Source organism: Hypomesus nipponensis, chromosome 15, assembly GCF_054491055.1.
Source record: "Hypomesus nipponensis isolate SF chromosome 15, ASM5449105v1, whole genome shotgun sequence".
In the NCBI taxonomy this organism is placed as follows: Eukaryota; Metazoa; Chordata; class Actinopteri; order Osmeriformes; family Osmeridae; genus Hypomesus; species Hypomesus nipponensis.
The window spans coordinates 1586603-1658691 of record NC_140375.1 but is presented as its reverse complement, the minus strand read 5'-3'; the positions used below and the strand labels follow the sequence as shown (position 1 = coordinate 1658691).

Genomic DNA, 72089 nt, shown 5'->3' with positions numbered 1-72089 from the left:
CACACACACAGTCATCAAATGCTTCTTGCTGTCTCTCTCTGTGCCTCATCTCATGTCTTCTAGATGTAAAAGCCAGCTTGCTTAACAACAGTTAAGTTACAGTAGTAGCAGTGTGGGTGTTTGTGTGTGTGTGTGTGTGTGTGTGTGTGTGAGTGTGTGCTGGAAGAATCAGCCATTTAGCAGGCACTGACCCGTGGAATGAGCAGCCTGTATGATAAAGTGTGTGAGCCACAGCCTATTCAATCACAGGTCAGAGGTCAAAACACTCATCAGTATGCTGGATTCATCACCACCCTGATAGATTACACTGTTGAGTTTGTGTGTGTACTGTATGTGTGTGTGTATGTTTGTGTGTGTGTGTGTGTGTGTGTGTGTCAGGACTGCTGTTAAGTACTTTTAACTAAATTTAAAGTTAAATTCAATCTGATTACAAAACGAGCCTGATGGATGTTGTACACAGTAAGGGAGCAGGCTAGGTAGTAAGGAAAATAGTCCAAACTGACAGACACTGCTGACCACATGACCTCTTACTGTTCCAGTGTCTGTCTCACAAGTTAGATTAAATGGCTTGTCAGTACTAATATGGATCTGTCCTTTGAGAAATTGTGTGTGCGTGTTTGTGTGTATTGAAATGTAGCAATGACTTTGACTTTGTGAGTGACATCAAGCAGTGCTCTCTCACTAACCTGAGAGAGCACCACAGACACACAACAAGGTGCTGAAACAGCAGAAGGGAGTTATGGGACCTCATTCTATCATCACACATGTACACAAAATCACGTGTATGTGCACACACACATACTGTACACATACACACACACTCTCTTCCTCCTGCATACTCTGGCTAGACGACAATTAGATTACAGTTGATTCCTGGAATACACACAGAAACCGCTGTTTTGAACCAAGCACACACACATACATGCTTTCTCTCTCACTAACACACACTCATAAATACACAGTCACACAAACACACGCACACATACACATTTGGCATGGGACACTGATACAGATGAATCAGACTAATGTTCAATTAGGCAGGGTTTACCGGTAATGGGCGGGCTGATGTAACTGTTGGGAAACGGCTCTCCAAGGAGCCAATGGGCAAGCAGGATCTGGCTCAAGACTAACAGCAGCATCATTACTGGGAAACACCAAGAGCTGACCGGACATACATTGAACACTGGAAATGGCTGGCTGGCTCTGTCCAGCATGAGCATGATGAAAAACAGACAAAAAGACAATGGAGGAAGATTTGAAGAGGGAACAGTGATGATGAGAAAAAGAGGCTGGAAGGAGATGGAAATAAAGGCAGAGAGGAGAGAGAAAAATACAATTAAAAGAGAGAGAGAGAGAGAGAGAGAGAGAGAGAGAGAGAGAAAGTACATATGGATTTTTCCACATGAGTCCTGGAGCTGTCAGCATTCCAAGTGTGCATTTTTTTTCAAGCGAGGAAGCTTCTCAATGGACCACTGCACCTCGAGCACAGAAGACTCCCAAACTCATCAGCCCCATCAATACACACACAAACACACTATTCCTGTTCACTTTAACGGTTCGATACATACGCCTCCCATAGCCTCAAACCTTTATTTCCAAAACAATGGCTGAGAAATGGCACATAAAAACAGATGTCTTCCAGGGAGAGAGGAAAGTCAATACAGTTCCTCTCTAATGAAAAAACAAGCAGCTCTAAACGAGAGATGGAGATAGAGAACGAGAGAGACAAAGAATGACTATGAAAAGAGAGAGAAAGAGAGAAGGCAGGTGATGTGTGTTAGGAGGAAAAAGTTGAAAAAAAAGTGAAAAGAGTAGAATAAGGAAATGGAAAAGAGAGGGATGGAAATGGAGGGAGATTAGTGGGGACAGAGAAAGAAAGGAGGAGGATGAGAGAGAGAAGAGACAGGAGAGGTGAGAGAAAGAGTGTTTGCTGTGGAGCCGAGTGGGGTCCTTCAGTAGCAGTACGCTAGTACATGTAGCCTGATCAATAGCACTTTACCATGGAGAGCAAATCAATGGAGCAAAGACAGTAATAGAATGCATGGTGCAGAGAATGAGAGTGGGAGGAGGGAGAAGGAGAAGACAATGAGCAAAAAAGCAAAAAAGGATAAAAAGGTGGGTATGTATCAGCATGTCAATAAATATAGAGAGCCGGTTTGTCATTATACTGTTTTTGTACATGTGGGCAAGTCGTTAGATTTTTTGGATAGATGGGCCTGTAACCAAATGGAATGTGCCTCTGTGTGTGTGTATCTGTGTGTGAGTTCTGTGCAGTTTACAAACAGGACACCACACTTTCTGATTACGTATCCACATTCAACTAAGCCCAAGACATACAGTATTACTGAATATTGACCATACACTGTGCCATATTCAGAGTACCAAACAGCTGAAAGTATTTAGGGTTCCTCCAGTAGGAAGAAACCCTATTGTATTCGTTAGTTTAATTATTATTATTAGGGTTCCTCCGGTAGGAGGAAACCCTATTGTATTTGTTAGTTTTATTATTATTATTATTCTCCTTGCGCCACAATAACTCAACATGCTATTGGTAACTCATTTTCTAATTTGGCACAGTGATACTACATCCAAGTGGGTACCCCCACACCAAATAAGGGACTCCTTCGACTTTAGGGGGCGCCACAGGCCACGCCCTAAAGTCCGATTTTCAAAGTGATGGTATTTCCACCCCATTACTCCAATTCTTCTGAAACTTGGTGTACATGCCTCATTTCTCATGGGGAACAAAAAAGACCCATAAGGTCCATCATGATGGATTTTCAAACTGTACCTTTGAAAACTTGGGAAATCTTCAAAATTCATCTACTCTTATAATAAAGGTGAAATTGACTTGAAATTTTAAAGAGGTGTAAAATTGATGTCTGTATATAGAGTGACATGGACTAAGAAATGCAATACAAAATGGCTGAAAGGGGTGTATTTATGTAAATGTCCACATTGCCTCTATATCCTTGTGTCAATGAATCAAATATAATTTTGACTGATGGTTTTTCAAACCTAATTGGGTTCAAGAAGACATCACTCTGACGTACCGTAAACTATTTCACCTTGGTATGTCAAAATATGATTGAATTAGAGCTGTTTCAACTTTGGCTGAATCTGACAACGCTTACCACAGGAGAAACTGCGTACTTTTTATACAGTAACTGAACATGACAATATTTAACACTGAGAATAGTTCACTGGGCTGGGACAGCGACCTGCAAAGTATAAGGTCGTTGGTTCGAATTCAGCCACAGTCATTTAACCCATCTAAAATTTGAATATCTGTTTAGTTAAACAGGATGACGTAGGACTAAGAAGAGGGGGGTTTGTTAGTTTTAATGAGATGCTGTGTGACAAAGACTATAGATGGAGACTTTAGGTCTGGTGACCATTTGTTGACACCTTTTGTGAAGGAGCTTTTACGACATCAGGAGATCCTGTTGTTGTTGTGTTTCAATCAGGGTTGATGTCGTAAACACGCACGCACTCTAACACGCACGCACACACACCTGCGCCAGGTCTATGCAAGGAGCCAATGAAGAAGAGCAATGGAACATTTGCATGCCTTTGTCTTAACCAATGACTGTAAAGAGCGGTTCTGCTTAAATAGCTAGCTAGCGCAACATGCTAGCAGACAAACTTTGTAGCACAATGGCGTGTGATGTTTTTGTCTCCTTGTGGGCCGGCCGCAAGCAATAAACTTTCTTAAACTCGTTCACCGACTGACTGTGCAATGCTTGATAGGTTAATATTTCTGACACAATTTCACCTTGATATGTCAAAAGATCATTGAATTACAGCTGTTTAAACTTTGGCCGTATCAAACAATCCGTGCTACAGGAGAAACGGCTTCCTTTTTTTGTACTGTAACTGACCACATATTCTCATCCTTGAGGGTAGCTCAATGGGTTGAAATGGTGTCCTACCAAGTGCAAGGTCACAAGTTCGAACCTAGGCACAGTTTTTTGGCCTGTCATAATTTTGATTACTAATTTTGATTACTAACTGTTTAACTACTAGTTAAACAGGCAGACATCCTGCTGAAATACCATGCACAATTTCATGCAATTTCACCTTGAAATGTCAACCGTTTCTTAACCTTTGTCCCAAAGCTGACCAAAAACTAATACTCATATCACGCAGTCGGAGCACAACTAGATAATCAGCGTCAGCACCCTTGGCTACCTAGCATGCAGTGCGACATGTCAAAAAACACAAAGACTTGTGGAAAATAGTTTGGTTACAACAGCCGTGCGAGGGATTTCAGTTGTTGTGTTCGTTCCGTTACATGTTTGTAATGTTATTTTTGGTTAGTTAATATAATCTTATTGGTCACCCCGATTGTGCATGTTGTGTAGTTTAATCTGACCAGAGAGTCGGCTGCTGGCCTGTCACAGGCTATTCTCACAAGTAGTTGAATATGAGCTCTGCCCTGGCCTAATTGCCCACATGACTATTGTTAGTTATGCATTGACTGAGAGTCTGGAAAAAGATCATCTCAAGAACAGTTTCAATTTCCTATGAAAAGTTAATAGTTGTCCCTTACTCATCATAAATTCTCAGTGGTTGGTGTGTAGCAGAGAGGCTAGAGAGACTAACTTGTAACCGTATGCTCACAAGTTCAAATCCCGTTCAGTCTATTGTTGTTGGCCAAACATTCAGTAGTTTTGCTCTCTTGTTGTCCAAGCCTCGATCTTCTACAGTGTACATGTTTATAATATTTTGCCATTTTGCGGAGGAACCCGCATCGCTGCTTGCAGCTATATTTTCCAAATAGTTTTGTATGCATTGTTCCACTATCAAGATGGCTAATGCTAAGAGACGCTTTCACAGATTGTCTGGGGAACAAATGAAAATGTCCAATCTTTGAACCACTTTAATATAATGCTATTGCGAGTGTGTGTGAGTGTGTTGGAATACGAGTGTGTCATATGCGTTGCAGATCTGGCAGTTTAAAGGAAGGATGATGACTATCATCCTATGAGTGGCTTTGAAGAGTGAAGAGATATGTGGGCATGTTCTTCTTCAGCATACATATTCATAAGAGGAGGAAACCTAAATGTGCTTTATTAGCATTCACAAGTGTGCACGCACACACACACACAAGCAAACACTCCTTCTCTTGGCCTGGTAAACTTGCTTATGACAGCTAATAACTCCCCTAATCCCTTTGGTCTTAATTAAGGCCAGTTATTGCATAACGTGTTTGATGCCCTCCTCTCTCTCCAACTCTTTCTCTCCATCCATCTCTCTTTCTCTCTCCCTCTCTCTCACACAGCTTGATTCCTGCGTTTTGTTGAGCGAGAATGGAGGAGCCAGGAAAACTTCACAAGCTCCTCACCACTCAGTCGGGGTTCTGTGGAACCACTCTGTCACACACACCCACGCTTATAAGCAGGTGATCCCTGCGTGTGTGTATGTGTGTGTGGGAGGGAGGGGGTTCAGTGTGGTCTGGTTCCCACAGTGTGTTTGCTGTGCTCTCCAGCAGACTACTAATGATATTCTATTTCACCCCTAATACACAGTTTCATCCCATGTCCCTTGTGTTGGCATACTACACTATTTTGGTGGGATCATCCATCTCTTTCTTTTCCTCCTTAAATCCTGCATGTCCTCTGGAAGGAACTTGTGCCTGTATTTGGCTCATATCAGTCCTTTCCACCATCTCTGACTTCTTATCCTTTACCTCCATATCTATATCCTACATGACCTTAATCTTCTAATCTATTTCTATCTCCTACTACTCTCCTGCTCCTCCTCAAACACGTAGTTATGAATCTCTCTGGCTAGGTCATCCCTCTACAACATTCTGAGTATTCAGAATGCTCTACTTCATTGTATACAAATATCAAAACACAAAAGAGAGCAAGTGAGAGAAACAGAAGGAAGGAGAGAAGATGGTAGGTTGGCCAAATAAAGTTAGATTTATGTGTGACCTATTCCATTATTCAATAGAAGCTGATCTCCCTGTTGATGTGATGATCTGAGAAAGACGGAGGAAGACAAAATAAAGAAAGACAGAAAGAGAGCTACACTCACATACAGAGGCACTCAGCATTCAACATTTATCACTGACACAGTTCATTAAAGACTAACTATCCCATATAGCCTTTGAAAGCGATACCTTTGACATTGCCAGACCTGGGTCTGCCAAGACTGCTGCAGTCTTCAGGGTCCAGTCCCTGCTACATCTGGCCATGGTGCAGACCCCCCCCCCCCCACCCTGCCTTACGGTGGGTTGGTAGCAGGGTGGAGCCTCTCTATGAAGGGATTTTGAGCAAAGACACAAGAGCATACATAAGCTGTTGTAATTTGTTGACAACCCTCCAAAACATAAACCTTGTTATTTAAGTGGAACTTGGTTGGATGGTAGGATATCATGCTGCTTATAGTGCCATTCAACATCATACCAGCAAACCAAGTGTCCACCGAGTGTGGTGTTCAGGGACATTGGCCCTGCTGGTCTATAGCTCACAGTGACAGGCGGGTTTGCTGCCTCATTGGGCTCTCATTAAAACAAAGAGGCATCATTATATAGCAAAGCTGGATTTCCATGGATCCTCGTACCCCTGTGTGTGTCTTTACATAAACCTGGTCTCCCCATCCACACACACACACCGGGCGTTTGGCGCGATCTGAGTGCAGCATTCTCCAGAACATTGCAGCAAGGCCAGCTACGTAAAATAAAAACAGATTGGTGGAGAATCGAGGGAAGGAATGAAAGAACGGAAGCATAACATTAAATAGCCTTCCAGAACAGAGAGTTAGATGCAGACAATGAGAATTGGCCCAGGAAAAGTGAGCCGAAAGAGGTTGAAGGAATTGCAGTGGGTGGGGGTAGGGGTATATCCAGGATCCACTTCAGTAGTTTAAAAGCAAAAAACAGGAACAATGAAGAGAATTATCCTACACCTTAGCCATGACGTGATGCCATTTATCTCAGCTACTGCTCTTTCTCAATCTTTGTTTTGCTCGCTCGCTCTCTCTCTCTCTCTCTCTCTCTCTCTCTCTCTCTCTCTCTCTCTCTCTCTCTCTCTCTCATCCTGTCAACCATTGCTTTTTCTAGGTTTCCCTCTCTCACTCCTTCTCTCTCCCTCTGTCTACAACCCATAGCGCCAAGCCAGCAGTTTTTCCTCAGTCCTGTATTAATCACTACCAGGGCCAGACCTTCCTATAGGCAACATAGGCAGCCGCCTAGGGCGGCATGAAGCGGGGGGCGGTATTTTCTAATGTGCATCCATTAATTAATCCTCCCGCACTACCAGCAAAGGGCGCCAACCGCACCACGTCATATGTCCGTGTTGTGTTTGGCGGGGGGAGGGGGGTGGCACCAAAATCTTGCCTAGGGCGCCAAATGTGCTAGGACCGGTACTGATCACTACCAATCTCTCCACCTCTCCCCACACTGTCACTGTCTTTTCTCTCTTTCTCTATCATTTCCCGTATTTGACAGAAAATACCCTTACAAAAAAGTATACTTCAAGTTTATTTTGTAAGTATACTTTGTATAAAAAGTATACTACCATCATGTTACTTAAAGTATACTAGCAGTGTACTTATTTATATACTATTTTTGTAATAAGTAAACTGAATTGGCCCACTGTTTAGGTCATTTAGTACACTTTAAAGTACATTTATAGTGTAGTTCAAGGTTTACTTTTGAATACTGTAAAGTAGCCTATGTAGTACACTTTCAGTTCATCAAGTATACTTCCTAAAGTACTTAAAAGTATACCTTGGAATACTCTAAAGTAACCTGTGTAGTGCACTTTCAGTTCATGAAGTATACTTCCTAAAGAGCCTCAAATTATACTTTGCAATACTTTCAAGTGCACTTTCAATTAATGTAAGTACCTCAAGAAGTAAACTTAATACATTTTATTTCACTATGCTTTGTAACTCATGGTTACAATGATAAACCAGCACAACAATGACAATTACCACGCAACAAAACACTACATTCTAAGCAGACACATTTAAAAAACAAAATTCATGAAGTTACATTTGTATTTCGAACAAACGGCAAACTTGTCAGCAATTTTTTACACTATTTACCGCCTTACATCATGGGAATTGACTAGCCAATGAGCCACACTATCTTCATTATTTCACATTGTTATTTCGTTCTTCAGTCAGTTGGACAGTATAACCTTCAAATTCTCAAGTAGCTTTTTCTTTTTTTTACATTAATACTCCAATTGATAATTATTAGTACAAGAGTATGGGTCTTCAGAATGTTTTGGCAGTAATTAAGTTTACAGCTTCAGTAACAAAAAAAGATTAAATGTGCAATGCATACTAGATTTTCATAGACATGAATAATTAAAATGAGATGGGTCTAAAAAATGTAACCTGTAATGTACTTTTAAATTATTTTGACTGCTTTTGCTGTATAATAATAGAAAACGTACATCTTACACCAGAAGAAATGTTTACCATTTTCTGTTTCTAAGTATACTCCGTAAAAGTATATCAAAAGTGAACTATTTTCAAAGCATACTTAAAAGTATATTAAAAGTGAACTATTTTCTGAGCATACTTCTTAAAAGTATATCAAAAGTGAACTAAAAGTGTACTATCCATATTTTAGTATACCTAAAGTATACTTTAATATACTTCTTTTTTGTAAGGGATAGCTAACTCTGATATTTCTAGTCCGCTCAGCTCATAGAACCAGCACTGGCTTTCCTTTGGCTGAGCATTTATCCCAAAAGCTAACGTTTTGCTAGCAAGATTCAGAGGCAATAACATTGTGTACGGTTGACAAACATTAAATAGAATTTTACAGTATGTTTGACAAGGAGCTTTGCTAGCTAACCAGCCATGTCACTGTCCGAAAATCAATATTAAGATTTTCACAAAAGTATCGGCCGTATACTGTATAGGCTGCAGTACAACTGCAGCCTGTGGAGCGAGTTCATAGCAAATGGATGTGACATGACCACATCAAAGTTGACATATTCTCCTAACAGTAATTATAATTTGACAGTATGTTTAACAACATGACTAGCCAGCTATCGAGCCATGTCATTGTCCCCAAATAAAATCTAGATCTTTTTAAAGAAAATAATCGGCCATGTGTATACCCTCACAAAAAAGAAGTATATATACTATATACTATACGTATATACTATAAGTATAATTAAATATGGATAGTACACTTTAAGTTCACTTTTGATTTACTTTTAAGAAGTATGCTCAGAAAATAGGTCACTTTTAATATACTTTTAAGAAGTATACTTAGAAAATAGTTCACTTTTAATATACTTTTAAGGATGCTTTGAAAATAGTTCACTTTTGATATACTTTTAAGAAGTATGCTTAGAAACAGAAAATGGTATACATTTCTTCTGGAGTTGATGTACGTTTTCTATGATTATACAGAAAAAGCAGTCAAAATAATTTTAAAGTCATGTCATTGTCCCCAAATAAAATCTAGATTTTTTTAAAGAAAATAATCGGCCATGTGTATACCCTTACAAAAAAGAAGTATATTAAAGTATACTTGAAGTAGATTTAAATATGGATAGTACACTTTTAGTTCACTTTTGATATACTTTTAAGAAGTATGCTCAGAAAATAGGTCACTTTTAATATACTTTTAAGAAGTATACTTAGAAAATAGTTCACTTTTAATATACTTTTAAGTATGCTTTGAAAATAGTTCACTTTTGATATACTTTTAAGTATGCTTTGAAAATAGTTCACTTTTGATATACTTTCAAGGAGTATACTTAGAAACAGAAAATGATATACATTTCTTCCGGAGTAAGATGTACGTTTTCTATTATTATACAGCAAAAGCAGTCAAAATAATTTTAAAGTACATTACAGGTTACATTTTTTAGATCCATCTCATTCTAATTATTCATGTCTATGAAAATCTATTATGCATTGCACATTGAATCTTTTTTTGTAACTGAAGCTGTAACTTAATTACTGCCAAAACATTCTGAAGCCCTATACTCTTATACTAATAATTATCAATTGGAGTATTAATGAAAAAAAAAGAAAAAGCTAATTGAGAATTTGAAGGTTATACTGTCAAACTGACTGAAGAACGAAATAACAATGTGAAATAATGAAGATAGTGTGGCTCATTGGCTAGTCAATTCCCATGATGTAAGGCGCTAAATAGTGTAAAAAATTGCTGACAAGTTTGCCGTTTGTTCGAAATACAAATGTAACTTCATGAATTTTGTTTTTTAAATGTGTCTGCTTAGAATGTAGTGTTTTGTTGCGTGGTAATTGTCATTGTTGTGCTAGTTTACCATTGTAACCATGAGTTAAATGACTGTTACGTTTCATGAGAAGAGCTGGATTCGTAAAACTTTGATACCTATGCAGTAAGTAGCTTCCTTCAGAATCTGCAGAGTGACTTTGTGAGGGCCCCCGTTCTCGCCATGTGACGCAAGGTCTGATCTGGGGCGTCTTAGGGCCCCCTAAACATTTTAATTTATTAGTAAGTCAAAGTGAAATTAAATGTATTAAGTTTACTTCTTGAGGTACTTACATTAATTGAAAGTGCACTTGAAAGTATTGCAAAGTATACTTTGAGGCTCTTTAGGAAGTATATTTCATGAACTGAAAGTGCACTACACAGGTTACTTTAGAGTATTCCAAGGTATACTTTTAATTACTTTAGGAAGTATACTTTATGAACTGAAAGTGCACTACACAGGTTACTTCAGAGTATTCCAAAGTGTACTTTGAAGTACTTTAGGAAGTATACTTGATGAACTGAAAGTGTACTAAACAGGCTACTTTACAGTATTCAAAAGTTGAAATACACAATAAGTGTACCTTAAAGTGTACTAAATGACCTAAAAAGTGGGCCAATTCAGTTTACTTATTACAAAAATAGTATATAAATAAGTACACTGCTAGTATACTTTAAGTAACATGATAATAGTATACTTTTTATACTAAGTATACTTACAAAATAAACTTGAAGTATACTTCTTTTTTGTAAGGGTAGAGTTGGCCGCAGCCTGTCTGAAGTAGATTGACTGGCGAGGTGAATATCGAATGGGATGTAAGATGAGCGGTTACATGACACTGACACAGTACATTCACAGTACATGCACATATAGCCTACTATTTTGCCAGCGGAATAATTTCGAACGGTGAAAAGACAGTTTTGCTGCAATGACGCAGTAGGTGTCTGTTATGACCCGATAATGGACACCCCTGCAGCCAATCAGAATCGAGTATCCACTCAGACTCTGGTATAAGTGAAGTTAGTGAGGGGCTTGAGGGCTGTTGGAATGAGAAGGGTGAACCTGCAGGGCTTGGAGAGCTGCAGGTTCAGGACCCATGGACCGGAGCAAGATAATCAATATTTACGGCTCGACATTAAATTATAACAAGAAGAAGAGGAAGTGATGTAGGTTAGCTTGTTTCATAACAAGATGGACGAGAATCAGAGTGTAAGTAGCTAATTTGAATCACGTGTGGTTATGTATAATAAAGCAAATCTGGTGTCTTGAATTGGACAATAATGTTAACGTTAGCTAGCTAACTTCAACTTTGCTGTCGAAATCATTTCACGGCACCGGAGTGGTTTTATATATAACCTTACGTGATTCACATTAGCTAGTTACTTTTATCTATGAGCTACACTGATTGCCAAACATAACAACAAAGTTGAAGACAGAAAGTATTGTTTGTGGGGAATACTGCTTTGGTCACACTCTTTTTGGTCTTTTGGTGGTTGTGAAAATCTAGAAATCCTTCAAAATGTTGCTCTTAAGAGTGGTTGATGGGGTGGAGGAAATGATGAAGAGTTGGATGGAGCGATGCAGGTGTATTTGGTGGAGGGGTGGGTGGATGTGATACTGCAATTGTTATTGTTTATTATTGTGTATATATTAAATATATCCATATCTGAATGATCAAATTCCCTAGTTTTCCTTGTTTCTTGCCTCTCCCAAACCATTGAAATAGTCTATCCAGCTGCGATCTAGTGACACACACTCCAGTGACACGTAATAACGAGGGTCCTAGAACTGCGGTCCTCAAACTGCGGTCCTGAAACTGCAGCTCTCCGGGTGTCCGGCTCTGTAGGTTCATACTATTGGTTGGAATGGCGATGTCAAGACCAGAAGTGGGAAAATACAAGTTAACATATAATATTAATCAAATTATATCTAAAACGAACCTACAAAGAACTCAGTTACACTACCGAAGTTGTATTAGGCCACGTTTACACATAACCGTGTAAACGGTATTTACAGAAACTAATATTTCTGCCCCTTTGTTTAAAAAAATAACGTTGTACACACAAGATTGTTTTCAAAAATGTTTCTGTTTACATGAACCCGCATAAATACGCCCCCAGCGCCATCATAACTATGCCAAACCTGTAGGCGGCAGTGTAATGTGAAGGATTAAGCCATGCAAACCAATCAGAATAGGCTATATCCCAACGGCTGTTGTGACGTACTTCCGCTGAAATCTCAGCCACCGCAAAAACTTCCGTTACTAGGCAAACACTTGTTATGGTAGGTAGCGTTAAAAGTTTAGATTTTCCTGTCGATGAGGAGCTGAGGCGTAAGTGGATCGTCGCTATCCGCAGCAGGGACGAATTCATGGTAACGCCTCATACCCGGGTGTGTAGCCGACACTTCAAAACAGAAGACATCCGTGGACCAGCATCAGAAACAGGTTGGTGGCCGTTAAAAAAAGGGTGCTGTTCCTAAAAATCTACAACAACTACGAATAACACGATTGACTTCCTTTACCTTTCAGGGGCAAGGTTTGTTTAAATGATTCACAACTAAATGTAACGCGATGCACAAATGTATTTTGTGATTCACAAATGTAACGCAATTCACAAATAAATGACCCCATTACAGTACAAGACTACAAACAGGACACTCACATGACGTGTTTTTAGAAATGATCGTTTTACGTGATAAAACCTCAGTTTTTGTGTGAATGAAAAACTGGGCTATAAGCCGCTTCGAATAAGCCATACAACCACAAGAAAACTAAAATCAGGGTAAAGGCCGCTTTATTTCCGAAAAATACGATACCTTCTGTTCTCTGTCTTTTACTCTCCCCCTTCTCTCTTTTCTTCTCTTTCCCTTTTCTCTCAATCTTCCTTGCCCTCTCTCACCCCAGTCCTGGACAGGTCTCTGTTCACGAACACAGTGATCTGCCTCATTACTATTTGGGTATAACTCCATTCTGTGTTCAAATGCTCTTAGAGAATGTATAACACTCATTACATTCATGTTAAACACTTTCTTGTTCTCTCTCTCACACACTCTCTCTCTCCTCATCCATGGTCTGTTACTTCTGTATAATGTCATGGCATGTCACAAAAAGCTCTGAAATGGGGGTTTAATTGCATTACATTGTGTTGAACATGTGTATGTGTGTGTGTGGCTCAGGATCACGACAGACGCGTACATTGAACAGCAGGTCTGGGTTTGATCTGGGTAATTGGAGCAGGGAAGTAGGGATGAAGGGATGAATAATTGAAAGAGTGCAGGTCAGGGAGATGTGACATTGTCCATCAATCGTGTGGTCTGACATGATCAATCCCAGAATCTCTCTCACCCACACACACACCATCACACACACGCCTCCCCACAGCTCAAATGAAAATCACATTATCTCCCTCAGTGATAACCCACATCGATTCCTCTCTTTGCCACGTTCCCTCTCTTTCTCTCCTCTTTTTCTTCTATCTGTCTATCTCCATCCAGACATCACTCCACTGGCACATTCTGTGGTTCTCTTTCATGGTCTCTCTGTCTTCATTTCTATCTCTCCTCCAGCTGTCCCTCTTTCAAATCCTATCCATCTCTCACCATATCTTTCCTGTCTGTTGTTACCAGCTGGGAGTTTATTAGACCCTGTGTCTTACATTGCGCAGTGATTGATCAGATGGATCCAATTGTATGTCTCTCTCTCAGGTTGTTGGGAATATGGTCACTGAATGCAAAGGTTGGGGCCCTTGTTGCTTGGGCTCATCAGAGCAAAATTGTGAATTGACTTTTTGTAGTGTATGCTGATTGGAAAAATTTAATTTAATTGTTGTGTGGGGGGAGAGGGATGCCATGTACACAGTTAATCATTTACAGTTAGTCATATAGCAGACGCTCTTATCCAGAGTGACTTACGGTAAGTACAGGGACATTCTCCCCGAGGCAAGTAGGGTGAAGTGCCTTGCCCAAGGACACAATGTCATTTGGCATGGCCGGGAATCCAACCAACAACCTTCTGATTAATAGCCCGACTCCTTAATCGCTCAGCCAACTGACCCCCTTAAAAGTTAATGTGGAGGGGGCTCTACGGCTTCACTTGTAACCAGTGGGGGTTAATAGATTTATTTCTGTTTATTTAGCATGAGACATAATTAATGTGATTAAGTAGCTTTTCTAATGTCCAGGGTGATGTAACTGATGGGTACCTGGCATTTTTGACTGTCCAATGAAGACTTTAACGTAAAACAATCTCTCCCTCTATCTATCGTTCTCTCTCTCTCTCTCCCCCCCCCTCCAACCCCCCCCCAACCATGTCTATCTCTCTTCTCACCCTTAGATTCTGTCTAGGGAGAGAGAAAAAAACAGTTTAGTGTGTTATAGTGCACTATTAATGAACTTTGTGTTTCCCTCCCCTTGCCTCCCCCACCCCCTCACCAAGCCACACAGCACACCAGCCCATCATAGGGGTGTGGAAATATTAAAAAAAGAACAAACAAAAAAAAGAGACAATTTCGTGCAGTAATTGTGGTGTTGGTGGAGGGGGGTGGTTATAGTTCTTCCCAGCATGACATCATATCCTACCCCATTGCCGTGGTTACAGAGTTGTCCCGTTTCCACGGCATCTCGGGGGGGTTGGGTTTCAAAAGCTGATTTGATTGGCCGCTGGGTCTGTTTCTCTGTGTGTCTAATTAGCAGTCTCATCTTCTCCCCTTAGGGCGGAGAGGGGTAGAGGGGGGCAGGACATGCTTTTATCACACAAGCTCAACTTAACAGTGAACTCAAAACACTGTCACATTAAGCAGCTTCCTTTATCTCCTTTATCTTCCTCCCCCGTCTCCCCCTCTCCGCCTCTAATCCTCTGCCCACCGTCCCATGTGCGAAACTGTGAACACACACACTTGGTCTGTTTTTCAAGAGCGCACAGAATGGCCATAACAAGTTATAGTCCCAATCTTAGCGTTCATTGAAGCTTGCCAGGGTTGGATTCATATGGAAAGTCTGTGTTGATTTGAGCGACTCTACACTAGTCAAGCTTTTTGATCTTGAGCAAGCAGCCAGATGGTAGGAAGTCAAGGCCCTAACATTGGATTTTAGAGGATGAGGAACGGAGGAGGTCTACATACCACAGAACTGTACAAGCTTTTCAGTCAAAGGCTAGCTATTGTTGTTTGTTGCTATTGCTGTTTACAAGTTACACATGGCAAAGATATAGATAGATGGATAGATAGATAGATAGATAGATAGATAGATATATAGATAGATAGATGGATAGATAGAGAGAAAGAGAGAGAGAGAGAGAGAGCTTTATTTTGCCCTAGGTCCTGATCAAGCCGTCTCTTTAAAGACGAGGGGACCACTGTAATTCCTCTCTTTCATCTAATTTAATTACATGCTGACAGCCTCCCTTTCTTCTTTACAGGGATAAAGGCAGCTTAGTCTCAGGCTTAATGACAGCACAGTAGAAAGTTTACTGGCTGATTGCTCAGCCTTAAGTGTGTTTAGCCCCAATGTTCTACAGGCATAGCACTGGTGTGCACACACTAAGAGGAGAGCACGTTCACACAACACACGCACACGCTCACACACCCTATGAAGAGAATACATGCACAAATGCATGCGTACACACGCCGAATAATGGTAGCGAATGTGCACCCGCCCAGACAAACCCACTCACACACATCCTCAAAACACACTAGCCCTTACAATGAAACATTTTGTGCAAACTATGTTAATAGAGGTTGGGTTTTGATTGTGTGGTCACTAATTATCATAGAGTACAGGGATTTTCCTAAAGCACTTACCTTGAACTCCACATCAAATCTAATTAAATTATTTGCAGAGCACTTTTTACAAACAGTCACACAGGGCTTTACCAATTCCCCTTTAGAACTGCACCTAAACCAAGAAAAACTCCCAGGAAAACTAATTGAGACCAAACGGAAGAAACCTTGGAGGAGTAGGTAAGAGAGAGGTCCCCTCCAGCAGGGATGGTCAGTGACAGTGACCCAATGTGCACATGAGTCATGACTCAATGTGTGTCTGTAGACAAAAGATGGTCTGTCCTCTCTTTCAATGTTTCTATTGTAAAATGACACACCGATTTGAATACAAACACACACAAAACTACTGGGTAGATATAATGTTTTCAGTATTTTTTCAAGGTTGGCAATACATTGAATAAATTACCCCTTCTGCCAGTGATCAACAAAAGCTCACACAGTGTGTGTGTGTGTGTGTGTGTGTGTGCACTTCGGTGTGTTTGCTTCATATATTTTTGTCTCCAGCTGGAACTACAGCACCCTGCCATGACTTGAAAATCTTGAAAATCCACATAATGGGTGGCCATGAGATAGAAAGACAATGTGCAACATTTGTCATTAGAACGACTAGTTTTAATGATACCCACACTGGGAGAAGAGAGCAACAATGTTGTGTGTGTAAGTACTTGATGAGAACAACAGCAACAGTTTGATTCCATGGTTGCCAGGTTGGAGGCTGATGTACTGAGGAAAAAGTAACCTAATCACTATCCATGTACGGGGATCAGACCCCTGCAAGACCATTATTGGAAAAAGGAGATTCTCTGTGAGACATGGATGAAAATATAAATGTGTGTTTTCTTTTCAAAGCTGCCCCCAGGCCATATCCCTCTGTCCCTCAAATAACTTACAATAACATGGAACCTTCCAGACCATCCAGGGTCTCTGACATACAAGCACACACACAAGCAGACACACACACGTATCTGTTCCCAAGCCTCACCATATCAAACTCAGGACAAATGTATGGTAATTGGAATCAGGGGGCTAGAAAAAATATAAAGCAAGGACAGGAGGAATGGATGGAAAACTTCCCGCAACCTTCCCCCACATACACCTCCCCTGACCACATTTGCCTCCCCTCACATACACCCCCCCACCACTATAACCCCCCCCCACACCACCCCACCATCACAACCCCTCCCAAACATCACCCCCACCAAAAACACCCCTCCAACCACCCCACCCCACCCCATCATCACATCCCCCCTCAAATACACCACTACACCATACCATCAGATTTGCCCCAGCATCCCCCCCTCCACCCCACCACCACATTCCCTTTACCCTCCCCACAGACACCCCCCACCATACACCCCCCACCTCCTCCGCTTACATACACCCCTAACCCCAGAGGTAATCCCAATCCCAGGAACGCTTTGACGGATCAATACTTCACAGTGATGGATTCAGTTGGGGCTCAAAGTGTTTAATGAGGATCCCCCACCTCCCCATTTCCTGTGGGCTTTGGCACAGTCCTTTTCAATGGTTAATGGAGCGGATGCATCCATGTGCAAAGTGAGAGGGGAAGAGAGGGTTAATAACCCGGTCCCTCGGTGACAGATAGGTCCAGCTGGCTAATTAGAACGGGTAGAGGCAGAATGTTAATGTCTGGCCTTGCGAGAGGAGGACCATCCCTCAAGGTGCCTAAGTGTGTGTGTCTGTGTGTCTGTTTGTGTGTGTGTGTGTGTAGGCGCGTGCACGCACTGGTACTGCACTTGCGTGTATGCGCTTCTTTGAATCTGTTGGTTAGAATTTGATCAATTACTGTTGGTGCTACTACAGGCCGACACCTGGAGTGGAGGATCAGACAGATACAAAGGAGAGGAAGAGTAATGAGAGAGGGAGAAAGAGAGAGGGATCGGGAGAGACGTAAGAACAGTGAGAGGAGAGGGGAGGATTGTGGGGGGAAAGGGGGGTTCTTGGATATCAGCAGCATAGCAGGCACTAATGAAGAACACGGGGATATCAGCACATCGTTTGCTCCTCTCCTCATCCTTGTTTTTCTTGTTTTTTTCCCCTCACTCACTCTCTTTTCTTTTCTTCTGCCCTTAATGAGAAGCACCTGTTAGTGTTTCTTCTTGTTAAGCATCCCTTGTTCAGGCCCCATTAGACTCATGTCAGTCTGCGTATGCTTGTGTGTGTTTGTGTGTGCGCTCTGGGGAGAATGAGAATATCTACACAGGTTCGGCATGCAATCATAAAGAGCTTAAAGTTTAAAAAACTTTATTTCTTCGTTTTTTTTTCTCTTCCAATCCTCCCCCTCTCCTCTCCTCTTTTGAACCATTTCTTATCCTCACCACTTCATTCTCTCAGTTTCTACTACAATTGCTTTTTTCCTGTTATCTGTCTGACACTCACACACACACCCTACAGGAACATATGCATGCAATCCCTCCATCCCTCCCTCCTCCTCCCTACTGCAGTCAGAGCGGTAGTATGGGGTGATTAATGGAGTGTGTGTTTGTTTGTGAGACTACAGCGTTGCTTCATGTTGTCCTAATTAAAGATACTGTCTTTGTGTGATGTGCGCGCCCCCCTGGTGGTCGCTGAAAATTCTGCAGTTTCAAGCCAGGCCATCATTGCTGCTTAGTCGTTGTGAAAGTTTGGCTGATGTTGTGGAATTGTTGTTCGCATTTTCTGGAGCCAAACTTTTTGATGATGTGGACAGCACACAATATCTCAGAACTATAAACGGCTGGTTCGATGTGTGTGCGTGTGTGCACGCCTGCAGGTGGATATGTGTGTGTCTTGGTTTTCCCCTCCCCTACAACACTCTCTCCCTCTACACCCCGCCCCTTTCTCTCCCTCTTTCTCTATCTTTTTACACTTTATTCCATGCTTTCAATCAGGCCGGTGGCAACTGCAGTAGGATTACAGGGCTTTCAAGCTCAGCTCACAGCCATTAACTTTCACACAAATAAAACACTCCTACATCCCACACTAAGTATGGCCTAATACCTGCTGTATAACTATACACAGGGGCACACACACAGACACCTCGTTTACCCGGCTTTTGAACAGTGGAATAGCCTGAAAAGCAATATGCAGGTATTGCACACACACACACACACACAGATCCAAACACCTGGGGAGTATTCCAGAAAGCGAGTTCAGCAAACTGTGAACCTAACCCTGAACTCTGAATTGATTTACCCTAAAATGGGGAACTCCGTCTTTTCGGTTCCAGAAAAGCTGATTTGAATTTGTTCAGTCAACTTGGAGTAGGTCCACCCTAAGTTAAGTGCGGGCATGAGAACTATTGAAAGCCAACATCAATGGAGCTCAGATACTAGGATTCACCATGGCACCTGGCGACAAAAAAACGTCTTACTTCACCACACTTCAGATAGAAGTGTTAATACGTGTTTATGGTGAATCTGAGCACATATTCCGGAAAAAGCAATACGGCTGGAGCAGCGTAGCCTGGCTCTACCCTCCTATGTACTTCTGCTCAATTTCCATTTTGCTTCTGTACTGCGTCTGGGCTTGAGGTATATTGGTCAGATGTCTCCGGCTTTTTACCGGTCCAATCAGTGAACAGAGGGAGTGGCTGAGAACGATGACGTTGATGTCATGAGCATGTTTGAGTTGGAGTTCCGTAATGGCAGTGGAGTAAGATGCGAGCGAAGCCATTTGGTCTGTTGTGGCAACACTGCCGAATATCAAGAAGTTAAAGCCGGAGCAAGAGCAATCTTTGATCCCCACGGGGTTCGTTTGATTTTCCAGCTAGCTCCGTTAGTGGTGAAGGAGTTGGCTAAGGCGAACGCTAGCGATTGGTTATGTCAGATCCAGAGTGGCTCTGGGTAGACCCAATAGTTTTATTCAACAGAGCACCCGCTTTCAAAGAAGTTAACGCTTATCAATGGAGCGAGCCCACACTCTCTGTACAAATGAAATGTACGAGAGTCCGGTTAGGAGCAGGCTAGTAGCAGCGTATAGCGTGGGAGACAATTGATGGCTGAGTCAATGTACACATTTGAATGCAGTAGCCAGTCCATACATTGAACATTTAACCACACTGTCCGTTAATATTACTGGTGAAAAAGTGATGGACTTAATAAAATAGCATGTTCAATGTTATATTAAATATAAAAACATATTATGAACAGGTAAGGCATATTTTGCTTTGGCCAATAAGTTTGTGATTGTAGCCTATACGTCATCTTGGTTTTAATCATATTCAACATTATACAAAGTAAATATCAATTGGTGCCTATTTCAACTTGCAGTCACAGTAACCCCCAACAGAATGCTTTTCATCACAGGATGATGATGATTAAGGTGATGAAGAAATGTTGACTGCTGCCGCAGTAATGGATGCAGAGAAGCCTATGTATGATAGCTACTGGTAGTTCTCTCCCCATGTACTTTTATTTACAGGCTTTTGTGGAATTGTCAGTTACACTGACATTGAGAATTAATGAATAGAAAAACAATTTGCACATTCTGATCCTGTTGGAACAGAGCATGGATGCTATACGCAGTGAGATGTTTATTTAATGGCAGGTGAATTCTGCATGAGGAACTGTGGAACTTAATGTCATCTCATGTATTCCCAGTTACCAGTAAATGAGTTGTACAAATGGCATCTTATGAAGACAGTGCCAAAAACTGACCAAGAGATTGTGTAGGCCTACTCTAGACAGAAGAATAAAGGCTAATCTTGACATAGACTTGCTGTAACACCAGTTACAGGAGGGTGCATGGTCACAGGTGAATAATGTTAATTGTAGGAACAAAAGCCTATATAAATACTCTTTGTTGATTTTCTATTTGTAGACAATGAAGACCAAATTACATTTCAATGATTTGTCATTATTTCAGTGCCATAAAGCATTTGGTGGGTGTACGTCCACTGTGTGTAAAGCGATGTAAGGGCTGAGAATGTTGCTAAAACAAATTAGGCCAATGGGAGTGTGATGGGAAACTGTAATGTTAACTTTGGTTTTCATCAGGGAATTAAAGCACATTGAATTGCGGTTTTTATAAGCCTCTCAGTCCCGACGTATAACTAAGCGAATTACATTTTGTTCGAGATCGGTCGGCTGAACCAGGAACGGACAACCCATCTGTCAACAGTAGGCCATCAGGCTCAGAAAGTGGGAGGGGATATGTATAAATGCAGTTTGTTTGTCTGCTAGCTAGCAGGTTAGGTTCACAGAGTAAGTTACCATGGACACTAACCAAAAGTTTTCGTTACCTCTCTTTCTGGAAAAACCCAGCGTTTGCCTCATTTTAGGCTAACCCAACTCAGGGTTTTCAGTAAACCCGCTTTCCGGAATACCCCCCTGGACCCTGGTGTGTATGTGTTTTGTTGGACTGTTGTGTCTGGGCTGTGTGGAATCAGCTGAGGATGGAGACAGCAGTGATAGATTGGCTCTGGCTGTGGAGAGTAATGCAAAACAGAGGAGCACAGAGGGAAGACACACACACACCGGGTGTTTATCATTCCCACCCCAACTGTGGCAGCAGAAGCAGTAACAACAGTGGCCATGGTGTACACAACACACACACATGCACACACATCAAACACACGCACAAACACACACACACACACACACACACACACACACACACACACACACAGATAGCAGCAGTGGCCATTGGAGCAGTCTCTCAGTCCCTCTCCCATAAACATAATTTATCACCAGCGGAAAACCTCCTTCCTCTCCAACATTTGTGTGTGTGTGTCTATGTGTTTGTGTGCCTGTCATGAGGCCCATGCCACCCAAATCTAATTAAGAAACAAATTGTGATGACAACAGAAAAATGTGTCCAGCATTCAACTCATGTAGGTTAGACTGGCACAGACCAGCCCCTCAATGTTCCATCTCTCTCCCTCACTCTCACAGACACACACAAATATACACAAACATACACAGGTTGGGGTAAGCATATAAATCCACAGGCCTCAAAACAGAATGCAGACAGTTTACTCTTTATCCTTTTCCAACACTCCCCTCATCCAACTCTTATACTCTCATCCCCTCCATCATTCATCATCATCATCATCTTTTTCTGCCATACACCATTTTAAGAGTTTATTCCCCTAACCCATACACGCACACACACACACACACATAAATAAGCAAAAGTACTGTACAACAACACAAACACAGGTGAATAAAAAACGTGAAAATTAACGTGGCCTTGTCAGAAGACCTCAAGACTTAAAGAAAAGAAACAGATACCAATACCCCCAGGTCATGTTTTTATTCACAGCACAACAGATTAGCACGGCCGGCGATGCATTTCAAAATAATGAATCACATTCATATTCACTCAGTGCACATTCATATTCACTTAGTGCAGTTGTATTGACATCAAATATGTGTTTTAGAGTATAAACAATTTATCGTCAGATACACACTGGACAAGCAGGAATGCTGCTGCGTTCTATAGTGTGTGTGTGTTAGGGTAATGACAGGACACTCTGCTGGTCTCTCAACTGCTCCATCTCTGCTTCTTCGTCTGATTGATATTCACTGACCACAGCCCTGGAACATCAAAACAACCAATCAAAACAGGCACAGTTTAAAAGAGCTCCAATCAATCGATTGCTGGCTGAACAGGGGGCGCAATATCGACATTAAAGTAACCAATCAGACAGCACAGATCCATGCTCAATCATGTCAAACTGTAAAAAGATCAGAATCAAAATTAACATTAGATCAAAGTAAACCAATGGGATGAGGGGATTTTTTCATTTAGTTCACATTATAATTGAAATACGATGGGGTCACAATATTCATAAATTCCCCACTGCATTTTTACACCGTAAAATATGTACATGCATCTCCTTGAGTGTGTGTTTGTGCATGTGTCAGTAAGCAAGACTGTGTTGAGGTGGGTGTATGAGCTGTATAATTGCAGTGCATGTATTTTTTATCCCCTCAAAGACTGGTATTTGTAGTGGGATAGCATGTGTGTGTGTGCGCACGTGTGTGTGTGTGTGCGTGTGAGGGATGTAAGGTGCTGTTTTAAGGGCACACAGTATAGAGTGTGGTAATCCTGTTATTACACGTCTCAATGCGATCCACAGCACTATGCTTAGCACAGGGCCTCCAGCAAAGCTTACACCCTCTATTGAAACACACACACACTCTCACACATCCCCTTTCCAACAAAGGCAAGTAGAACCGTGGAACATGTATAAAACACACACAGACACTCACACACATAAATACACACAAACACATACACACACATCCCAGCAGTTAGTGTGTTTGTGTTTGGGCCAGGGAGAGGCACACTGCAGCTGGTGTTGAACAAGGCAGCGATGCTAGGGCCTGATCTACATGCCGGTGCTTTATTACACAGAATACAGGGCCAGCAGCACGGGCACAGACAGAGGACAAGGAGACAGAGATTACACACTCTCCTGCAGTGGAAGGGGGGGTATAGGATTACATGCTGGTCACGGCTAAAAAAGAAGAGAGGGGGAGCAGAATCTGAGAGGGTGTGGGCGTGTGCCACCTGCAAGGTAGATGTTCCCACTGTGTGGCCAGTGAATGTCACATCTGAATGCGCATCCATGCGCACACACACACACACACACACATATATATCTGTGTGGTCTTAGTGATAACAAGCCTGCATACTGGTTCTTTGAAAGAACAGCTGTTGATGTAAGTCTGATATTGGCCATGAACATGCTCAGGGGTAAGGTGCAAAGCTGATTATTGTGTCTTTCTGTGTGTGTAAACATGTGTGTATGTGAGAGTGTGTTTGGGGACACTAACAAGCAGCTGCTCATGAGAAGTTAGTTTCCATGGGAACGTGACCGAACCATAATCAAACAAGGTGTGTGTCTGTGTGTGTATCTGTCATACATCTTAGCATAAGCTACACTCACCTGTCAGGACCCCCTTTCTTGTGCCGCCCCTCGAATGTAAATCCCCCCCCAGGAAGTGATGCGTCCTTGATCTCCTGGACCCATGTTGGCTGACCTGGTTCTGGAGAAGAGAGGAGATCAGACCTCCACTGACCTGACCAGCAGGACCAAGAAGTTCTCCTACTAGGAGACTACTGCTGGAGCTAGCAGTCTAAAATTGATAAGTCATACACACTCTGTTGACAGTATTTAGGTGCAAACCCCTGGTTGTGTGCGAGCAGAGCTCTGCCATTTCGCCAACTGTGTGCGTGCGTGCATGTGCATGCGCGCAAATTGCCAGTAGCACCTGGAGCCATGCATCTGAACTCGTCCTCCAGGCGGCTGAGAGCCAGTGAGTCAGCATCCTCATCCAGCAGCTTGGGGTCTCCCCAGTCCTCCTCATCCACACCACTGATCTCCTGGATCTCCCGTGCCGCCCGGGACAGGGGGCGAAGGGGGGGGCAGACCCCGAGCGAGAGAAGGAGTTGGCTCCACCAATCCCACCTGTGGGTAAACAGGAGATGGTAAGGGGGAATTAACTGTGGGCTTTTGGGATGACAGATGAGGTTGGTAGAGGTGGTGGGAGAATGGGGCGGGGGGTGGGGTGCATACAAATTATTAATGCGGGTTGGAGAGAGACTTAGTGAAGGAAAGAGAGAGCAGGAATAAGGCATAGGTGCGGAGGAAGGGATTGGAAGCCCGGAAATAGAGAAAGAGAGGAATGGTGGACAGCAAAAATGAAAAGGAGAGAAAGAAGTGAGGAAGGGGCATAGAAAGAGTGAGAGAGAAAGAAGTAGAGTGAGAGGGTGGTAAAAAATTAGGGAGGGATGAGAGGAGGGACGTGTTTTATCCCTCTTGAAAGTGAGCCACATCAAATTGAATCGGATTGAACATCCATCCCCACCTGCTCACTGTAAATTACATCGAGGCCCCCATTGAGAGAGTGTGATAGAAAGAGTGTGTGTGCAGTGTGTCACAGTGTGTCATACTGCTGCCCATTGCTATGTGCGCCCCCCCCCCCCACACACACACACACCGATCTTTCAGTCTGCTTTCGCTACGCTGCTACGCCCCTCCGCTTCCCCCCTCTTTTCTCTGGCACTGTGACCCTGCTTCAAAGCACAGACGTGTGGTTAGCAGATGGACACGCTGATAACAAAACACCCCAAAAGTGTACCAGTGAAAATAGAGAGGAAGAAAAGAGGAGGGGAGTGGGGGGCAAAGTGTCGGTGTGTGAGCAAGGAAAGATGAGAAGGAGGAGAACAATGGGAGTGTGGGTGGGGGGGGGGGGGGGGTAATTTATGATAAAAAGGGAGAGGACATAAGGGAGGTGAAGAAGGATGGAGAAAGAGAGAGGAAGAACGTTTGAGCTGACAGACTCCTTGATTTGATTAGCAGGGGGAGGTATTAGGACTGTCACAGCGTAAACAGATTAACTTACTGTCTTTCCAAGGGGTGTGTGTGTGTGTGTGTGTGTGTGTGTGTGTGTGTGAGAGAGAGAGGAAGAGAAGGGAAGGGAAGAGAGGAAGAGAAAGAGAGAATGAGAGAAAGAACAAGAGAAAGAGATAGAAATAGAGAGAGAGAGAGAGAGAGAGAGAGAGAGAGAGAGAGAGAGAGAGAGAGAGAGAGAGAGAGAGAGAGAGAGAGAGAGAGAGAGAGAGAGAGAGAGAGAGAGAGAGAGAGAGAGAGAGAGAGAGAGAGAGAGAGAGAGAGAGAGAGAGAAAGGGGATAGAGAAAGCATAAACAGATTAGCTCAGTGTTTCTGGACAGGCAGAGGTAGTGATGAGAAGAGGACAGGACGCACTCCTGGACCGACTCCCAAGCTTGTGTGTGTGTTTGTGTGTGTGTATGGAGCAAGTGTGTGTGACTGATACAGTATAATCTCTTTATGAAGCCTGATCCCAAGTGCCAGAAAAGTGTATCCGTATGCAGGATAGAGACGCATTAATTGCAGGTGAAATTGAGTTCTGTGTGTGTGTGTGTGTGCGCGCGCGCGTGTGAGTGCAAGTAAATAAAAGAAAGTGGAAAAGCAAGAACTCTGAGTGCGATGCATGTGTGTGTGTCTCTGAAAGTGTATTAAAGACACACACATACACACAAAAAGTGGATCTTACCACGGTGTCCACGTGCTGACACAGCTTGTCTCCTGGTGGGTGTGGCTACGCAATTTTGGATTGGCTGGCTGGGCCTGTCGGTCATGACCATGGCAAACAGGTGTTCCTCAGTGTAGCCTCTTAAGCTGCTACTGGGCCTCCAGCTATCTGACCCTGAAAGACAGATGGAGAGACTGTGGATTTCATGTGTGTCTGTGTGTGATCGTGAGTGTGTGTGTAACCAGCTCTGTGTTTCTACAAACACTGCTGTCTAACTCAGACTAACATGGCCACATTGATCAATAAAAAAAATACAGTGAGAGAGACAGAGAAAGAGAGGGCGAGGGAGAGAGGAAGATCTTACAAAAAAACATGTGCAGGTTTGGGGATGGATCTACAGTAGTAGCAAATTTCAAAATGGACCACTGTGTTGACTTATACATGTCTGCGTGTAAGTGTTTCATACTTTCGTTCATTCATTCAATCCTGTTTTTCTTTGTTGATTTATTTGTCTTTGTTTCGCTCCCTCTCCCACTGGGCCACAGCACTCTAACAACCTCATTTTCTGACTGACTGAGCACTTCACCACTGTGCAGCCACCAAAAGAAAAGAGTAAAAAGGAGGAGAGAAAGACAGGGAGAGAGTGAGAGACTCGCCAAACCAGGAGACACATAAAACCTGTTGGATCGTAGCTCCGGAAGACAGAAAAAAAGGAAAGAGGAGACAGATGGAGCAGTGGGGCTGTATTAAACAAGTGCTGCGCATTGCCACGGTGGTCTTCTCCCTCTAACCTTTCTCTCTCATTAACTGCAGAGCTTAACAATCATGGCAGACGCCATGGCGGGTCGGACGACTGCATGTCTGGAGCCGGCCTCCTGCGTCCTTCGAGACAAGCTGCTACCCGCTTCTACGTCCACGCTACGCAACCCTACACACACTCACACACCTCAAGCAAAGGGCGCGCTAAATGCCGGTACTGCAAAAAAGGGAGAAAAAACGCTACCGTAGACAAGGACTACACAGGTTATCATTAGGGCTGTCAAAGTTAACGCGTTAACGCAATCTCACTTTAACGCAACAAACAAAAAATTGTGCCGTTAACGCAGGTTTCTTTTTGACCCTGGGAATCACATGTCGTCACATGACTTAGACTGCCGATGGTAGCTGAATGATGGAGAGAGGGATTTTAGATGGGAAGTTCCATTTCAGTTGCGCGACGGCTCGGTTGACAAAACTAAAGCTGTGTGTTCTGATTGTCAGGCTGAGTTTAGTTATCACCGAAGTACTTCCAGCCCAAACTATCACATCATGCAAGCAAAGCACACAGCTAGCAGCAGCAGCGTTAGCAGCGTTAGCCTCAGCAGCAGCGTTCAATCCAGTAATATATGGCAGACAACACTCGCAAAAGAAGCGAGCAGCTGACTGGGTTCAACAAAATAGAAACTGTATTGTTCAATAAGGTCAATCAAGGTCAATCTGTGGTTGCTTAAGTATCTGAAGTATGTTTGAGTGACATTTGAATATTATGGCGCAGGATATCGTAGTAGACTATGAGACAATATGTCTTAAATGTATTTTATAGGCTATTCCAGGTGGATGTTTATTATACAGCAGTATAATCTGTGAGTGAATAAAACATCCTCACAATTTAAATAGTGTTCCAGCAGAACTTGTTATATGGACATTATCGTCCAGTTAGGCCTATTTGAAATTAACTACACCCTTTTAATGTTAATTTAATTTTTTATTGGGGTAAGATTTTAACAGATTAAATAGATTTAATAATTTTGCGATTAATTGCGATTAATCATATGAAATAATGCGATTAATCACAATTAAATATTTTAATCACTTGACAGCCCTAGTTATCATGTGTTCTCTTCGTACAGTGTAGGGCGTAAATAAGATCTGCATTTTGCCCGAGAAGGACAACAAAGAGCTAATGTGATGGCCAAGAACCCTGAACTGTGGAATCAACCCACTCATCATATTGAGGAGGTTATTGTCAAGTTTTCAACACCTTATTGAATTCCCTCAGGATTCTGTCTATTCACACAGGAAGGACAACCACAAAAGAGACGGGGCCCTCAACATTCCTGGCTCTCGTTTCCAGGCTTTTCTATGAAATTTGACAAGACAAAATGTGCAAAATTTCTCCAAACTATACATCTGCGAAAAATATCCTCGGGCTCGAGGACAAATCCAATGATGTCTGAAGAAAAGAGTCTGGGACAGGCGCATCTTGTTACAAAAGTTTTTCTGGTTCTCAGAAGAGAGGGTTGCCCCAGAATGGAGTTTTTGTTTTTTTCCTGCAGGAGCCTGCAGACCTTGACGTGGACGCTTTTCTTGTCTGATATTTGAATCACAGGTAAAAGACCACAGGGAAAACTGAAAGGATTGAGGCGACGCAGGGATTTTTGTTCCAACAACAGCATGGTATATATGTGACCTTGTTAATCTGGATTGTGAGAGTGTGTACTTTGAGTTCTTGAGGCAGCTTTCATAACACTCTTTTAGCTTTGGAGAAGGAATGAGAAGGTGAAACGGGTTGGTGACTAAGAAACATAGACAGCATTTTGTGTGTGTGTGTGGGCCTCCGATGTTTATCCTTCTTTAAGCACAAACTCACAAGCACACAGAGGTCATATTCAGCCCCTTTTGTTCAAAACAACACTTGCAGGTGACACACACACACACAAAAACACCCACACACTCAGGCTTGAATGCTCGCTATCAACGCAGCACCACACACAACATAATGTACACATACATAAACCCACGCACGCACACACACACACTGGTTCTAAAAGAGCTCCCATTGGACTGTGAGTTCTAAATGATCAGCATTGTCCCCCTCTCTAATTTCCAAGGTGCCAACATGACTCCGCTGGGCTTTAAACTCATTTTCATCTCTCTCGTAAGCTGTGGGTTTTTACACATTTGTTTTAAATCCCATTATGGAGCCTTTGTGATATGAATAACGCTTTGGAAATTGGAAAGTATCTCTAGGCAAAGTTGGACACAGAGGTAATCTTCACAATCTAATCTCTTACAACAAAAGAGATACAACACTTTCTGCTGTTCTTCTGAGGAAAACATGAGTCAGGGTAAAAAAGAGACACACAAAGGGGCATGCACAAACATACATTAATATAGACACACACACACACACACACAAATGCACTTACATAAGTGTAGTGACAAACATACAAAAACATCCCTGTTTCAAGTCTACCTGTGCTGAGTGGGTCCAACGGGCTGTGTGCATTGTGGTGTGTGTCCTGGTCAGTGTGTGTAGGTACCAGACTTGGGCTTGGTTGGGCAGAACCAAGGTCCAGACCCAGAGTCAAGAACCCTTCCAGACCACAGAACCGTTCTGATCTGGTCCCCACACTCTGAGCCAGAACACGCAAACCCTGTAAAGAGAAAAGAGAAAGAAAATGGAATACGAAAATAATGAATACTGCTACTGTAGGTTATACTTTGTAGTTTTGAGGTCAATTCCATTTCAACCATGCTGATTCAAGAGATTAAATTAAAATCCAATATCTATTTAACCTTTATTAGGCTAGGTAAGTCACTGAAAAGATTTTTCCTTTCCTTTTCTACCAGGTAAATGAATAAAAATTAGGCCAGCTCTTTTCTTTTTTCTGTCCCTTTTTGCTCCATTCTATTTGTCGAATGGATTTTTAATTACACCCCAGCCTGGGTGAGTGGAGAGGTGCACCGTGGGATAGCAGGTCCTCCAGGAGACACTGAGAAAGCCCAATCTGTTATTAACTCAGGATATTAGCATGCTAGTCATAGCATCACAACACACACAGTGGAGGAGAGAGGTGGAAGGAGAGAGCGAGGGGTGGGAGGGAGGAGGAAATAAGATCAGCAGCATGATCTATGCAGGATGGAAAGGAAGAAAGGAAAATAGAAGAGAAGGATGGAGAAGAAATGATGAAAGAGAAGCAGGAGCAATCAAAAAACATGAGTGCTGCCACCACTAGTATTGCAGCCAAAGCTTTGATTTGAGTTCTCAGGGAAATTCAGAAATAACATATTTGGATGGTTTGCAATGTGTGTGTGTGTGTGTGTGTGTGTGTGGGGGGGGGGGGGCTTTAGACAGATAGAGACAGAGTGTCACTGAGAGGGACAGAGAGCATGAGTCAGAGGGAGAGAGAGACAGAGAAACTGCTGGAGGTAATTACTGTGTGACAGTTAGAGGTACAGCCTGGTGTGATTCAAGCACAAAGGCCAGAGATAACCACCATCTCTGATCAAACACTTCATTTTCAGCTCTTTAATAAACGCCTTCTTGTCCTCTTTTTTTTTCATCCCGTCCCTGTGAAACAGGGATCCACACCATTAAATTACAGATAGGACATTTGGGACTGCACAAATGACTCCATGCCCCCCCCCCTCGCTCTCTCTATTTCTCTCGCTATCCCTCTTTTTTTCTCATCATCTGGTGTGTGGATCTAACAATGGTCTTTAATTGTGGAGCGAGTTTGAATTATGCAATGTAATTAGGGCGATATGAATGCTATCTAATTGATCCAGTCAACTGTAAAAAGAATCACATTTAGTGAAGTTGGAGGTGCAGTTGTTCTATGGAGCGTGGATGGGCACACTGCCTCTCTTTTTCCCTTCCATTTTCCCACTATTCACCCATCATTTGTTCCTCCCTTAATCTTTCTTCTTTCTGTATCCTTCCACTGTCATCTCTTTGTTAACCATCTACTCTTTCACTCTCTCAATTGGCAACATGTTTCAGAACAAACTAGTGTACCGTGTGTGGGTGTACGTGGGTATGCATGTGTGTGTGTGTGTGTGTGTCATCATCACCATAGACAGTTCTGAGACCAGACTCAGTCCAGTGTGAGGTATAGATTCCACTGGGTCAGTCTGTGTGTGTGTGTGTGTGTGTGCGTTTGCCCTCTCCCTTCCTCCATTCCTCCACCTTCATCTCCTCCTCGTAAGAGGTGTCTTCCTCACTGGGGGTCATCCCCAGGGTGTGGCTGGATGTTTCATCCTCCGAGTCTAAAGAAAGAAAACACACGAAATGTACACTAGCAGATGTAAACACGCAACTTGTATCCTTGTGGACTCAAAGAAAGGTGCTTTGAAAGTTAGAGTCTTCTCCTATTTTCATCATCCTTAAGAACGACATACTCTGTCTGTGCCAACGATCCCAAACAATGTTTGCAGACATGCTGAGACACAGATATTGCAGGGCTTTCCACGTCTTTCTAACTGTTAAGGATGTTTGGGAGGCATCCTCCAAAACCTGGACCAAAACAGTATGTGGAATGCCTTCTAATGCTTTCATAGAGCATTCATAGTGCATTCATCACCTTATTCTAGCAGTCTTATCTGAGGGTGATTCACATAGGCTCCATTGATCCACGGCTGCAATATATATAATTATTAGGACTATATTACTTGACCTTCATGCCTAAGAGAGTGGGAGAATAGTGAGAGAGAAGTGGAGATAGAGAGAGAAGCTATCAATCTCTAATGAACCCTTACATGCCATGAAAACACCAACGGGCAGCCTGATGCAGTAGTAGGAGAGGATGGAGGGAGGATGGTTTTTGTGTATGTGTTTATGTGCGTGTACATGCGCGTGTGAGCACGTGTGTGTGTGTGTGATTGCTTATGTGCGTGTATGAGTGTGTGTGTGTGTGCGGTTGTGTATGTGTGTGCATGTGCTCATGTATGTGTGTGTGTGTGTGTGTCGGATTGTGTACATGAGAGTGTGAGTGAGTGTGTATGTGTGTGTGATTGTGTAAGTGCATGCGTATGTGTGAGGGGCTGTGGGACCAGCTGTGTACTGTCCATGGGCTGATCCTCACTAACCCTCACAGTTTCTACCCCATCAAAGCCTAATGCATTAGTAATGGCTTCACAGTAAAGCACAACTCTCCACACACACACACACACACACACACACACACACACTTCTGCAAGTCAGCACATAACTCTCCAAACAAGCTCTGTGTGTGCATGTATGTGTGTTTACATAAGTGCATACAGTACAGATTAGGTGTGTGTTTGAGTACTGTGAGTGAGTGATCGAGTGTGTGTTATTGTGTGAGTATCCTTAGGGATTTGAGCGTTCTATTGGGGAATTGGGGCCATTCCTCAAGGTGTAATTACCCACTAGTCTACTTTGCTGTTATGTCAGGTGTTTACTTAATACCAAATCAATATTATAAAATAAAGAACACTTTTTTATGGGCGCCTTTACACTCTCCTTGACAGGAGAGCAGAGTTACAGGAAAACGGTACTGCTGCAGTCTCTAACAAAGGATTCCAGGCTAATAAACTGCCTTCAAATTGCACACCCACATGCATATACACACACATGCATTAACACACAATTACCTGAAATCAGCATGAATGCTGACCCTATCCTTGTGGAGGTCTCAGGGACCTTCTCCTGCTTGACCTCTGACCCTGACAGGGAGGGTGATGGTGACTGTAGCCTGAAGGACAACTGGTTGGGTGAGGAAAGGTTGAGACTGGGGGAGGGTGGAGGAGACACTATACACCGTGTATCCTGAGGTGAAGGAGTGCACTCAAGAAGACAACAGGAAGAGAGGGAGGGGCTGGGAGAAAGAGGGAGGTGCCTAAATGGAGTGGACATGGCCCTCGATGATGACAAACTATGTGGAGGTGACGGTGGAGGTGACGGCCGAGTATCTGCATTCAGCCTGGTCAGCTTGGAAGGCGTGAAGGGTGGAGGTGCGCGATCTGGGAGGGAACGAAGCTCCGAGGGAGGGGGGTGTATGATCCGGGAGGAGCGGGAGCCTTTGGGTAGTGGAGTCGAGCGTTTGGGGGCCGGGGAGCTGGGGGGGGCGAGGCTGAAGGTTGACCTCAGGGAGGAGGCCAGGGCGGGGGGAGATGAGGAGGAGACAGCGGACAGGGGGAGGCAGCAAGGGGAGGAGGGAGAGATGGATGGTGAGTCGGAATGGCGTGAGGAGACGGAGGAGTGGAGTCCCGGAGATGTGAGGAGCAGGCTTGTGTGTTGGACGCCGGAGGGGATCTCAGGAGGTGGAGTCTTGGTGGATATCTTAGGTTTCCTTGGAGAGCCGCCCACTAGTGGTAACGGCTGAACTGCTGACGCTTTCGCTTTGGGTTTTGAACGTGCTGTAGGCTGGCTGGGTGCTTGGGGTGACCATGGTGTTGAGTGGATGTCTTGGGGTGACCGTGGGGTTGAGTGGATGTCTTGGGGTGACTGTGGGGTTGAGTGGATGGGTTGGGGTGACTGTGTTGTATTGAGTTCAAGTTGTGGGGGATGTGTGGTACCTTCCTTCAAGACCAGTGGAGGGAGAGTAAACCTAACAGGGTAGAGAGAAAGAGAGAGCAAAGGAGGGAGAAAGAGAGACAGACAAGACATCAGCCACTTTCCAAACATTATCCTCCCTACACTCACAGAAATATTTAAGCCTAATCTTTTAGATTTATGTAATTGAATTGCATATAGAATCTCCATTCATTTACATTACATAAGTTTGAATTTAAACAAACTAATAAACTTAATACGATTTGTATTGGTCAATGTAATAAAATGTATTAGTTTGAAATGCATAAAAGCAGGTTTATGTTAATAAAGACTATTTGTTTGAAATGCATTATAGGCAGGTTTACAGGATAAACCCTATTTATTCAAAATGGATAAAATGCATGTACTTTTTATAAATACCCTAAGGATGTTAAATCCCATAACATTTAGGAAAAAAACTGGCAGCTTTGGTTGCCTGAAATCTACTGTAAAAAATATGGTGGAATTTTTTTTCTGTTAACAGTATAATTAAGTAAACTGTAACATTTACAGTAAAAACTTGCAGTTTTGGTTGCTACAAAAAACATTCAAAATTGGTATGAAAAGCAAATACTTTTTTTTACATTTATTCATTATTTAAATAGCACAAAGTCAATACATACTTTGGACGTTTGCTTCAGCTTGCAGAACAAACATTTTGAATAATTGCAATCTTTACCAGAAAGTCACATATTCATAACTTTAAGACAACGCATTCTACAGAATGGATTAATGAACCAAATTCTTGGGTTAAGGTTAGAACTTTGTTTTGGAAGGGGGGTGGGGGGTTCGGACAGACCTGCCCCAACTACTAAAAAAAGGGAGGAAACACTGCACGAGTACACATATAAACATAACTATTGCTAGAGCCATCCTTTTCTAAACCAAACACTACAATATAAAGGAAAACCCAGGTCCATTCCAACCTATTGAGTTTACAGGCTTACGATATACAGCCTGCTGTAAAAGCGTTTAGGACACACAATATGCTATAACTTATAACAGTGATATATATTCTCAGGCTTTCCATATTTGTATGCATCTTTACACCAACTGATGTTCTGGGCATTGATGGTTGTTTGTTGTGTGGTCAAGGCCAGAGGTAACATCTGACGCACTCTCCCTAGTAGGCTACATAACTGTTGGCTGCTCAAATACCATTAGTACTATAGAATAGAATATATTTTCAAAGTAAAACATTTTGTACAATGACTATAAAGATATTCTATTCTACTAATGGTATGGTACTGTAAGGAACGAAGAAAACCTTAAAATACATAAAAACATGTCTTCACTGTGGGAATCTGAAGCCAAGAGAAAGAGAGAGTTGAGTATTGGGGGGTCAGATGGCTGAGCGGTTAGGGAAGCAGGCTATTAATCAGAAGGTTACCGGTTTGATTCCCGGCTGTGCAAAATGACTGTGTCCTTGGGCAAGGCACTTCACCCTACTTACCTCGGGGGAATGTCCCTGTACTTTCTGTTAGTCACTTTGGATAAGAGTGTCTGCTACAAGTCATTTTTTGATGAAGAAAATAAAATCTAATGAGACCTGTTGCTAAAGACATAAGAAAGTCAATTAAATAAATCCATAAATCCATAAAAAAAAACAATGTGCCAAGATTTTTTAACAATGTGTCTACATATACATATATATATATATATATATATATATATATATATATATATATATATATATATATATATATATATATATATATATATGGTGAAGGGCTGTAGCATGGGCCAACATAATTATGACCATGATTCGTCATTAGGCTCCTTAACATCACTACAAAAGAGCTGCAGTTCCTGTGCAGACAGGAGAACCTAGCAGAACAACCATCTCTCCAGCTCTCCATCGTAGCCAAAACCCACCTGAGAGGTCACGACAGCTAGTCAGACTCGTTAGATCAGAGAGGTATATTAACATTGCATCGTTTGAGTATCGTAAAAGTCGAGACTTCAGGACCCAGGGTTCTGGACTGGATGGAGTGCTACAGAGATGGCGTTCAGCTAGGTTCTCCTGTCTGCACAGGAACACTGAAACTATGTAGGAGTGTCTCTTTTTAGTACAGGTTTACTGTGCAACACTAGTTCACTCCATACATACACACATGGAATAGTACAATTCTATTAGTCTATAGCTGAACTGTGATTACAACTCTAAAAAACGGTATTGGTTGTAACAAAACCAGGCTGCAACACCACTCAGTCCTGGAATGTAGAGTCTACAATGTACCATGTTCTCTACTCATACTGGAACATAAGGGAGAGAAGGGGTGAGGGGGAGAACGATAATGTCTCTTCACTGGCATAGCTTTGTTTTCCAGCTATGAGCCTTTCTTGACAGTTCACCCGCATCCAGCTCCATGATGATTTTTGAAATGTCTTAAACGTGTAGCGGAGCTTTGTAGGGTAGTGCATGTTCAAGGTAGCCTGACGTTGTCAAACTCATAATTCTAGTCAGATAATGAGTCTGATACCGCTCCATTGGGCTGTGAGTATGGGGCGTGTCTCAACCAAACTCTGAAAAAATTGCCTCTCCGCTCAATTGGATAGATCTACAACCAATCAGAGCAATGTAGTATGTTGTTTGTTGAAAACAAATTCAACCCAAGCGCTCTTTGGTGACGTGTAGTTTATTACGTTTCTGTTGATCATCTGTCCATCGTATAAAACCCGCCCTGACAATTGATTGGTCCGAACAGCTCTTGTTCGGACATAGTTTTCCCCCAACCAAGCGACCCCAGAAACAACTTCCTGACCAAATTTTTAAGTGGGCGGGGCTAAGTTTGGCTGGCACCCAGGCTATGTTCAAGGCATAAAAGAGCCCAAACAACATTGCAGAAGCAAGTCCTACACTCTCAAGATCTTGAAGCACCATCACACCCTCGAAGACTATCCTGACATCAGAGGGTTCTGATGTACTGCTGGCAGTTGTCTTTCACGACATAGATCCCCACTGTCGTTCCATCCATGGCACAGAGGAAATTGTCTCAGCCATTTCCTGGTGAAAAATAAATATAATGCAATTCTTTAATGATAGGTTCAGCATTTTGTCACTTGGCTTGTAAACAACCCAACAGGGTAATATCTTCTACCTTTAGCAAGGATAAACTTTATCTTATCTTAAAATAAGACAAAAAAAACATCAATAAATCCACTGTTTATGACCTCCTACCCAGGCAAAACCGCTGCAGGTCGGAAGGTGTTTTCTCTCCTGTGTGTGTTTGAATGTCGGTCTGTATGTGTATAAACACAAAAAAACTCCCAGACTGATTTGTATGAAAATTGGTGAAGGGGTGTAGCATGGGCCAACATAATTTTGACCATGATTGTTCATTAGGCGCCTTAACAATCACTGAGATGCAGTTCCTGTGCAGACAGGAGAACCGAGCAGAACAACCATCTCTCCAGCTCTCCATCATAGCCAAAGCCCACCTGAGAGGTCACGACAGCTAGCCAGACTCGTTAGATCAGAGAGGTATATTAACATCGCATCGTTTGAATATCGTAAAAGTCGAGACTTCAAGACCCCGGGATCTAGACTGGATGGAGTGCTACAGAGATGGTGTTCTGCTAGGTTCTCCCATCTGCACAGGAACTGCAGCTGTTTTGCAGTGTTTATCTCCTATGTATGCACAAGAACACTGAAGCTATGCAAGTGTTTCTTTAGTACAGGTTTACTGTGCAACACTAGTTCACTCCAATGTTAATACTTAGCTATAAAAATAGCATTTGCATTCGCCTGACCAACAGCTGAGTTAGCTAGTAGTTGATCCTAAATTTGGAGCCGGGAAAACCTACACATATGTATATATAATTTTAACAGTACTTGCTACGAGTCTCTAGCTCAGGAAACATACTCTATGTTCCTATTTTTCTGACGCCAGCCGCAAATTAGCCACCCTATCTAAAGGTTCTAGCATCGACCATGTGAGACTTAGAGCTAGCTATCAAACTACACGAAAATTTTTGGTATCATGAGGGATTTACTGGATTTGATTGTTCAAATATGAGGTACGGTATTAACTGCACGAGTAAAATATAAGTAAGCACATGGATTACAAGCAGATATCTTACCGTGAAAGGGCAAAAGTCACGATCCCGGGAGGCAGGGCTGAGTTGAAATGGTGGAAAGAAAAACGGTTGGGAAAGCGCGAAATCTGACGTCATTTCCACCTCAAAACGATTTCACTTCCCGAAAATTGCATGTAAACAAATCTCATACGTTTTAACCACTAGAATCTTGCTTGTTTCACAGTTAACCACATTTAAAACATTATAGTATGTTTTAATTGATTATGTTTAATATATTTAAGAATTAATATAATTATGCTAATTCTAAGGAATTCTAATGAATACATTTTGAGACAATGACTATTTAAATAAAATCAAATAGATATAAATACATAATTCTATAATATGCCATGGTTCATTTCTGTGAGTGTACTTAACAAAAAAACATATCAGTCTTCTAAAAGACAGCACTTCAACACTGTTCTTTGTACTTATAATCACGTCAAGCTGTCACATCTGTCACCTCTCTAAAGTTGAGCTCATACAATTAAACCTGTGATGTTCCCAATTCTGTGTGTGTGTATCTGCTTAGATGGCATGTGCTTGTCTCTGTGTGTCTGCATAGGAAGTATGTGTGTGCGCGTGTGTGTGTGCGTGCGTGTGTGTGCGTAGGTAGATATGTGTAATAGTTGTTGCTGTTGCTTCAGAAGAAGTCTTTCTAGAGAATTTTTAATGAAGTCTTACTCTGTGTGCTTGTCTTCCTCCTCTTCAGCAACAAAGACCTCCTTACCCACACCGCCTCCAAGAGTCTGCGAAGAGACACCAAGATGAAATAAAAACAATATGGGCCCTATCTTGCACCCAGCGCAATTGACTTAGTCAACGACGCAATTCCTAGTTTGCAATTGACGCAAAGCCGACTTTTCCCTCCACAGACGCACGTCGAAATGACTTTGCGCTCCCGTGGGCGGTTCAGCGAAAAAGGAGGCGTGTTCCGGCGCAAACGTTCCCTGGTGCTATTTTGCAGTTTCCGAAAAACAATTCCGCCACTGACCGGGAAAAACGTGGTCTTAAGTCAATGGCGTAATATTCAGATGCTATTTTAAGGGCGCAAGCTTGGTCCGTGCGCACTGCTGGCGAGGCCAGGGTCTTCTTTCTGCAAAGCTACGTTACATTGTTTTGATTTATGGCGTGTTACATTTCTTCAATGATTATAAAAAGATTTTCATAAGAAATTTCTATGTATGTGAACTACATTTGTAACAACGGTGGCAATTTCCTCCCATGACTGTTTAACCGAAGCTAATTTGGTTAGGTTTCTTCTCCCATGCCCATCAGAATCAGAATTCGGTTTATACGCCATGAAGCTTATGTTACACAAATACGCGATTTGCTGTGGAAGGAAGGTGCAAACAATAAACATATGCCGGTATAAATGAAGTATATTACTTAAACTAATTCTAAGAACTGAACAATTTAAAAATATAACAATTTAAAAAATTCAATATATGTAAAAATAAGAATAATAATTTGAATGAGTAGCATGAGTGGGCAATTTAGTGCAATGAGAAAACTGCTCTGCCTTTCTCATACAAAGTCACTTCTCTAGGCCTATCTTTTACGGTCCTGACGACAACGTAGATCTCCTTGGCTGTGAACCGCTGGCGTGCGCCTGGCAAATCTGCCGTTATAATAGCAATTTGCCATGGAACAAGCGCTGCTCTTAAAGGGAATGTGAGATGATGCTCTGATTGGTTTATTGCACATTATGCCCAAACCACACCCATTAGTAATGTAGCTACTTCAGACCAACCCTTTTTAGATTTGCGCCAGGCGCAAAGTCATTTATCCCGCCGGCAAAATAACAACCAAGCTGAAGTCACGCCCACAAAGTTACTTGTGCTTTGAGTTATGATACTTGCGTTTCATATCGTCAAAATAGGGGGGTATGTCTGTGTGTGTGTATGAATGGGGTGTGAGAGAGCAGCATGGTCATGTGTGTGCCACAAATCAGCTGTGGGTGTGTTATATTCATGAAGCGTGTGTGGAGACCAAAGCCTATTAATCGTACCTCATCCAGTTCCTGAATGCTCAGACACGCTCCAGGTGGGTCTCCCTCGGGCTGCGAACTGGACACCACAGAGAACAGCGATGCATAGTAGCGCCTCAGCTCCACCTCCTCAGCTGTGACACACACACACACAGTGATAGAACGTTTGTATCTTGTGTGCAGCTCTGTGGAATGTGGCACTTTCGTAGACAGCCTTGACCGGGGATCCTGTGTAAAAATGTACTTTATTGTATGCCTCCTTCTACTACTACCAAACAAATCAGGTCCTGTACTGTACCTGCCCATTATAGACCACAATCCAGCTGCAAGGCCACAAATCTCCCTCCCTCCCTCTCTTTTTCAGACTCAACCTTAGTTCATCCCTTGATTTTTCTCCCCTGTAGAAGCCCCCCCCCCTCCCCACCAAGACACAAACACACACAATCCTTCCATCCTCCTCGCTCGCTCGCTCTCACCATCCGTCCATCCCATCTCCATGTGAGGTGGACAGCTCGGGAAAATGAGTTTTTCAGAGAAAGGAGAGCTCCCGACAGGATGCCAGAAAAACACTTTTATTATTCATAAGCGTGCACGCACACACAGATGCACATACTGTACACACACAAACACAGATGCACACACATACACCCACACACCAACACATACGAACACACATTTCCAAGCCAAAAAAAGTAACAGGATCTGGAGGGAAGAGGACTTCTCTAGGCAAGATGGAGACAAGCTGTCAGACAGACAAGAGACACGAGGAACGGTCCATGATGATGACAGCAAAAGATTGAACAGGAAACAGGAACCAGGAAGTCAAACAATTATGAAAGATATAGGGTGTGTTCCAATAAGACCACACTATTCAGTATGCCAGAAAAATAGGTCCCAATATATCATACGTTTAATACAATGTCAAAACTATATCCTATTATAACCGGTATCCAGCATATTTTCTGGCTCTTCTGGCTCACAATCATTTGTGCAGTGGAAGAGGTGTCAAACACGGAGACGACGGTGCAGCAGGAGACCAAAATCAACATCTCCACTAGGTGCTCCAGCTTGGCTCTGGTGGCTCCTCCTGCTGTAGACAAGGAGAATGGATGGTGGGGTGCCGAGCCTGGCCTCTCCTGACAGAAGTAATGACTGTGCATGTCTGCGTGGTATACAGTAAGTGTCTGGATGTGGCGCTGGTGGGGAGGTAGGGGCCATGGCTGAGAATAGGGGGTGGAGTGGGAGTTTGACCGATGTGACGGGAAGTATTGACAGCTCCATGCTTCCAGGGTTAGTGAGTGTGTGTGTGTGTGGGGGTCTTCGGGGTTGGGGGGGCAAAGATAGCCCCTTGAACCCATGTCCTGACAGCTTCAGCTGAGCCGGACAGCCAGACACTCCCCTGACTGATGAACTTCAGGCTCCAGGCCTACCTCCCTCCCCCTGATCCTGCCCAGGAAGACTGCACCCTGTCAGGCTTCTGCCTCTCCTAACGGCCCCCTGCCCACACAATCACAGCCAGTGATTACCTGTCACACCGCCACGGACGGATGGGCAGGCGCAGATACAGCTGACCCACTGAGAAAAAGAGGATTTTTACTGGTTCTGCGTGTGTGTGTGTGTGCGCTCATCTGTCAGACACTGACTCCTCTCGTCCATTTTCCTATTTAGTCTGCACTGTGTGTGTGAGAGAGAGAGAGTGAGAGAGAAAGAGAAGTATCCTTTTGTGTGCCTACATGTAACATAGGCGCACATAACTGTCAGTCTTTCTGCCATCTTGTCCATCTCGGTGCGCAAGAGTGCCTAAACACACACGTGAGTGTGTGCGTGTGTGTGGAGGGGATGGTTTACCTGTCAGGCTGTGTGTCAGCTCCCCCTCGCTGTGCGTGTCTGTTGGGGAAAGGGTTGGAGGGTAAAGCGGCTCATAGGCTTTGATTGGTGTTCTGGAGAAAGAAAACACACACAGTCAACCAAGGCGAGCAGACTGATAAATTAGATGAATAAATAGATAGATAGATAGATGGATGGATGGATAGATGGACAGACAGATAGATCGCCCTCTCCCACTGCCCTGCTCAGACCCCACTAAGAGGAGACAGCTAGATTAGACAGATGAATAGCTGATCTCTCTCCTTCCCCTCCACCCTCTCCTCCCCTCCACATCTTGTCTACACACGCAGACAGATAGGCAGATCTTGGGGCAGACAAACACATTAGACAGAGAAATGGAGAGATTGCTAATCCTCACCCTGTTTTTTCTGCCTGTTTCTTTCTCCCAGCCCCTTCACCCCTCAACCCTCTCTCTCTCTTTCTCGCCATCTTTTTCTCTCTCCTCCCTCTATCCATTTTACTCTATGCACTCTCTCCATCTCTATTTCATCTCTCTCCCTATCGCTACCCCCCCACCCCTGCACTCTCTGCCGCCTTGCCCCTCCTTCTCTCCATCTCTCCCTGCCCCCTCACCCCCCACTCCGCCTCCCGTCTTATCCCAGTCCAGACCAATGAGCAGAGAGAGAGAAAGTTGCGGTCTGTAGGGCGTGATGTTTTTTCCATAACTCCCCGTGGTTTCTAACCAGCACAGCATATGTGGTCTATCTTTGGTCAACAGCCCTTTGACTGCTCTGCTCTGCCTTTTTACACACGGTCTGTCCGACTTGGCTCACTTTCTATCTCTAAACAACTTCTCCCTCTTTTTCTCTCTATTTTTCCCTTTCTCTCCTTCTTTCTCTCCATCCCTTTCTCCCTTTCTCCAAAGTACCTCTGTCAGCCTATCCAACCTCTTCAAACCTCCCCCCCCCCCTCCCCAGGGCTAGCATATAGCAGAGGAATGACCCCTTCTCTCCCCTCCCCTACTCTCCACTCCTCTCATCTCTTGCTCCTCTGTGCTCAATACAGGGCCTCTAACAGGGAACATAGCCTGGCCACACAGACACACAGACATACACACACATACATACACAAACACAGCTCTAGACTTTCAAATCAAGGTGTTTAATAATGGTCTCACAAAGAGGGCTGCTGGGACTTTCAACAAAAGGACCCCAGCACCATGGCAACCCTGGGATTACATAACCTCTGAAGCCGGACTGGGGACTTTGGTGTGTGTGCACATGTGCGTGTCTACTGTGTGTGTGTGTTTGCATGTGTATGTGTTGATCATTTGTGTGCGCCTATTGTGTGTGTGTGCGTGCCTGCGTGCATGTGTGAGAAAGACAGCAGGTGGCTAGTGAGGTGTTGACCTGACACATTGACACCAAGTCCTGGTTGGAGGCTCCACACATGCATATTCCACACCGAAAGACAATAACAAGATCATCAAAGGTCTGTACCTCCGTGAGTGTGTGAGTGTTGGTGTCCTCTTGTGTGTGCTAATGAGATGTTAAAGAACGGCCAGTGTTCGGGGTAACTCGTTACAAAGTAACGCTTTACTGTAATCAGATTACATTTGCCTGTAGCGCAGTAATGTAACGCATTATTGTTGATAACCTCCCTTTACAGTACGTGTGTTTGCGTAACAAAGGCGAAACAAGAATGGGAGAGCTGCTTAGGATAACTTTGAGGGATGGAGGTATACACTTTACTTTGTATTAGTTGCGCGAAAGGACAAACACGTAACTGTACAATGTACATTGTGCACTGGGCAAAAACACCTGTCCACCGCCGCAAACACAACTGCCAGTACTGTAGCCTTGTTATGCTTGACAACTTTTATTTTGATGTTCACAATTTTTTTGTCAGCTTTGTGGTATTAAAAAGCCTAAAAGAGAGATATTGTGTATGTCCTCATTATAATAAGATTTTGAGTTGATTTGGGCATATCTGTGGTACATACATTGTTATTTGGCAAGTGCATCTCAGGTTATGTTATGGAGTAATCCAAAACTAATGTAACTAGTAGTGTAACTGAGTAATCTAGTAAAGTAGTAATCTAGTAAAGTAAAGCATAACTTTAAAAAAAGTGACAAGTAATGTGTAATCTATTACTTTTTTGGAGTGACTACCCCAACACTACTAACAGCTCAGTGTGTGGTCTGGTGACACCAGAGAGATGAAAAAAGTGTGTTAAACCTGACCACAGTGTGAAGACATGGGTACAGCTCTGATGGTCTCCTCTCTCTCTCTCTCTCTCTCTCTCTCTCTCTCTCTCTCTCTCTCTCTCTCTCTCTCTCTCTCTCTCTCTCTCTCTCTCTCTCTCTCTCTCTCTCTCTCTCTCTCTCTCTCTCTCTCTCTCTCTCTCTCTCCTTTAGTCCATCTCTTGCTTTTGTTGCATTTGTGGAGGCGTGAAACGTGTGTAAGTGTGTGTGCATGTCTGTGTGTGTGTAAGTGTGTGTGTGTAAGTGTGTGTAAATGTATGTGTGGGCAGGTCTGTGTGTGTGTGAGTATTTGTGTGTGTGTGTATGTGTGTACCTGCGGTGTTTCTTGAGCAGCAGTCTGTCCAGGTAGCTGAGGCTGTGCTGCTGGAACTCCACCCTTATAGGAGCCACCCCAGTCAGGCCCACTTTGTCTGGCCCCCCCAGTTCAGCCTGGGTCGCGCGCACCACTGAGCCTGGGGAGATTGAAAGTGGAAGTGAGTCAACAAGTGTGTGTGTGTGTGGGTGGAGAGATTACGGTAAAACGGAGAGAGACACATGACCCATAGAGCCCAACAAGAAATCAAAAACAGACAACACAAAACCAAACCAAAGACACAACAACAAAACCCAAGACACTAAAATGCTTAAAGTACTAAGTCAAAGAGAGAAAGATGGACAGAGCGAGATGGAGAGAGAGGAGAGAGGGAGCAAAGACATAGGGAGAAGCACGCACGTTCTGGTGAAAGGTGTGGACCCAGTCAGCCCACAAAGGCAGGCAGGCCTCAGTTGGGTCTCCATGCCATCAGTCTGACAGAATTAATTAGGACTCCGGGCAAGGAGCAAATTGCCGATAGAGGGAAAGAGTCATACACAGTCGGGACGAGCAGTAAAGCAGAAAAAATACGAGCGCCAATAAAAAATAAAAAGACAGACACACACACACACACTATAGAAATGACTAGAAGTATACAAACACACAGTCTGCACAGCAAAAAAGTGTCAAGAGCAGACTCTGGTGTAGTGGACACAGACATGCACACACGGCCATACACACGTGCGCCGCGAGTGCTCTAGTGCGGTGGAAGCCCTCCTCACATTGCTCTCATTATCTCAATAAGCAACAGTCAGGGATTACCCTCCTACTGCAGTGGTAAGTATTTTGTACAAGGCCTTGAGAGATCAGAGAGTGAGGGAGAAAGAGAGAGAGACAGAGAGATTGATAGATAGGAAGGAGAGGGAGAGAAGGAGAGAGATCACAGAGGGGAGAGAGGCAGAGAGAGATCAGAGAGGGAGAGAGCAGGAGGGAAAGAGAGAGGGAGAGACAGAGAGAGCAAGAGCAAGAAAAAGAGGGAGAGAGATGCTAGGTGGCGCATGTTCAACATTCTCACCTCCCTCCATCACCCAAACAAACTGGCTCCTATCTGTTTCAAGCTATTTTTCGCCTCACCCACCTCTAACCGATGTTGTCAGTATGTGTGTGTGTGTGTGTGCATGTGTGTATATGTATGTGTTTGTGTGTGCATGCTCTCTGTACTCCACAGGGAGATACACATAATTCTACAGCAAAACCCACTGATCAGTGCTGCTAGGTGACATAGCCCAGACTAGAACTGAGAAACAGGGAGTGAGAGATGGAGAGAGCAAAAGAGGTCATGTTGAATGACAATGTTTTTCAATGTGTAAGTATCAGTTGTGCCAAAGCAATAGGAGAACAATGGGAGAGGAAGGGAAAAGGAGGAGGAGGAAAAGGAAGGTATGTGAGTGTGTGTGTGTTTTACCTGGCTGGGCCTTCGCAGGTCTCCAAACAGCTTCACCTCCCTGTCTCCTCTCTCCTCCCTCTCTCCTCCTTCCCCTCCACTCTCTTAGGGCCTCCTGGAAGGAGTGTGATGACTCCTCCTCGTCGTATTCCCCTCCCAGCAGGAATGACCCGCCCCTCTCCTCCTCCTCCTCCTCCTCCTCCTCATCATCATCATCATCATAGTCCTCCTCTCCTTCCTCCCTTCCCGCATTTAAAAACAGGACCTTTTGATAGAGACACACGAGATGGTGGTATTGAGATCATGATCAATAAAGACAGTTGTGAATACAGTTACACTGCACCCTACAGAACAACACCACTGTAAATCTACTAGAGAATCCTTTCAAATATGTTGACTGTGTGCCTGAGGCTGGTTTTAAAGTGGCTTTGACATAATAAGGTCTAGTTAATCGTCTCCATTGTGCCAGGTGAGACCACTAAAGCACAGATGTTTTTGATATGAGGTACTGCATTCTGACCCAGAGCTGCCACTGTCAACATGGATGAGGCCTGTGTTCCCCGTGTCACCTTTGTGTGCTGGCCTTGAGTCGTGGTGGGTGGAGCCTGACTTTTGATGTCCAGACTGTGCTCCCCTCCTCCCACAGCATTCTGGGATCGAGGGCCTGGGATCTTGGAGTTGGGGTTAGGATTAGGACTAGGATGGGGGTTGGGATGGACCTGTCTCTGAAAGCGGTTAACCACATCCAACGTGCTGACGGAGGTGTGGATCTCTGTCTGCAGAGGGGAAGAGAAACACCCAACAGGGGTTGATGACGAGTTCCACCACCTCAACATCCAGCTGTTCAAGGAAACTAAGAAGTTGAAACACAAAATAGTGAGGAGACTCAATGAAGACTATTGAAACATGCCTCAAACTTAAAGGTCACAATCATTAACTGTTTTCCTACAATGTAATGTTCAGCCCTCTATCTCTCCTAGTCCGATAATGTTTTGGCTTTTAATTATCCATGAACAAGCGCTATTCTTTTACAGATTCTACTGACCCCTAAATTGTCAAACCGCCTCTCTCCTCCCAAAAATATAATTATGTTATTTCAATTCAAAATGTGTGCACGCACACACACACACGGATAGACAGAGATATTAACATGGATGATTGTGTATGGAGAAGCCAAGCAGAGCATTGGATGTTCTGGGCTTCAGGGAAGGAATCCATTATGGACCATATTAATCACCAGTGACCAGTGAGGTTAACCTGACTCTATCAGTAGTCTGTCCTTGAGACATCAAGCATGGATGGAGGGAGGGAGGGAGGGAGGGAGGGAGGGAGGGAGGGAGGGAGGGAGGGAGGGAGGGAGGGAGGGAGGGAGGGAGGGAGGGAGGGAGGGAGGGAGGGAGGGAGGGAGGGAGGGAGGGAGGGAGGGAGGGACGAAGGGAGGGAGGGAGGGAGGGAGGGAGGGAGGGAGGTAAGTAGGAAGGAAGGAAGGAAGGAAGGAAGGAAGGAAGGAAGGAAGGAAGGAAGGAAGGAAGGAAGGAAGGAAGGAAGGAAGGAAGGAAGGAAGGAAGGAAGGAAGGTCAAAACATCCAGAAGCAAGAATTATGGAGAGGTTAGGAAGGGAGAGATCTACAGAAATGAATGTGAGGAGAGAAAGAGAGGAAAGATGACAGACAGAATGAGAACAGGAGGGATTGAAGGAGGGAGGGAAAAAGATAGGGCAGAGACCCAAAATGTAAAAAGAAGAAAAAGGATGCGCCATCAACATCAATTGATGTTGATGGCGCGAAGCAAATGTGAAGGCACCCCTTGTCTTGAACGCATACACTGTAAAGGTTATGTACTTAAAAATAGAGACACACACTGTAAAAATCTAAATACCTACACACACAGGGACACATGGGGAGAATATTTGTTTTTAATACTGTAGAGAGCTATTGTGATGTGATTCGAATTTATCTGAGTTCTTGAGGACATAACGACCTTGTATTTTCTATGAAAAACTTTGACACCCTCACTTCTACGCTGACGTCAAAGACCTGCTCCTTTTGTTGTTCTCACGTTGTGTGGCGTCCATCTTGGATCTGGTTTAAAGAGTAAATATTAGATGTCGACTGCAGCCTTGCCGACAGTCCAGGAGGGGTACATGTGACGCAGCAGAGGACCCAGGCCCAGGAGAGGTTGTGTGGTTCATGGATATAATGTAAAGTCCACTGATAACACTGATCATGCTAGCGCTGTACTGGTGCACACATCCGCAGTGACAAAATTAATATTCATTTTCTCTTTCTCTCTCTCTCTCTGGCAGATCAAACAGGATTAGGAGTGCAGAGCAGCCTGCATCAGCTGCCTGTGTATAATCCACCATCTCTGTGTCCTGCCAGACACACTTCTACCGTATGTGTGTGAGTGTGTGTGTGTGTGTGTGTGTGAGTTGACTGATATGGCATGGTACCACCTACACACAGGGTGGAGGAACCTAGAACCAGCCTGTTCTGCACCAAGGTAGGATGGTACTATGCAGTGATGGGAAAGCTACTTGAAGTGTAGTGAGCTAAACTACTAGCTACTCTACAACAAATTCAGCTTCACTACACAGAAGCCACCACTCATAAAAATGTAGCAAGCTAAGTTAGAAAAATCTGTCAAAAGTAGCTTCATACATTAGTAGCTACATTCAGTTAAATAAACTGCATGCCAAGTCAATGCAATTTTAGTGATCAACACAATTGTCAGTCAGATAGTCTAAAATATGTTTAGATTTATTTATTGAACAATAGCCTAATCCACAATTGCTGTTATCTAGTCAGACTGGCCGCGCAGGTGCTGTGTGAGTGGAGATGAGACGAGGACAGCCCTCGTGAGATCGGTTGTAACGTGAACTGCAGAACGGGATATGTGAGATGCTTTTTCAGTGCTTTGTCAACACAATAATAAACCAACCTTATGAACATCAGAAATGTCCAGGAGAAATTAGCTTTCGAGGACGCTACTGTGCTACTTGATCAATAAAAGAGCTTAGCTACTGAAAAGTTACTTGGTTTTGTAAATAGCGACGTTACCGCCAAGCTACTGACAAATGTAGTTACAGTTTTTTACAGTCGCTAGGACACATTTCTCAATACTTAAGTCACAACAGAAGTGGGCTAAACTGTGGATCATTTATCATTGTTTTGGCACAAAATGCATTCACTGACTATCTTTAAAATTACATTAATTATTTTCTCACTTTGACACAGCAACTGCCAAAACTTTATGTACCTACAGGCCAATTTGCACAAGCTAACATACTGTTTTTAAAACTGTTAAACTTCAGTTCAAAACAATAACATAATACAAAACTGAATAAGACAAAAATTTGCTACATTTCTACAGTAATATTGTAATGAAATATATTTTGAATCAAAAAATAAAATGCTATAAAATGATCTCTACGAAAGGATTGTGCTAGGTAAGGAAAGGGATGCAGAGAGAAGAAATCAGCCAACATTTGTATGGGACAATGTGGCATTTCACCACTCCTGTGCAGTCACTGAGTGGTTTGCAGCCCATCCCAGAATGGTGTCACTTTTCTTCCCACCTTACTCTCCATTCCTCAACCCCATAGAATAATCATGTTCCTCATGGAGGTGGAAGGTTTACTGTATGACCACTATCCACATGATCAAATGTACCTCCTGAACGCAATGAATGCTGGATGCCTGGACATTGCCAGGGATGGATCAGGCATGCCAGAAGGTTCTTTCCTTGGTGTATTGCCTTAGATGACATAAGGTGTGATGTGGATGAGAACCTATGGCCAAATGCAGAAGATTACAGTAGCATTCCTATTGTATCTGTATCAGTGGATGGTGTTTATACAAATTCTTGTGTTCTGGAATTACTAGTGAGAAAAAAAGAAAGATATACAACATATTGAAGTGTAATAATAAGAATATATTGCAGTGAATTCTAAACAATAGAGAGGTGTCCTTGTTTTACATAAGAAAACATTGTATAATGCTACCTGTTGTTAGTGATTTTTAGGTAATTGTTTTGTGGGTGACAAAGTATGTTTGTTGGCTGTCAACCTTTGCTAGTGTTATGGAAGAATGAGTTGATTTGAGACATCTATGAAGTGATTTGGTAGTTTTAGTGCCTTTTGCATGTGAAATTAATTGCTGTGACGAACTGAAAGTTGGTTAGCAAAACTGTATGAAGAGTTTTGAAAAAGTGACCTAAGTATTGAGAAATGGGTCCTAGCGACTGTAAAAAACTGTAAGCTAGCAACGCTACTGCCCATCACTGGTACTATGTATGTGTGTACCTGTGTGTGTGTGTGTGTGTGTGTGTGTATGTGTGTGTATGTGTGTGCGTGTGTGTGCGTGCGTGCGTGCGTGTGTGTGAAAGTGTGTGAAAGTGTGTGTGTGTGTGTGTGATAGTGTGTGAAAGTGTGTGTGAAAGTGTGCATGCGTAATAGTATGCACAGACAGACACACACAGATACAAGAATACTCAGTGTCGGCTCAACGGGAGGACTGTAAGATCGGAAGAAAGAGTGGAGGAAATCAAGACTTGGACGAAAAGGCGCAGCCTTTCACTGTTTACAAGGAAAGTCTATGGTCATTAACTTGCCTTACTAAGGCCAAAGTTAACCCCTGACACAGATTAACAATTTCTCTGTCTCACACACACACACACACACAACGTAGTAAGTGTTGATTGTGCAGTGTCAGCACTGTGGGAAAGAGTTGGCTGGGATCGCAGAGCCTGGTAACTACACGGTGTGAGCGCTCTGCCATGTTAGCTGGAGCACTAGCCCCTGTGGATACCACAACATAAAACTGCAGGATGCTAGCGTTAGCGCTCCTAGCCTCATGTGGGCCGATCTGGATGGGCGGGCAGGGATGATGGTGAAAGCATGGAGGAGAAAGGGGGGCTCCTGTCACATACACACGTGCCAGTGCTATGTTAGCAGCAGTACCTCTGTGGACAGCTCTGAGTGCTTCTATCAACACCCTTCCAGCGCTCCCCTGCCAAGTCTAAAACTAACTCTTGGATCACTGCAGTGTTTGAACACATTGCCTTTTCACAGAGCCTGCGTGTGTGGGACTGTGTGTCTGTTTGTGTGTCTGTGTGGGACTGTGTGTCTGTGTGGGACTGTGTGTCTGTGTATCTGTGTGTGTGTCTGTGTGGGACAGTGTGTCTGTGTGGGACTGTGTGTCTGTGTGTGTCTGTGTGGGACAGTGTGTCCGTGAGTGTCTGTGTGTCTGTGTGTCTGTGTGGGACTGTGTCCGTGAGTGTCTGTGTGTCTGTGTGTCTGTGTGGGACTGTGTGTCCGTGAGTGTCTGTGTGTCTGTGTGGGACTGTGTGTCTGTGTGGGACTGTGTCCGTGAGTGTCTGTGTGTCTGTGTGTCTGTGTGGGACTGTGTGTCCGTGAGTGTCTGTGTGTCTGTGTGTCTGTGTGGGACTGTGTGTCCGTGAGTGTCTGTGTGTCTGTGTGGGACTGTGTGTCTGTGTGGGACTGTGTGAATGTGTGTCTGTGTGGGACTGTGTGTCCGTGAGTGTCTGTGTGTCTGTGTGGGACTGTGTGAATGTGGGTTTGTGGGTGTCTGTGTTTGTCCTCCCTTTCTCGGTCCAGATGCATGTGTGTGTGCAGTCTGAGGTAGGTGTGCGAGGGACTGCGTGCGAGCCATTGGCTCACAGAAATCCTCCATTTTGTCAGCAGGCAGAGAAAGCTCCAAATCAAACAAACAAACAAACAGCATTAATACAGAGCTGGAACAAAACATAGAGTGTTTGCAAATAGTTTGTGTGTGCATACACTGTAGAGCAAGAGAGATGTAGAGAAATCCAGCCCCTAGCCCCTACATTTTCCATGGCCAAAGGCATCTCTAAAAGGCAGATATGATACGTTTGTGTGGGAGACTGTATGTTAACACGTGGAAAACCATGGAGAAAGACAGTGAGCATAGGGGAATGACAGAACACAAGTAGAGATGGAGGAAAGAGAGAAAGAGGGACGTGTGGGTGGAAGAGGCGCAGTAGGGGGTGAACGTGTGCATGTGGACAGTCCAACCTGAATGGGAATCATTCTGTGGAGCTTCAGCGCCCCCTTTTGGTGAAACCTGGCAAAGCAGCCCACACAGTAGTCCTCCCCACACTCAGCACACATCTAGGAGCAAGGAGAAAATAAAAAAATAAATGTTAATACCTTAATAACCCAGTTTGTTTGTGTGTGTGTGTGCATGTGTGTGTATGGGCATAATCACCCAGCCAGCATTTCCGAGGTGTGAACTTCTGTGTTTGTTAAAGATTAAAATATACATAGGGATATCTTTCCCTTCTCTCCAACCTCAACCTTGCCAAACAAACTTAGACAGGACGAATAAATATTAAAATGACGGAGGGGAGCACCAGCAGCACGCTGTGCAATGTGTGTGTGTACAAGCATCTTCAGGGAGATCATTATCTTATCCATGCCTGACTTCTAAAAGAGGGGGATATCGGCAGAAGAGATGGACAGACTGATATGAGGACAGAGAGCTGGAGGAGAGCAGGGGAGGAGGAGAGAGGGAACGATGAGAGAAGCTACACGAGGTCCCCTCGACTATGCACTTCTCACTGGAGGAACACTGCGTAGGCCTCTGACAGGCACAGGGTATACGTCATTGATTGGAGCTTGATCCAATCTGCTGTATTTACAGATGTGGCCATGGCCGTAGGGACCCTGTGGTCTTAGATGTTTTGTGGAGATAGGACAGATGAGGAGGCTAACCCAGCATGGCTGAAAAGATCTGTCTGGTTAGCCTCCATCAAGAGGAGGAATGATCTGAAGAGTAGGTCTTCCATCCTGAGTGAGCAAACCCTGTTTTATATCTACAGATCTCCAGGAAAGCCAGTTGACTTCCTTTGCAATTTCTACAAGGACTGGGCTGGTGAAATATGGTGGAGAGGGAAAATGAATCACATCTCTGTTCATCTCTCCCTAGACCTCTCTCTATCTACATCTCTCCCTGCCTCCTTCACTACCTACCTTTACCCTTCTCTCTTTTTCTACTACACACACACACACACACACACACCGACACACTCACACACAAACACAAACAGACATGGTGTCTGAGCCTGCAGCTGCTCCTATACGTCAAACAGCTTTTTAATGGTCCCATAAAGAAGGCCTCATTTCCCCGTTCAGGCCTGGGGATAAATTACACCACCTCCCCAGGGGGACAGACATCCCCATCAGGCAAGAACATCAGTCCCGTTCCCCTTCCGGCTGACTGTCACGTAGGGGACTGGGGACTTCTGTCTGAATGCCTCTAAAACACCATCCATGTGTGTCTATGTGGGGTGGGACATGTAGAGAGCATGGAGAGGCAAACACGAGTGTGTCTGTGGTTACTAAACAGTTCAGCGTGCAAGGGTGTGTGTGTGTGGGAGAGTGTAAGAGTGTGTGTGTGTGTGTGTGTGTGGGGGAGTGTAAGAGTGTGTGTGTAAAACAGCGCTTCCAAAACCAAATGGCACAGACAGCTATAACCATTGCCATAGCCATAATCATTATAGGGCACGAGGGCCATCCCACAAAAGTGTGTTTGGGGCACAGCTGTGTGTGTGCGTGTGTCTGGGGCTGTCCATCCCTCCTGTGCGTGTGTGTGTATGCGTGTGTCAGTGTGTGTGCCAGACAGCCTTAAGCACAGCCATTAAAGTCGTCATTATAGGGCACTAGGGTCATAGACATCCGGACCGTTCAAGACCATCATCATATAACGCACGATGTAGCAAACGAGTGCTTACCCTGAACGTAACATCCCACTGTGGTTCAAATAAGTCATTCCCATAACCAGGGGGACAGGAGGAGCGCACGGCTGCAAAACAACCGTCCATGCCCTCCACTGAAAATCTGTCCCTCTCCATCTCTCCTTCCCTCTCTTGCTTTCTCTCTCCCTACATCTCTTTATCCCTCTCCCTCTTTCTCTCTTTTTCTCTCTTTCTTGCTTTCCATGTCTTTCTTTCTCTCTCGTGATTTCTCTCTCTCTCTCCCTCCCTCCCCCCCCTCTCTCTCACCTTCTCAGGGTATATGGGCCCATTGAAGCATTGTCTTCAACAGACCGTTAATCCAGACTTTCTCTTCCCTGAACTTTCAAAATCTGCATAAGTCCCAAACACGAACACTAACACATGCACGCACACACACACACACACACCACATTGATGTTGATCCAAGGTCTACTGACTGCAGGGTTGAGAGGTGTGTGAGTGGCTGGAGTTAGGCAGCATAGGGGTTTGAGACAAAGAACACATCAAGCATACATTACTTCTGCCCCGTGGATACACACATTCTCTCCCACACACACAGGCAGACACGCACACAGGCACTAACACACAGGCACAAACACAGACAGACACACACACAGACACAGGCAGTAGTCTATTAGATACACCGAGGACCTGGAGTGGACAGAGTCACAGAGTAGAGTAAACACCGTCTCTCTGAAGGGTTCCATATGGATGGATGAATCCTGCTCAAACGCTATCAGGGCAAACACACTGCAGGACGGAGGGAGCAAGTGTTTATGTAGAGAGGAGAAAACAGGGTCAGTCGAGGTGTGTGTGTCAGTATGTGAGTGTGTGTGTGTTCCAGTGCGTGTGTGTTCCACTGGGATAGAAAAACAAACCTGTGTTCTGTGTGTGTGTGTGTGTGTGTGTGTGTGTATGTGTGTGTGTGTTTGCTCACCAGTCCTGCCGTCCTGGCCTCACACTGACCACAGGCCTTGCCCGTCAGATGAGACTTCCTGCTGGACAGCTGACCGCTGGATGCAGGGGGAAGGGCCCTCTCCACCACGCCACGCACCTCTGATGGAAGGGACAGAGGAGAGGTTAACACACACACATGCTGCAGGGAGACAGAAGAGAAGTTAATACACACTCACTGTACATACGTAGGGAGGAGAGATTAACACACACACAAACACACACACACACACTGCAGAGAGGTAGGGAAGAGAGATTAGCACACGCCACAGAGATAATGGGAGGAGGGTTTAACACACATACCTCAGAGATTGAGATGAGAGATTAACACGCACATAAACACAGAGAGGTAGGCAGTCAGGTTAAAACACACACACTGTAGAGAGGTAGGGAGGAGAGATTAACACACACACACACACCGCCACTCACCAGTGTGAGGTTGATCTTTGAGGATCGTGATCTTCACCCTGCCTGCTGACAACTGGTAGAGATGACACAGCAAAAAGCACACCACCATGACACCACAGTATAACCTATCTACACATGGGTCACACCAGGGCTTACCGCCCTGGGTCCTGTCCAAAGTATGATCAATGGTAAGGCAGCCCATGGATCCCGGATTTACCTTCTGGAATCCATTCTCCTTGTTCTTGGTGCTGGGGTCAGACACGGCCTGGCCAGACCTCCATCTCAACCTTCCTGACCTCCTGACAGACAGACAGACAGCCAGACAGAGAGACAGACAGACAGACAGACAGACAGGAAGGCAGACCGACCGACCGACATACAGAAAACAAAAGTTAGACTTCCATTCATATTTTTAAACCTATAATGTAATGTGATTGTTCAGGGTTTTTTTTTTATCTGAAGTTTCTATTTCTAAACTGTAGAAGACACAGTATATCACACACCCTCCCATACACACGCACACAAACACACACACCAAACACTTGTCAGTCAGAGGAAGAAGGGGAGCAGTGTTTTCATTAAGACGTGAGTTATTCATGGCTGTCTTTCTCAAACTGAATAATTGATATTATTGTGATGTTTGTCTGAGTGTGAATCAACTTTGTTTTTGATTGTGCCGGCAGCATGTCGTAACGGAGGATGTTGGCCTTGGTGTGTGTGGGAGTGTGTTTGTGTGTCCTGTAAGTGTGAGCATGAATGCATGGATGTGTGTGTTGCCGAGGCATGTTGACAACTGGTAGGCGGAGCACTGACTCTAAGGCATGACGTCAGGTGATCACCTCTGCGACATCCCCTTGGCAACTCAGCTGTCTCTAGGTGACAGAGGAGACAGAGGACACACGCCCCTAATGTCAACAGCTGACAGTCGCCCTCTCAGGGCTCACAGTGTGTGTGTGTATGAAGAGTGTGTGTGTGTGTCATGTTTATGTGAGAGTAGTGTTTGTGTGTGTAGTATGTGTGTGTGTTGTGTTATGTGAGTGTACAGTATGTGTGTAGTGTATGTGTGTAAGTAAGTGTATGCGTGTGTGTATAGTGTGTGTCATCGCTTTGTATTCACGTTATCAAAGAGTACCATCATATCTTTTACTCTCCTACTGGAGAGTAATCTGACAAAACAATACAAAGCATTTCCTCACAAAAACACACTATCACCCACCTACGCTTTCACACACATATCCACACACACTAATATCCTTGCCTGTTGAAAGTTTCCAACCAGCACACTCTATAGTCTAAACTTATTGGAAAGATATGTGGTCGGACAGAGGCCAAGACTGCAGAACTGGTGTGTTTCACACACACACACACACACACCCTGTTGTGGGTGTCAAGCAAAGCATAATGGATGAAAAGGGAGTGCTGCTGGCTGGCCTATCCAACATTTTATCAGCATGCTCTCCTCCACTCCATCACATCCTGCAAAGTCTACACAGAGAAGTGTGTGTGTGTTGTCATCTCATCTCCAGCACGCCATCAAACGTATCTGAAGCGGCAGCGTAGCAGCAATCACGCTCGGCAAGCCAAAGTAAACAAAGTAAACTAACCTAGTCAGAAGACAGCCAGATCAGGCCGGTACACTCACACACCTCCAGAGTCACAAGCTCCTGTCACACCTTATAGTACACTCAACAACTAGTTACTCCAGGGACAACACACCCCATCTGTTTGAGATGTGTGTGTGCATATCTGTGCATATGTGTGTGTAAGCATATGTGTGAGTGTGTGTGTGTATGTAGGTGTGTGTGTGCGTGTGTGACATCTCCCCACACACCTCCGTCAGTGTGATTGAGCCAGACAGAACAGAAACAGAGAGGGTGCCAGAGTCACACGGGGGCCTGTTTAACATGGTTCTACCTCAAACAGGGCTCAGGGGTTGGCCAGGGCCCATACACCACTTCCAGTTGCAAAAGAGGAGTATGCAGAATACTAACAGTGGCTGTTTACCAATCCACACTTTTTTCCGTTCTTGTCTCCTTGCAAACTTGTTTGATGTCATCTTTCATTGCTCAAGTACGGCTCCAATCCATCGACTGTAGAAAGAATGGACGGCATGACAGTTCCTCAAAAGTGAAGCCAAAATATCTCGATCGCCCCCTGGTGGCTGGCTGAAGTTCAGTCCAGCCCCCTCCAGGTTAGCGGATGGGACATGAGCCAAACCAAAAAATCTAAGTGCACGTCCCCAAAGTTTTTTACAAAGATGTTTTCTGTAATTTTGTGTTGGTCTTATAACGCCGATGACTGTTTAAGTGCTCATTTTTCTGATCTGTTTGTTTTTAATGCGTTATTTGACGATATAAAACGGGTTAGTGTTAAGGCCGAATTATACTACTCCGTTTTCACAGAGATGGACACAGGGAACGCCCTCTTCAATGTGGAACGCCCGAGCCCCACGGAGAGCTCTACGTGGATCTCCTGATTTTTCTGACTATCCGTCCGCTAGTCTGTCATTTTACGGATACCCCTTGGCTGTAATTGGTCTGTATTAAGAACCGCTTGCGTCAGGGGCGGGGTTACTATAAATCGGCCTTTAGTGTAATTAGTGATTGGGTAGGACGAGTGTATGGGTGGGACCTCGATACCACGGCTCCACCACCCGATCACAACTGTGCAGACTCTGGCTACGAATGACATCCCCAACGCAAGATGGCAAAACCCGTATCCGCAATATTTTGGATTCATTTTTGTATAGTGGGACGAAGCGGAGACATATCGTCTATTCTTTTTACAGTCGACTCTCGTCTCGTTTTACGACTGGGATTCAACTGGGACTTTTGGAACTGGTCATTCCCAGTTCCGAGACGGGATTTCCAAAGAATTCAAATGGACGCAGCGTATGTTTCCAATCCAAAGATCACAGGTCACCAAGAATCCCTAACATACCCAGGTGTCTTCTTGATCCGCCCCTTTTATCAAGGATGCATCGGTTGGTGATGCATCTGTTTTCCAAGTCAATGCGAGACACCAGGAGAGCTGGAAAAACTTCACAACTGTGTTTTTACTTTTCTTATTTCAGGTAAACGGTACTACCTGTAAATCAGCATCTGAATAAAAATGGGACGAGAAATGGGCAGTGTAGTTGAAATGGGCAGTGTAGAAACTGCTCATTTCGTCTCACTTTTCAATTAGGTAGCGTTATTCAGTTCAAGGCAGTGGAGACGCAATAGTAAATGTTAGCCAACTAAGTTAGTGGCTAGCATGAGCTACACAAAACGTAATTGCAGTTAGAGGGACAGTTTATTAGCTTTGTAGTTGATTTTCACTTTTCAAATGTCATACTGATCATATGAATATTGCTACCCGATTTTAATTTTTTCTTGTGGTGGTGCGGTTTATATTTTGAAGTGGCTTATAGCTCCTTTTTATAACAAAACAACAGTGTAAACACGTTTTTCGTGAATGCTATTTAAGGAGTAGCGTCGCACATATGTGATTGTTCGAATGCGGGTCTCACAGCATAACGTCACATATATGCAGTGGCCCTGAAGTGCAAATCACACCCACTAATATGAGTGCATCCCCCAAATTAAAACACTCCCCCAAATACGAGTCAACTTCCCCCAAATAGGATGACGTGCTCACCTCCCCCCAATACAAAGACACGCTCCCCCAAATGGGAAACAACATTAAAACGCCTGAACGCGTTCATTGAACGAAAGTTCATGAACTCGTTCATAATTTTGGTGAACATGAACTGAACGTACTGTATACTGCCTGATGAACGATACTGTGAATGAGTTAATTCTAATGTCTGTGACCTCTTTCACTCTTTTTAATTTTGTTCAATAAGGTGCCAGATTTCTAGAGACTTCCAGGCGAAAAACACACGTTAACAGTCCTGTATCCAGGGTTATCCAGGGTCATTCGCTGCGTGTGCTTTCTTCTACTGTCTATGTCTGGAAAGCGTGAGAGCGCCGAAGTTGCGTATAGGCCAAGAGCAATATTGCAGAGAGATTTCAATCTTTTTTGTAAAAAAAAGGGAGATTCCTCCCTTCAATGCGAATGTAAATCCTGGTTGGATGAGGATTAAAAATTGGCTATGAAGATGAAATCTGACACAGTTTCAGCGTTAAACTTATAAAATAACTGCTGTCTGTGGTTCTATATGATCTGTGGAAATAATTTTGAAAAATTATAGCTTGCAACATATTGAAACATTGAAGAACTGAACTAGTTCATTTTTGCGAGCTGTGAACTTAGTTCAAAATCTTGAATTATGAACTATGAACTGAACCAGTTAATGTAGAAAGTGAACTTTCCCAACATTGGTTAAATCTTTAACTGGCATGTGGCATCGGAAGTACATGCCACTGGCAGGAGGCGGGACATGCCAGTGAGCCACCAATCGGCAGCATTGACCGTTGACAGCCAATTGCACGGATGAATACTGAGCGAGTGTTGAACTGACTTTTTTCTATACTTGAATTTTGTTAGGTATCTGTTTCATGTTGTGGATGAGTAAAGCCTATTTTGATAGATTTTTGTAGTCCTGGTTATCTTTTGATTGACATGTTGGTAAGGTTATTTAAAGGTTCAATATTCAATGGTTTTATTCTTTAATTAATGTTTGTTTATTAATTACACATTTTTCAACCAATAACTCAATTAAAATGACAAAGAGGGAAATTCAAAAAAATGTATCGCAACTTTCACTTGTTCCTACAATTTCATCACAACAAACACCTAAAAAACACAGCAACTTTCATTGCAACTTTTTGGAAAAGCTCACACGAAATCAGCAATGTTAGTACAGTGAAGTACAGTAGTGCAATGTTACTGATTCAGATACTGAGTGCAACCAGTAGCTGAAAGTGACAGTGTGTAAAGTGACTAGTGTGAAGTGAATCAATGTTATATCAATGCCTGATGGCCCTTGGATAGAAACTGTTGTCCAGTCTGCATGTGCTTGACCGAATGCTGCGGTAACGCCTGCCAGAAGGCAACGGGGTAAAGAGACTGAATGATGGGTGGTAACAGTCTCTTAGAATCTTGGCAGCTTTCCTGAGGCAACATGTGTGGTAGGTGCCCTGTAGGGCTGGGAGCTTCCTGCTGATGATGAACTCAGCAGAACGGACCACACTTCATAGGGCCTTGCGGTCCCTGTCTGTGGAGCTCCCATACCACGCAAATGCAACCAGTCAGAATGCTCTCTATAGTACATCTGTAAAACTTAGTTAGGATGACTGAGTCCATACCCAACTTCTTCAGTCTCCTCAGAAAAAAAGAGGCGTTTAGGGGCCGCTTCGACCACCTTGTCCGTGTGAACAGACCAGGTGAGGTCATTGCTGTTCACCCCGAGGAACTTGAAGCCGCTGACCTTCTCCACTTCAGATCCGTTGATAAGTAGGGGTGTATGCTCCTCCTCCTGCCGCCTCCTATAGTCCACAATCATCTCCTTGGTCTTTCTGACGTTGACGTTGAGAGAGGTTATTGTCCTGACACCATGATGTCAGGGTGTCAACCTCCTCTCTGTGTGCTGACTCATCACTGTCAGAGATGAGGCCCACGATGTTTGTGTCGTCAGCACACTTAACAAGAAGGTTGGAGCTGTGCGTTGCCGCATAGTCGTGAGTGAACAAGGAGAACAGAAGAGGGCTGAGCACACAGCCCTGGGGGGTGCCTGTGTTGGTGATCACTGTGGATAAGGTGGGGTCACCAATTCTCTCCACCTGTGGAGTCCCCGTAAGGAAATGGAAGATCCACTTGCAGAGGGAGGTGCTTAGTCCCAGGTCCACAAGCTTGGAGACCAGTCTGGAGGGGATGATGGTGTTGAATGCTGAGCTGTTGTCAATGAACAGCATCCAGCTGGTCAGCGCAGTCCCCGAGGGCCCTACCTGATATGCCGTCTGGGCCAAGTGCCTTGCGAGGGTTGATCTTTTTGAAGCACTGCCTCAGTGTGGTTAGTGTAGGCACACCACTGGCTAGGCTTCCAGGTAGCTCCATTGCAGGGGGGTCACTGTCCCTCTCAAAGTGAGCATAGAAATAATTCAGCTTGTCTGGCAGTAGGACAGAGGACTGGGTCTTACTGTAACCTCTCCCTTTGTAGTCAGTAATGGCTTTAAGTCCACTCCACATGTGCCTGGGGTCAGAGCCATGGTAGCTTGACTCCACCTTGGTCCTGTAAGCCCTTTTTGCTGCTTTGATGGCCTAACCTTCAGAAGGTTGTATCTGGCGTTTCTGTACTGATCAGGGTCCCTAGAGTTAAAGGCGACAGTGCGGGCTCTCAGCTTGGCCCGGACCACGGCATCAACCCGTGGCTTCTGATTAGGGAAAGACTGGACAACCTTCTTGGGGACTACGTCATCAATGCAGTGTTGGATGTAGCTGGAAAATTGTGCGTGTATTTGTTAATGTCCCCTTACCTGCTGCCTCCTTGACCTATTTTAAATTTTGTTCATATGCGGGGAGGAGAAGAATGGAGGTGTGATCAGCCTTCCCAAAAGCAGGGCGCGGGAGCGGTTTGTAACTGCCCTGGAATGCTGTATAACAATGGTCAAGGATCTGGTCTCCACGTGTGAAGAAGTCAATATGCTGATAGTACTTGGGCAGGACTTTCTTTATGTTAGCTCTGTTGAAATCACCAACAACAATGAAGGCTTCCTCTGGGTGCACATTTTCCGAACCATTGATAATCCCATTCAGTTCATCCAAAGCAGCGGCCTACTGCACTCATGACGACCGCAGTGAACACCAGTACACAGCTGTTCCTGATGTCCTGTTGGAATTTGACACAAGTTCATCCATTTTGTTGTCGATGGACTGAACGTTAGCAAGTAAGATGGTTAGAAAAGCAGGTTTGAATGTTAATGATAGTGAATGATAATACAGGGTCTGATTCCGTTTTCTCCATCTGTTATAGCAGCCACGAACTGCACAGTTCACGCTGGGCATCTCTATTAGCCTTAAAATAGTACCAGAGCCTGTTTAAGACATTCTCTTTTAGTACCGTTATCAAGCGGAAAGTATCTAAACCGGAAATGAGAATACGTGGATGGCCGCGCCCATCGTGATTTCCAGAATAAGTTGAATAGAAAACATACATTACGCACTTACCATATTTCTTCGATTAAAAGCCACCCTCGAATAAACGCCACACCAATAATGAACATTGTGTAATAAACGCCACCCTCAATTAAACGCTGCACCAAAAAAAATCTGAAAACGGTTATTTAATTGCTTAAATTAAAACACTGTATTTATTACACAAGTAAATCACAAGTGTACTATAATTCCCTCGAAGTACTGGTAGACATCAATGGCTTTCTTGCTACAGGTTTATTTGAAGCTTCTTCTCCAAATCCACCGTGAAAAATAAACCCACAGTATAACGAGAAAATAAAGACTGTAGCAGATAGTCCTCTTACCAAATAAAGTCACTTCATAATACTGAGTGCAATTATATCATTCTAAATTATGACATTGGTTGAAAACAAATTATACAATATTATAATGTAACTGCGACAATTACATGTACAATATAGCAAGGTAGCTGACTTCACCACTCGCAAGTTCGCCTTTCATCAACCCCAAATTCGCGTGCTACAGATATGTTGCTGCTGGTGAATGCTTTCTGCACAGCTTTCTGTTTGAAAGCGAAAGTGTAAGAATGTTTCAGCATGTCGCTTTATATTTCTACACAATGTAGACACGCGCGGCTTCAATTTTACACAACGCTTTGTGTTTGACCTCCTTGTCCATTCTTTGTTTGTCTATGGCCGCACTGCAGCTACAATTTAATAAATCTCTCTAAATAATTAAACGCTGCCCTCGAATAAACGCTGCACCAATTATAATCATTGTGTAATAAATGCTGCAGCTTTTAATCGAAGAAATACGGTACTTACTTTAGTTTTCGAAGTGTTTTACACAACAGCATGCTGTAAGATTGCCTATACTCGTGCATTGCTTGGTATCATTGTTCCCGTGCGGCATCTATTCCAGTGCAGTTATACTCAGATTTACAAACACAAAGCTCCCATTCTGGTGGGGTGCGGTTTATATGAAATGCGGCTTATAAAAAAAAAAAACGGTATACAGTTGTCTTCATTAGGGGTGTAAACGTATTCCAGACATCCCAAGTATTTCAATAGCGGCTCCATGACGCCCGCAAATGATATACAATCTCCAGGAAATCAGGGATTTTGTATTTAGAGCGAGAGAGAGACTGTCCAATGGTCAATTCTGGTAGAGGAAGATGAATATCGCGTGTCCTGATTTCATCTCGGGGGAAGGGTATGTGGGGCGGGGGGAGGAGAGAAGCCACCTCCCTGAAATGAGTCTCTGCAGGTTGGGATGTCTGGTATTCTAGATGGTCGTGAGCATTTCTCAAACTCCAGTCCGGCACTAAAATACTCACGCATCTCAATCTACAAAGGTGCGTTCTCCGTATGCACGGTCTGGCAAGACAATTCCCTCAAATCCACTTGGCAAGAATGTTCTTCTCAAGAACAAAAGTACATTCTTAGCATTCTACCATAGTCTGTTACACCAGAGAGAGAAAGAGTGAATGATGTGAGCGAAAGCAAGAGAGTGAGCAAGTGAGTGAGTGAGCAATCAAGTAAACAGTGTGTGAGTGAATGAGCGAGCGTGCGAATGAGCCCGCAGTTGAGTGAGTTAGGCAGCAAACTGTTGAATGAGGATGTTAATTATATTATTATAAATATGGGCTCATTTGGCAGACACTTTCATCCAAAGCAGCATACAGGGAACCTGCAGTCAAATGCTGCCACGAGCTCTCCCAAGAGACATGTTCAGTTGGCTCAGACTGAGGCCTGGCTGGTACCACTGACTAATATTACTGCCTGGACAACCAGCGTGCTCCAGCTACACGATCTGCAAGTGGAGTCTTTCATGTCTGGCCTGGGAGCAGTGTGAGCTGTGAAAACTGAGCGTGAATGATGGTACAGGATTCAGGACAATCTCTCTCTATATCTGCTGGAGACACAGGGAGAGAGGAGCACTCTCTACAATCCCAGCAGTTCTCTTCACAAACCTCAATGTGATTGGAGAGTGTAAAATCCCTCACACTCTCAATCTTCTACAAAATAGCACACATACACATACACACACACAGCAAAAGCAAAGCATCCTCTTATGCCGGCTGGTCCAGTAACCACTGTAATATTTCACTGTGGACAGCATGGCGTTTATGTGTTTATTGTCACCAGTTTGCCAAACCCCCTCTCCGTACAGATGTATGAGTCTTTAATTAGGTCTGTGCCAGTACCCCCCCCTTCCCCAACAAACTAGAACACCCCCCCCTCACAAACACTCCTCCAAACGACTTCCTAATATATCTGCTGTCTATTATCCACTGTAGGGCTGGAATTATCAATGGATTTGTACCAAGACAAACAGTGGTGGAGCTGGAGACACCCACACACACACCCTCTTCTGTCCTGGCAGGGAGAAACCTTGGGAGCGAGTTTTAGTGGAATTGAATGCATCTAGGCCGTGTGCATGCACGTGTTAGTGTGTGTCTGTTTGTGTGTGTTGAGTTATGCGCTCGTATATGGTGATATACAACCCCAAAATGCTGTCACTCCCCGGAAGGAGGGAGGGAGGGAGGGAGGGAGGGAGGGAGGGAGGGAGGGAGGGAGGGAGGGAGGGAGGGAGGGAGGGAGGGAGGGAGGGAGGGAGGGAGGGAGGGAGGGAGGGAGGGAGGGAGGGAGGGAGGGAGGGAGGGAGGGAGGGAGGGAGGGAGGGAGGGAGGGAGGGAGGGAGGGAGGGAGGGAGGGAGGGAGGGAGGGAGGGAGGGAGGGAAAAACAATAACTGGATGATATGTTAGGTATTCGGTGCAAGACTTAATTTCCTGCCCAATGCCTACGAGCCAAGATTTCCCTTCTTCTAAATGCGGAGAATGAGGGTCTAGCTGGGTCTACCTCCTGTGATTTGGGGAGGGCTTGGGGGGCAATGACAGGTAGCTGAGTATGAGGAGGGGGGCAATGACAGGTAAACTGATCATTTGGAAGAGGGGAGGGGGGACAATGACAGGTAGCTGATCATGGAGAGAGCTGTGGTGGGGGGCAGTCAGGAAAGACATCTAGCTTTTCCCCTGAGCCAGTGTGTGGGGATATAATCATCTGAACATTCTATGAAGCATACACACACGGACATACTGTACAGTTATGCAACTCCGTATTATCCGTGGCGTTACATGTAACACATTCTAACACTCAATGTACTCAAACCTTACTGGAGGACTCGGATGGTCCCTCTGAGGACATAGTGGGGACTCATTTAGTTTGAGATACTGCATAGCCTGGACAGAGCAGGCAAGCCAATCGGAAGCTTCTCTTTCTTCATCCCTACCTAGTTTCCTGTATGACCCACTCCTGTATTTCAAGCTAGGCTGTTACAGGCCATCATCAATTCTACCCTCCATCCATTCTGGGCTGCAACAACGATTCAATTAAATCTATTAAAATTTAAAAAGCTTTGGCAACAAATTTCACTATCGATTTGTTGTGTTGCGCGATTATTACGCCACTCAATAAGTCGTGGAGATGTTTGAGTATTTAAAAAAAAGTTTAGTTGAGTGCAGAGCGGAGATGGAGGTAAGGCCTTCGGAGAGACGTTGTTGAGTAACGTTGTTCTGAAACACATGGCGGCAGTGACGTGGGTTGATGTCAGGAAGAGGCTAGTCACTGAGTTATGAAAGCCAGATTACCTAATTTATTGTTAGGCTAATATGTCAAAACAGTAAACGCAGTAAACAGTACAAGCAGCCTACAGGCACTGAATGTTAGCACAGCCACATAGCCAATATTTTCTTCATACCAGTCTGTTTGAAACGATCAAAAACATGTTGTCCCTTAGGCTGCAGTAGTCGATCTAAGTCTGGCGTAGACCTCCCTCTTGCTATTAACTCCTTTTTTGAATAAAATCGAGCCTTGGGAAATTCCTCAACTCTGTGATAGGCAGGCACCGCTGCTATCATTTTGACATTTGTTAGTTTCATATTCAACATTTTTCTCACAATCGGAAGACGCTACTTAGCAGCATTGAGTTATGGACCGGGTGAAAACTACCCATACCATTTTGAAATGTAGACTTTTATAATATTTTTAGGAATATTAAACCTCAAACAGACACCAGAGTATCTTAACAATGTCTGGCCTACATCCACAGCCTTTACTTTTTCAAATAAAGTTATAGAAAATCACTCTTTGAAAATAGCTTAATCCTCGCAAATCGTAACCTTTTTCAAAATGGTGTCAAAAAATCTTAATTTTTATCTTAATCTCATCAGATTATTCAATAAAGTCTGGCCTACTTCCACAACCTTTCAATTTTCAATTAAGTTTTAAACAAAACTCAAATAAATTGCTTATCTTGGAAAACAGCATTAAATCCACGCTAATATTAATAACTTTGTCAAAATTGTGTTCCTGTTTGTGCACATTCTGAAGATTTTTTTGCACGGTCAGTTTTGTTTTTGAATAAAGGGTTGGAAATTAATGCTTAAAAAAAATCAGATTAATCGATTAATCGAAAAAAGAATCAACAGATTAATCGATTATTAAAATAATCGTTAGTTGCAGCCCTACATCCATCCCTCCCTCATTTTTCCTGTCTTCTACATCATCTGGTTTCTCTGCTACTGCAGCTAATCATCCACATCTCTGTCTCTCCTCCCTTCTTCCCTCCCCTTCTCTCCACCTTTACCTCCACCTTCTTCTATCATTTGCTAACTCTCTCTCCTCATATCTGCAAAATGGAGAGAGCAGAAAAGGAGCTTTGCAAAGCAGCTGCAGCCCGTTCTCCATGCATCCTCCTCTCAGCCCATGCTCTCATTCAGCCGCAGCAGTCTGTCCTTCATGTCTCCCTCCCTCACTCTACCATTCCTCTATCCTCCCCTCACTCACTCTCTTCTCCTCAAAGCTCATACAGTCTCAGAGGTGCTGCATCAGGTAATTTTTCTCTTCTTTTCTCCCTCCATTCCACCATCTCTCCATCCCCTGCTGACAATCTACTCTTCCTCTCTGAGTTGCTGCAACCAGGACTCAGTACCTATTCCCTGCCTTTCTCCCCCTTCCCTGGCTCTCTCCCCTCTCTCTCCATCCCTCCTTCCCTACTTCTCTCCCTCATTCCTTGCCTCTCCCCCCTCCCACCTTCCCTGCCTCTCTCCCCCTTCCCTCTTTCTTGCCTCCCCCCCTTCCCTGGCTCTCTCCCCTCTCTCTCCATCCCTCCTTCCCTACTTCTCCCCCTCATTCCTTGCCTCTCCCCCCTCCCCCCTCCCCCGCCTCTCCCCCCCTTCCCTGCTTCCCCTACTCACTCTCTCTCCTCCTTCTCTCTGCTCATGCTCTCCTTGAGTTGCAGCAGCCGGTCCTCCATGTCTTTGCTCTGCTGAGCCAGAGTCACCGTCTCCATACGAAGCTCCCGCAGGTTCCTATGGAAACACACACACAGTGCTTCGACAACGCTCAACCACATCCGTGACCCGCTGGTTTGGATCACAGTGTCGCATGGCGCCCACGCATTCCATTTACCCGGCACTTTCACACTGCCTCCCCTCGGCAATGCAGCGGCCATAATTAAAAATCTATCACTAATCGGATCAGAGCACCATATACCAGCCATCAGTTTAATCAATTTACCTGTCAGAAGATGATAAAATGAAGCAATAACACAGGACCTATAGGCTACGATTTCTATAGCACTATATTTTAAGTTGATCAAATAACTGACCTTTCAATATTGATAAAAAAAACGGATTAGTAGCTATATATATCCTAACAGTATCAGTGACTTAAACAAGCCGAAATCAAAACAGAAGCATACCTGGCATTGAGTTTCACTGACTTAGGCTTGTTGGGAATCACCACAAAGTCATTTAAATTCATGGCTCCGCTTGAGAGAGATTCAAGTACTGGTCTCGCTCCGAGTTTTAAACAGACAGGGCACCTTCTGTAATAAAATCACACAGTAATAACATAAACCCGCTGTATTTTACTGAGTACTAGTTTTCCACTGTCAGCTCCTTATAAGGAGCTGACAGTGGAAAACTTTTTTTACTCCAACCTATATACTGAGATAATATATCAGTGTCTGTTAATGTGCAAATACCACAGCGATAAAACTGACTGGAAAGAATGCATGTACCTATACACGGCGCCGAACAAGCAGTTACTTTAATCTTACGACACCGCCAAATTGACAAAGTGGATTTGAACCGAACTGGCTTTGTTCTGTACTAAGGCTGGAGTTAGAGGTTGGAATTGTATGACGATTGGATGTAGCTAACCTAGTATGTCTAAGCGTTTAGCAAAACCCTTTTAAACCAGGCTGCCTCTACAGTACTGGTACTGTAAACCCACTACGACAACTGTGTAGGCCTAGGCTACTCTGTAGCTATACAATAGCGTACTGTTTGAGAACACCTGACTTGTCAAGATGACAATAACATATAGGCTATGTTGTTGACAAATAGCAGTTTATCTGGTTAGATAAATAATTACCTCGTAGTTGCTCTCATAAGATAGTTAAAATAGTTAAAACCGAAATTGTGAGGCTGACAGCTTTCTTCCTTGTTTATTTCCCAGATGAAACGTTTGTGTACCGTTTCTATGGCTACACAAATCCCGCGACAGTCAGAAGACAATCCGGTCACGAGTTTGGAAGGATTTGTTCCCCACACACTGATTCCAGGCTCACTTCTGTACCGGTACTTTTACCTCATATTCAGATATGGCGAGACCCCTATTGCGAGTACCAAAGACAGCGGGACTTCTCAAATTAGAATCATTATAAGGTTCGAGTTCAAATTGATCTAAAGGTTCCAATTAAGATTTTACCAAACTCCTATTCAGTAGCAGGTTATAAATAAGTAATTGAAGGATTTTGACAATTGTGTAGTTTTTCTGTATATTAAAGAACATCTTAACATGACATCTACTTCACACATCTAATTCTCTCTGTAGACTGTTGCAAAACTCACTAAGAAAAGTACATTCTGTTAGTTTAGATCTCTCTCCCAATGATTTCTTAGATTTCTTTGACCAAAAAATCTATGCAATTAGGGACAAACTTCAGACTAGTCCTGGAGGAGTGGCTATCAACACTGATTTTCCCTCTATACCCAGCATGCTGCATGTTGAGGCTCTCACTCACTTTAAACCTATTTCTATGGAAGCGTTCGTCAAGCTGATAGATTCCTTGAAACCCACGAGTTGCCTTCTCGATCCCCTCCCTGCCAAACTTTGTAGGGAACTTCTCCCTATTATTGGACCACCCTTGCTTAGTATTATTAATGAATCTATTGTAACTGGACAAGTCCCTGACTGTTTCAAACAAGCTATTATTAAGACCATTCTTAAAAAAACAAACCTGGGTTGTCTTAGCAACTACAGGCCAATTTAAAATTTGCCATTTCTCTCCCAAATTTTAGAAAAAGCTGTGGCCCAACAGCTCACTGAGCACCTCTCCTCAAATCAGCTTTATGAACCTCTCCAGTCTGGATTTTGTCTTCACCACAGCACTGAAACTGCATTAGCCAAGGTAGTCACTGATCTATTATTAGCCTCTGACGCGGGCTCTATCTCTGTCTTGGTTCTTCTAGACCTAAGTGCAGCTTTTGACACTGTGGATCATGAGATTCTCCTGGAACGTATGGAGAACTATGTTGGGATTTCTGGTACTTCACTTCAGTGGTTTAGATCCTATCTATCTGATGGATCACAATATGTCCACTATGATGGCTGCTCATCCAGGAGCTCCACTGTAAAATACGGAGAACCACAGGGTTCAGTTTAGGCCCGCTGTTATTCTCACTCTATATGTTGCCTTTAGGAAACATAATTAGAAGGTCTGGGGTAAATTTTCACTATTATGCAGATGATACGGATTTGGAAAAAAACGAGGTTCAAATTTTCGTCCCTAAAAAATACAGAAATAATTGATCCAATCTGACCTTAGACTTAGATGGCGTCAAAGAATCTCAAAGCCAGCTGGTAAAATATCTAGGAGTCACATTGGACCCAGACCTTTCATTTGAGTACCATGTTAAGCAAATCACCAGAACCGCATTTTTCCATCTACGTAATATTGCCAAAATATGAAAATTCCTCTCAAAGGATGATGCTGAAAAACGAATACATGCTTTTGTTACGTCCAGATTGGACTACTGCAATGTGTTGTTCTCTGGCCTCCCAATTACCTACCTAAAAAATTTACAGCGGGTGCAAAATGCTGCTGCTAGACTATTGACTAAAACAAGAAAGTTTGATCATATAACATCTACTCTTATCTCTTTACACTGGCTCCCTATCCAAGCCAGAGCTGATTTCAAAGTTTTACTACTAACTTACAAATCTCTGCATGGATTGGCACCACTGTACCTCTCCGGTCTCCTTGCACCCTATTGCCCCGCAAGATGCCGGCTATCTGGTAATACCCAAAATTACGAAAAAACTGCCGGAGGTAGGGCGTTCTCATATAGAGCACCTCTTCTTTGGAACAAATTACCTGTCTCAATTAAGGAGGCTGATACTGTTTCGACATTTAAAACCAGATTAAAAACGTTCTTGTTTAGTCAATTCTATGATTGTTAAAGGTAAGTATTTGTGTACTTTCTATGTAAACCTGGGGTGTGTGTTTGCCTATGTGTGTATCACATGTAACTTTTAAATTGTATAGGTAGCTTATCTTCACATTGCCCATCTAGATGTTACAAATAAAGTCAACCTGTTACTGTATATTGTTACTGTCATAGTTCCGTTGCTGTATATTGTTATGTTATAGTTTTTGTTACTAGTTGGAGACAAAGGGGGACTGGTTGTTTTCATCCTTATTCGTATAAGTATAACCTATTTTAGAGTTCTTTCCCCTGGAACATATTTCATGTTCCAACCGAGGGGGGCTGTCTTGGAGTGTGGGGCAGCATCAAATACCCTTTTTGCTCTGTTAAATTGCTGCACTAGTCCACACTTGGGGATCTCATTCTATTATGACTGTAACTGTTAGCTGCTCCTGGCATTCTCTAATCCCTGCTCTCCTCTCTCTGTCCCCACCACACATCCCTTGTGGTGTGGGGGGTTTGAGCTGTCAGGACCTGCCTGGTTGTCGGTCTACCAATGCTGGACCAGGTCGTCAACCGGAATCCAATCTCCATGACGGCCAACAGCAAGTTTCCCAGTCCCATCCACTGTCTATAAAGCCGAACAATGGATTTTGGTGTTTCAAAACCCATTGACACTGTATGACTATGTTCAGCCTATGTTCTGCTCCTCTCTCTTACCAACCGTCTCTGGACGAGGGGATCCCTCACTGAATTGCTCCTCCCAAGGTTTCTTCCATTTTATCTCCCGTTGGGAGTTTTTCCTTGTCTTCCTTGAGGGTTAAGGTTGGTTGAGGGGCAGTTCTATGGGCGTATGTGAAGCCCTCTGTGACATGCTTGCATGTAAAAAGGGCTATAGAAATACATTTGATTTGATTAACCTGGCTCTGCCGTCCTACGTACTTCCGCTCAATTTTGATTTTGCTTCTGTACTCGGTCTGGCCATTCAGTACGTAAGCCAGATTTTGCAGGTACATTTTTAACCGGCCAATCAGCGAACAGAGGAAGTGGCGGAGAACAATGACGTTGATGTCATGCGCTAGTTTGTGTTGTAGTTCCGTAATGGCGGCGGAGAAAGATGAGAGCGAAGCCATTCGGTCTCTTGTGGCAACGCTGCCGAATATCCAACAGCTAAAGCCGGAGCAAGAACAAGTTTTGCTGAGTTTTGTTGGTGGCCATGATGTTGTGGCCCTCCTCCCCAAGGGGTTCGGGAAAAGTTTGATTTTCCAACTACGGCAGCTAGCTCCTTTACAGTAGTGGTGAAGGAATTGGCTAATGCTCGGGACACACTATGATTTTTTTTATCTTGTAAGATGTTCAAACTGTGAGAGACCACAAACATGAGGACAAAAAATCCTAGATTTAGCCGTTTTGCTCCTACAGTGTGTGGTCACTCTTAACACACCTCATACCAAGGGAATTTGGTGATAATCCAGGATAATCTGATAAAATCTGCGGAACCATCAAGATAATCGGGACATATTTCACCTAGGATTGTCGGAAGGGCCGAAATCGGCCCGATTATCCTGTGGTGTGTCTCCAGCATTAGGCGAAAGCTAGCGATTGGTTATGGCAGATCAGAGTGGCTCTGAGCAGATCCAATAGTTTTAAACTTAAACAAAGTACCCGCCTACAAGGAAGTCAACGTTTGTCAATGGAGCGAGGCCAGACTCTCTGTTCAATGAAATTTACGAGAGTCTGGTTAGGACCAGGCTAGCACAATAGGTCTTTACTCAAGCAATAAGTGCCTCTCATACCTTATTGCTTTTATAATACGGCTACCAGCTGCATTATAAATTGTAAAAAAATAGTAAACTGCCTTTCAGTACAAAATAGTTAGCCAACAAACGTATATCGCATTTCAGTAGCCGAGACAGAGATAGTCCTGTACGTGTGGCTGTTATGCAACGGACAAACATCATTGTGAACTTCACGTTTGTTAGCCTAGCGAGATCTCGCACCATCTCATTCATTCACAGTCCTCATTTTATAAAAGTTGCCTTTAAAATAACAACAATGACAATGGGACACTTTCAATAAAATAATATTTAAGTTAAACATTAGGCCTAAACATTCTAAATCAATCATAAATGTTTCGTAGGCACTGGGTA

At 43.8% G+C, this 72089-nt stretch overlaps 1 protein-coding gene across 1 annotated transcript; it reads right to left on the bottom strand.

Annotated features, from left to right (window-relative positions):
- Positions 1 to 22247: 22247 nt before the first annotated feature.
- Positions 22248 to 68070, bottom strand: zbbx (zinc finger, B-box domain containing). The gene is made up of 20 exons (XM_084674959.1): positions 67883 to 68070; positions 67206 to 67331; positions 66700 to 66813; positions 54582 to 54663; positions 54386 to 54437; positions 53940 to 54058; positions 51282 to 51377; positions 45796 to 46002; positions 45248 to 45491; positions 43804 to 43942; positions 41248 to 41339; positions 39421 to 39533; positions 38094 to 38158; positions 32390 to 33345; positions 30963 to 31042; positions 29247 to 29427; positions 26033 to 26185; positions 24226 to 24422; positions 23901 to 24000; positions 22248 to 22542 (listed from the first exon to the last, which is right to left on the bottom strand). Exons 1-20 carry the CDS (start codon positions 67897 to 67899, stop codon positions 22490 to 22492), a joined length of 3186 nt encoding a protein of 1061 aa, XP_084531085.1. The 5' UTR covers positions 67900 to 68070; the 3' UTR covers positions 22248 to 22489.
- Between the last annotated feature and the right edge of the window lie 4019 nt (positions 68071 to 72089).

Bases quoted from the DNA above. Each gene is read 5' to 3' on its own strand.
- zbbx (XM_084674959.1), bottom strand. The intron at 54,438-54,581 runs GTAAATCCGGGA...CATCTCTACCAG, and splicing joins AGGAGAATGGATTCCAGAAG to TTGTCAGCAGGCAGGGTGAA. The intron at 33,346-38,093 runs GTAAGACTTCAT...CTACCCTGTTAG, and splicing joins GAGGAAGACAAGCACACAGA to GTTTACTCTCCCTCCACTGG.